The sequence below is a fragment of the Petromyzon marinus genome, chromosome 37 (assembly GCF_048934315.1).
Source record: "Petromyzon marinus isolate PM22_M1 ecotype Great Lakes invasive population chromosome 37, UKy_Petmar_22M1.pri1.0, whole genome shotgun sequence".
NCBI classification, from domain to species: Eukaryota; Metazoa; Chordata; class Hyperoartia; order Petromyzontiformes; family Petromyzontidae; genus Petromyzon; species Petromyzon marinus.
The window spans coordinates 7,665,217-7,737,305 of NC_133703.1; positions in this window are offsets into that span (position 1 = coordinate 7,665,217).

The window sequence follows — 72,089 nt, forward strand, 5'->3', positions numbered from 1 at the left end:
GACTGACTCCAGCTTAGCTTGCAAGAACTAAGAGACACAGTGTGGCCATGTGGCCTTAATGAGAGAGACTGACTCCAGCTTAGCTTGCAAGAACTAAGAGACACAGTGTGGCCATGTGGCCTTAATGAGAGAGACTGATTCCAGCTTAGCTTGCAAGAACTAAGAGACACAGTGTGGCCATGTGGCCTTAATGAGACTGACTCCAGCTTAGCTTGCAAGAACTAAGAGACACAGTGTGACCATGTGACCTTAATGAGAGAGACTGATTCCAGCTTAGCTTGCAAGAACTAAGAGACACTGTGTGGCCATGTGGCCTTAATGAGAGAGACTGACTCAAGCTTAGCTTGCAAGAACTAAGAGACACAGTGTGGCCATGTGGCCTTAATGAGAGAGACTGACTCCAGCTTAGCTTGCAAGAACTAAGAGACACAGTGTGCCCATGTGACCTTAATGAGAGAGACTGACTCCAGCTTACCTTGCAAGAACTAAGAGACACTGTGTGGCCATGTGGCCTTAATGAGAGAGACTGACTCAAGCTTAGCTTGCAAGAACTAAGAGACACAGTGTGGCCATGTGGCCTTAATGAGAGAGACTGATTCCAGCTTAGCTTGCAAGAACTAAGAGACAGTGTGGCCATGTGGCCTTAATGAGAGAGACTGACTCCAGCTTAGCTTGCAAGAACTAAGAGACACAGTGTGCCCATGTGACCTTAATGAGAGAGACTGACTCCAGCTTACCTTGCAAGAACTAAGAGACACTGTGTGGCCATGTGGCCTTAATGAGAGAGACTGACTCAAGCTTAGCTTGCAAGAACTAAGAGACACAGTGTGGCCATGTGGCCTTAATGAGAGAGACTCACTCCAGCTTAGCTTGCAAGAACTAAGAGACACTGTGTGGCCATGTGGCCTTAATGAGAGAGACTCACTCCAGCTTAGCTTGCAAGAACTAAGAGACAGTGTGGCCATGTGGCCTTAATGAGAGAGACTGACTCCAGCTTAGCTTGCAAGAACTAAGAGACACAGTGTGGCCATGTGGCCTTAATGAGAGAGACTGACTCCAGCTTAGCTTGCAAGAACTAAGAGACACAGTGTGGCCATGTGGCCTTAATGAGAGAGACTGATTCCAGCTTAGCTTGCAAGAACTAAGAGACACAGTGTGGCCATGTGGCCTTAATGAGACTGACTCCAGCTTAGCTTGCAAGAACTAAGAGACACAGTGTGACCATGTGACCTTAATGAGAGAGACTGATTCCAGCTTAGCTTGCAAGAACTAAGAGACACTGTGTGGCCATGTGGCCTTAATGAGAGAGACTGACTCAAGCTTAGCTTGCAAGAACTAAGAGACACAGTGTGGCCATGTGGCCTTAATGAGAGAGACTGACTCCAGCTTAGCTTGCAAGAACTAAGAGACACAGTGTGCCCATGTGACCTTAATGAGAGAGACTGACTCCAGCTTACCTTGTAAGAACTAAGAGACACTGTGTGGCCATGTGGCCTTAATGAGAGAGACTGACTCAAGCTTAGCTTGCAAGAACTAAGAGACACAGTGTGGCCATGTGGCCTTAATGAGAGAGACTCACTCCAGCTTAGCTTGCAAGAACTAAAAGACACTGTGTGGCCATGTGGCCTTAATGAGAGAGACTCACTCCAGCTTAGCTTGCAAGAACTAAGAGACACAGTGTGGCCATGTGGCCTTAATGAGAGAGACTGATTCCAGCTTAGCTTGCAAGAACTAAGAGACAGTGTGGCCATGTGGCCTTAATGAGAGAGACTGACTCCAGCTTAGCTTGCAAGAACTAAGAGACACAGTGTGCCCATGTGACCTTAATGAGAGAGACTGACTCCAGCTTACCTTGCAAGAACTAAGAGACACTGTGTGGCCATGTGGCCTTAATGAGAGAGACTGACTCAAGCTTAGCTTGCAAGAACTAAGAGACACAGTGTGGCCATGTGGCCTTAATGAGAGAGACTCACTCCAGCTTAGCTTGCAAGAACTAAGAGACACTGTGTGGCCATGTGGCCTTAATGAGAGAGACTGATTCCAGCTTAGCATGCAAGAACTAAGAGACAGTGTGGCCATGTGGCCTTAATTAGAGAGACTGACTCCAGCTTAGCTTGCAAGAACTAAGAGACACAGTGTGCCCATGTGACCTTAATGAGAGAGACTGACTCCAGCTTACCTTGCAAGAACTAAGAGACACTGTGTGGCCATGTGGCCTTAATGAGAGAGACTGACTCAAGCCTAGCTTGCAAGAACTAAGAGACACAGTGTGGCCATGTGGCCTTAATGAGAGAGACTCACTCCAGCTTAGCTTGCAAGAACTAAGAGACACTGTGTGGCCATGTGGCCTTAATGAGAGAGACTGATTCCAGCTTAGCTTGCAAGAACTAAGAGACACAGTGTGGCCATGTGGCCTTAATGAGAGAGACTGACTCCAGCTTAGCTTGCAAGAACTAAGAGACAGTGTGACCATGTGACATTAATGAGAGAGACTGACTCCAGCTTAGCTTGCAAGAACTAAGAGACACTGTGTGGCCATGTGGCCTTAATGAGAGAGACAGACTCAAGCTTAGCTTGCAAGAACTAAGAGACACAGTGTGGCCATGTGGCCTTAATGAGAGAGACTGATTCCAGCTTAACTTGCAAGAACTAAGAGACACAGTGTGGTCATGTGGCCTTAATGAGAGAGACTGACTCCAGCTTAGCTTGCAAGAACTAAGAGACACAGTGTGGCCATGTGGCCTTAATGAGAGAGACTCACTCCAGCTTAGCTTGCAAGAACTAAGAGACACTGTGTGGCCATGTGGCCTTAATGAGAGAGACTCACTCCAGCTTAGCTTGCAAGAACTAAGAGACACAGTGTGGCCATGTGGCCTTAATGAGAGAGACTGATTCCAGCTTAGCTTGCAAGAACTAAGAGACAGTGTGGCCATGTGGCCTTAATGAGAGAGACTGACTCCAGCTTAGCTTGCAAGAACTAAGAGACACAGTGTGCCCATGTGACCTTAATGAGAGAGACTGACTCCAGCTTACCTTGCAAGAACTAAGAGACACTGTGTGGCCATGTGGCCTTAATGAGAGAGACTGACTCAAGCTTAGCTTGCAAGAACTAAGAGACACAGTGTGGCCATGTGGCCTTAATGAGAGAGACTCACTCCAGCTTAGCTTGCAAGAACTAAGAGACACTGTGTGGCCATGTGGCCTTAATGAGAGAGACTCACTCCAGCTTAGCTTGCAAGAACTAAGAGACAGTGTGGCCATGTGGCCTTAATGAGAGAGACTGACTCCAGCTTAGCTTGCAAGAACTAAGAGACACAGTGTGGCCATGTGGCCTTAATGAGAGAGACTGACTCCAGCTTAGCTTGCAAGAACTAAGAGACACAGTGTGGCCATGTGGCCTTAATGAGAGAGACTGATTCCAGCTTAGCTTGCAAGAACTAAGAGACACAGTGTGGCCATGTGGCCTTAATGAGACTGACTCCAGCTTAGCTTGCAAGAACTAAGAGACACAGTGTGACCATGTGACCTTAATGAGAGAGACTGATTCCAGCTTAGCTTGCAAGAACTAAGAGACACTGTGTGGCCATGTGGCCTTAATGAGAGAGACTGACTCAAGCTTAGCTTGCAAGAACTAAGAGACACAGTGTGGCCATGTGGCCTTAATGAGAGAGACTGACTCCAGCTTAGCTTGCAAGAACTAAGAGACACAGTGTGCCCATGTGACCTTAATGAGAGAGACTGACTCCAGCTTACCTTGCAAGAACTAAGAGACACTGTGTGGCCATGTGGCCTTAATGAGAGAGACTGACTCAAGCTTAGCTTGCAAGAACTAAGAGACACAGTGTGGCCATGTGGCCTTAATGAGAGAGACTCACTCCAGCTTAGCTTGCAAGAACTAAAAGACACTGTGTGGCCATGTGGCCTTAATGAGAGAGACTCACTCCAGCTTAGCTTGCAAGAACTAAGAGACACAGTGTGGCCATGTGGCCTTAATGAGAGAGACTGATTCCAGCTTAGCTTGCAAGAACTAAGAGACAGTGTGGCCATGTGGCCTTAATGAGAGAGACTGACTCCAGCTTAGCTTGCAAGAACTAAGAGACACAGTGTGCCCATGTGACCTTAATGAGAGAGACTGACTCCAGCTTAGCTTGCAAGAACTAAGAGACACAGTGTGGCCATGTGGCCTTAATGAGAGAGACTCACTCCAGCTTAGCTTGCAAGAACTAAGAGACACTGTGTGGCCATGTGGCCTTAATGAGAGAGACTGATTCCAGCTTAGCTTGCAAGATCTAAGAGACAGTGTGGCCATGTGGCCTTAATGAGAGAGACTGACTCCAGCTTAGCTTGCAAGAACTAAAAGACACAGTGTGCCCATGTGACCTTAATGAGAGAGACTGATTCCAGCTTAGCTTGCAAGAACTAAGAGACACAGTGTGGCCATGTGGCCTTAATGAGAGAGACTCACTCCAGCTTAGCTTGCAAGAACTAAGAGACACTGTGTGGCCATGTGGCCTTAATGAGAGAGACTGACTCCAGCTTACCTTGCAAGAACTAAGAGACACTGTGTGGCCATGTGGCCTTAATGAGAGAGACTGACTCAAGCTTAGCTTGCAAGAACTAAGAGACACAGTGTGGCCATGTGGCCTTAATGAGAGAGACTCACTCCAGCTTAGCTTGCAAGAACTAAGAGACACTGTGTGGCCATGTGGCCTTAATGAGAGAGACTCACTCCAGCTTAGCTTGCAAGAACTAAGAGACACAGTGTGGCCATGTGGCCTTAATGAGAGAGACTGATTCCAGCTTAGCTTGCAAGAACTAAGAGAGAGTGTGGCCATGTGGCCTTAATGAGAGAGACTGATTCCAGCTTAGCTTGCAAGAACTAAGAGACACAGTGTGGCCATGTGGCCTTAATGAGACTGACTCCAGCTTAGCTTGCAAGAACTAAGAGACACTGTGTGGCCATGTGGCCTTAATGAGAGAGACTGACTCAAGCTTAGCTTGCAAGAACTAAGAGACACAGTGTGGCCATGTGGCCTTAATGAGAGAGACTGACTCCAGCTTAGCTTGCAAGAACTAAGAGACACAGTGTGCCCATGTGACCTTAATGAGAGAGACTGACTCCAGCTTACCTTGCAAGAACTAAGAGACACTGTGTGGCCATGTGGCCTTAATGAGAGAGACTGACTCAAGCTTAGCTTGCAAGAACTAAGAGACACAGTGTGGCCATGTGGCCTTAATGAGAGAGACTCACTCCAGCTTAGCTTGCAAGAACTAAGAGACACTGTGTGGCCATGTGGCCTTAATGAGAGAGACTCACTCCAGCTTAGCTTGCAAGAACTAAGAGACACAGTGTGGCCATGTGGCCTTAATGAGAGAGACTGATTCCAGCTTAACTTGCAAGAACTAAGAGACACAGTGTGGCCATGTGGCCTTAATGAGAGAGACTGACTCCAGCTTAGCTTGCAAGAACTAAGAGACACAGTGTGCCCATGTGACCTTAATGAGAGAGACTGACTCCAGCTTACCTTGCAAGAACTAAGAGACACTGTGTGGCCATGTGGCCTTAATGAGAGAGACTGACTCAAGCTTAGCTTGCAAGAACTAAGAGACACAGTGTGGCCATGTGGCCTTAATGAGAGACTCACTCCAGCTTAGCTTGCAAGAACTAAGAGACACTGTGTGGCCATGTGGCCTTAATGAGAGAGACTCACTCCAGCTTAGCTTGCAAGAACTAAGAGACACAGGGTGGCCATGTGGCCTTAATGAGAGAGACTGATTCCAGCTTAGCATGCAAGAACTAAGAGACAGTGTGGCCATGTGGCCTTAATGAGAGAGACTGACTCCAGCTTAGCTTGCAAGAACTAAGAGACACAGTGTGCCCATGTGACCTTAATGAGAGAGACTGACTCCAGCTTACCTTGCAAGAACTAAGAGACACTGTGTGGCCATGTGGCCTTAATGAGAGAGACTGACTCAAGCCTAGCTTGCAAGAACTAAGAGACACAGTGTGGCCATGTGGCCTTAATGAGAGAGACTCACTCCAGCTTAGCTTGCAAGAACTAAGAGACACTGTGTGGCCATGTGGCCTTAATGAGAGAGACTGATTCCAGCTTAGCTTGCAAGAACTAAGAGACACAGTGTGGCCATGTGGCCTTAATGAGAGAGACTGACTCCAGCTTAGCTTGCAAGAACTAAGAGACAGTGTGACCATGTGACCTTAATGAGAGAGACTGACTCCAGCTTAGCTTGCAAGAACTAAGAGACACTGTGTGGCCATGTGGCCTTAATGAGAGAGACTGACTCAAGCTTAGCTTGCAAGAACTAAGAGACACAGTGTGGCCATGTGGCCTTAATGAGAGAGACTGACTCCAGCTTAGCTTGCAAGAACTAAGAGACACAGTGTGCCCATGTGACCTTAATGAGAGAGACTGACTCCAGCTTACCTTGTAAGAACTAAGAGACACTGTGTGGCCATGTGGCCTTAATGAGAGAGACTGACTCAAGCTTAGCTTGCAAGAACTAAGAGACACAGTGTGGCCATGTGGCCTTAATGAGAGAGACTCACTCCAGCTTAGCTTGCAAGAACTAAAAGACACTGTGTGGCCATGTGGCCTTAATGAGAGAGACTCACTCCAGCTTAGCTTGCAAGAACTAAGAGACACAGTGTGGCCATGTGGCCTTAATGAGAGAGACTGATTCCAGCTTAGCTTGCAAGAACTAAGAGACAGTGTGGCCATGTGGCCTTAATGAGAGAGACTGACTCCAGCTTAGCTTGCAAGAACTAAGAGACACAGTGTGCCCATGTGACCTTAATGAGAGAGACTGACTCCAGCTTACCTTGCAAGAACTAAGAGACACTGTGTGGCCATGTGGCCTTAATGAGAGAGACTGACTCAAGCTTAGCTTGCAAGAACTAAGAGACACAGTGTGGCCATGTGGCCTTAATGAGAGAGACTCACTCCAGCTTAGCTTGCAAGAACTAAGAGACACTGTGTGGCCATGTGGCCTTAATGAGAGAGACTGATTCCAGCTTAGCATGCAAGAACTAAGAGACAGTGTGGCCATGTGGCCTTAATTAGAGAGACTGACTCCAGCTTAGCTTGCAAGAACTAAGAGACACAGTGTGCCCATGTGACCTTAATGAGAGAGACTGACTCCAGCTTACCTTGCAAGAACTAAGAGACACTGTGTGGCCATGTGGCCTTAATGAGAGAGACTGACTCAAGCCTAGCTTGCAAGAACTAAGAGACACAGTGTGGCCATGTGGCCTTAATGAGAGAGACTCACTCCAGCTTAGCTTGCAAGAACTAAGAGACACTGTGTGGCCATGTGGCCTTAATGAGAGAGACTGATTCCAGCTTAGCTTGCAAGAACTAAGAGACACAGTGTGGCCATGTGGCCTTAATGAGAGAGACTGACTCCAGCTTAGCTTGCAAGAACTAAGAGACAGTGTGACCATGTGACCTTAATGAGAGAGACTGACTCCAGCTTAGCTTGCAAGAACTAAGAGACACTGTGTGGCCATGTGGCCTTAATGAGAGAGACAGACTCAAGCTTAGCTTGCAAGAACTAAGAGACACAGTGTGGCCATGTGGCCTTAATGAGAGAGACTGATTCCAGCTTAACTTGCAAGAACTAAGAGACACAGTGTGGCCATGTGGCCTTAATGAGAGAGACTGACTCCAGCTTAGCTTGCAAGAACTAAGAGACACAGTGTGGCCATGTGGCCTTAATGAGAGAGACTCACTCCAGCTTAGCTTGCAAGAACTAAGAGACACTGTGTGGCCATGTGGCCTTAATGAGAGAGACTCACTCCAGCTTAGCTTGCAAGAACTAAGAGACACAGTGTGGCCATGTGGCCTTAATGAGAGAGACTGATTCCAGCTTAGCTTGCAAGAACTAAGAGACAGTGTGGCCATGTGGCCTTAATGAGAGAGACTGACTCCAGCTTAGCTTGCAAGAACTAAGAGACACAGTGTGCCCATGTGACCTTAATGAGAGAGACTGACTCCAGCTTACCTTGCAAGAACTAAGAGACACTGTGTGGCCATGTGGCCTTAATGAGAGAGACTGACTCAAGCTTAGCTTGCAAGAACTAAGAGACACAGTGTGGCCATGTGGCCTTAATGAGAGAGACTCACTCCAGCTTAGCTTGCAAGAACTAAGAGACACTGTGTGGCCATGTGGCCTTAATGAGAGAGACTCACTCCAGCTTAGCTTGCAAGAACTAAGAGACAGTGTGGCCATGTGGCCTTAATGAGAGAGACTGACTCCAGCTTAGCTTGCAAGAACTAAGAGACACAGTGTGGCCATGTGGCCTTAATGAGAGAGACTGACTCCAGCTTAGCTTGCAAGAACTAAGAGACACAGTGTGGCCATGTGGCCTTAATGAGAGACTGATTCCAGCTTAGCTTGCAAGAACTAAGAGACACAGTGTGGCCATGTGGCCTTAATGAGACTGACTCCAGCTTAGCTTGCAAGAACTAAGAGACACAGTGTGACCATGTGACCTTAATGAGAGAGACTGATTCCAGCTTAGCTTGCAAGAACTAAGAGACACTGTGTGGCCATGTGGCCTTAATGAGAGAGACTGACTCAAGCTTAGCTTGCAAGAACTAAGAGACACAGTGTGGCCATGTGGCCTTAATGAGAGAGACTGACTCCAGCTTAGCTTGCAAGAACTAAGAGACACAGTGTGCCCATGTGACCTTAATGAGAGAGACTGACTCCAGCTTACCTTGCAAGAACTAAGAGACACTGTGTGGCCATGTGGCCTTAATGAGAGAGACTGACTCAAGCTTAGCTTGCAAGAACTAAGAGACACAGTGTGGCCATGTGGCCTTAATGAGAGAGACTCACTCCAGCTTAGCTTGCAAGAACTAAAAGACACTGTGTGGCCATGTGGCCTTAATGAGAGAGACTCACTCCAGCTTAGCTTGCAAGAACTAAGAGACACAGTGTGGCCATGTGGCCTTAATGAGAGAGACTGATTCCAGCTTAGCTTGCAAGAACTAAGAGACAGTGTGGCCATGTGGCCTTAATGAGAGAGACTGACTCCAGCTTAGCTTGCAAGAACTAAGAGACACAGTGTGCCCATGTGACCTTAATGAGAGAGACTGACTCCAGCTTAGCTTGCAAGAACTAAGAGACACAGTGTGGCCATGTGGCCTTAATGAGAGAGACTCACTCCAGCTTAGCTTGCAAGAACTATGAGACACAGTGTGGCCATGTGGCCTTAATGAGAGAGACTGATTCCAGCTTAGCTTGCAAGATCTAAGAGACAGTGTGGCCATGTGGCCTTAATGAGAGAGACTGACTCCAGCTTAGCTTGCAAGAACTAAAAGACACAGTGTGCCCATGTGACCTTAATGAGAGAGACTGATTCCAGCTTAGCTTGCAAGAACTAAGAGACACAGTGTGGCCATGTGGCCTTAATGAGAGAGACTCACTCCAGCTTAGCTTGCAAGAACTAAGAGACACTGTGTGGCCATGTGGCCTTAATGAGAGAGACTGACTCCAGCTTACCTTGCAAGAACTAAGAGACACTGTGTGGCCATGTGGCCTTAATGAGAGAGACTGACTCAAGCTTAGCTTGCAAGAACTAAGAGACACAGTGTGGCCATGTGGCCTTAATGAGAGAGACTCACTCCAGCTTAGCTTGCAAGAACTAAGAGACACTGTGTGGCCATGTGGCCTTAATGAGAGAGACTCACTCCAGCTTAGCTTGCAAGAACTAAGAGACACAGTGTGGCCATGTGGCCTTAATGAGAGAGACTGATTCCAGCTTAGCTTGCAAGAACTAAGAGAGAGTGTGGCCATGTGGCCTTAATGAGAGAGACTGATTCCAGCTTAGCTTGCAAGAACTAAGAGACACAGTGTGGCCATGTGGCCTTAATGAGACTGACTCCAGCTTAGCTTGCAAGAACTAAGAGACACTGTGTGGCCATGTGGCCTTAATGAGAGAGACTGACTCAAGCTTAGCTTGCAAGAACTAAGAGACACAGTGTGGCCATGTGGCCTTAATGAGAGAGACTGACTCCAGCTTAGCTTGCAAGAACTAAGAGACACAGTGTGCCCATGTGACCTTAATGAGAGAGACTGACTCCAGCTTACCTTGCAAGAACTAAGAGACACTGTGTGGCCATGTGGCCTTAATGAGAGAGACTGACTCAAGCTTAGCTTGCAAGAACTAAGAGACACAGTGTGGCCATGTGGCCTTAATGAGAGAGACTCACTCCAGCTTAGCTTGCAAGAACTAAGAGACACTGTGTGGCCATGTGGCCTTAATGAGAGAGACTCACTCCAGCTTAGCTTGCAAGAACTAAGAGACACAGTGTGGCCATGTGGCCTTAATGAGAGAGACTGATTCCAGCTTAACTTGCAAGAACTAAGAGACACAGTGTGGCCATGTGGCCTTAATGAGAGAGACTGACTCCAGCTTAGCTTGCAAGAACTAAGAGACACAGTGTGCCCATGTGACCTTAATGAGAGAGACTGACTCCAGCTTACCTTGCAAGAACTAAGAGACACTGTGTGGCCATGTGGCCTTAATGAGAGAGACTGACTCAAGCTTAGCTTGCAAGAACTAAGAGACACAGTGTGGCCATGTGGCCTTAATGAGAGACTCACTCCAGCTTAGCTTGCAAGAACTAAGAGACACTGTGTGGCCATGTGGCCTTAATGAGAGAGACTCACTCCAGCTTAGCTTGCAAGAACTAAGAGACACAGGGTGGCCATGTGGCCTTAATGAGAGAGACTGATTCCAGCTTAGCATGCAAGAACTAAGAGACAGTGTGGCCATGTGGCCTTAATGAGAGAGACTGACTCCAGCTTAGCTTGCAAGAACTAAGAGACACAGTGTGCCCATGTGACCTTAATGAGAGAGACTGACTCCAGCTTACCTTGCAAGAACTAAGAGACACTGTGTGGCCATGTGGCCTTAATGAGAGAGACTGACTCAAGCCTAGCTTGCAAGAACTAAGAGACACAGTGTGGCCATGTGGCCTTAATGAGAGAGACTCACTCCAGCTTAGCTTGCAAGAACTAAGAGACACTGTGTGGCCATGTGGCCTTAATGAGAGAGACTGATTCCAGCTTAGCTTGCAAGAACTAAGAGACACAGTGTGGCCATGTGGCCTTAATGAGAGAGACTGACTCCAGCTCAGCTTGCAAGAACTAAGAGACAGTGTGACCATGTGACCTTAATGAGAGAGACTGACTCCAGCTTAGCTTGCAAGAACTAAGAGACACTGTGTGGCCATGTGGCCTTAATGAGAGAGACTGACTCAAGCTTAGCTTGCAAGAACTAAGAGACACAGTGTGGCCATGTGGCCTTAATGAGAGAGACTGATTCCAGCTTAACTTGCAAGAACTAAGAGACACAGTGTGGCCATGTGGCCTTAATGAGAGAGACTGACTCCAGCTTAGCTTGCAAGAACTAAGAGACACAGTGTGGCCATGTGGCCTTAATGAGAGAGACTCACTCCAGCTTAGCTTGCAAGAACTAAGAGACACTGTGTGGCCATGTGGCCTTAATGAGAGAGACTCACTCCAGCTTAGCTTGCAAGAACTAAGAGACACAGTGTGGCCATGTGGCCTTAATGAGAGAGACTGATTCCAGCTTAGCTTGCAAGAACTAAGAGACAGTGTGGCCATGTGGCCTTAATGAGAGAGACTGACTCCAGCTTAGCTTGCAAGAACTAAGAGACACAGTGTGCCCATGTGACCTTAATGAGAGAGACTGACTCCAGCTTACCTTGCAAGAACTAAGAGACACTGTGTGGCCATGTGGCCTTAATGAGAGAGACTGACTCAAGCTTAGCTTGCAAGAACTAAGAGACACAGTGTGGCCATGTGGCCTTAATGAGAGAGACTCACTCCAGCTTAGCTTGCAAGAACTAAGAGACACTGTGTGGCCATGTGGCCTTAATGAGAGAGACTCACTCCAGCTTAGCTTGCAAGAACTAAGAGACAGTGTGGCCATGTGGCCTTAATGAGAGAGACTGACTCCAGCTTAGCTTGCAAGAACTAAGAGACACAGTGTGGCCATGTGGCCTTAATGAGAGAGACTGACTCCAGCTTAGCTTGCAAGAACTAAGAGACACAGTGTGGCCATGTGGCCTTAATGAGAGAGACTGACTCCAGCTTAGCTTGCAAGAACTAAGAGACACAGTGTGGCCATGTGGCCTTAATGAGACTGACTCCAGCTTAGCTTGCAAGAACTAAGAGACACAGTGTGACCATGTGACCTTAATGAGAGAGACTGATTCCAGCTTAGCTTGCAAGAACTAAGAGACACTGTGTGGCCATGTGGCCTTAATGAGAGAGACTGACTCAAGCTTAGCTTGCAAGAACTAAGAGACACAGTGTGGCCATGTGGCCTTAATGAGAGAGACTGACTCCAGCTTAACTTGCAAGAACTAAGAGACACAGTGTGCCCATGTGACCTTAATGAGAGAGACTGACTCCAGCTTACCTTGCAAGAACTAAGAGACACTGTGTGGCCATGTGGCCTTAATGAGAGAGACTGACTCAAGCTTAGCTTGCAAGAACTAAGAGACACAGTGTGGCCATGTGGCCTTAATGAGAGAGACTCACTCCAGCTTAGCTTGCAAGAACTAAAAGACACTGTGTGGCCATGTGGCCTTAATGAGAGAGACTCACTCCAGCTTAGCTTGCAAGAACTAAGAGACACTGTGTGGCCATGTGGCCTTAATGAGAGAGACTGATTCCAGCTTAGCTTGCAAGAACTAAGAGACAGTGTGGCCATGTGGCCTTAATGAGAGAGACTGACTCCAGCTTAGCTTGCAAGAACTAAGAGACACAGTGTGGCCATGTGGCCTTAATGAGAGAGACTCACTCCAGCTTAGCTTGCAAGAACTAAGAGACACAGTGTGGCCATGTGGCCTTAATGAGAGAGACTGATTCCAGCTTAGCTTGCAAGAACTAAGAGACAGTGTGGCCATGTGGCCTTAATGAGAGAGACTGACTCCAGCTTAGCTTGCAAGAACTAAGAGACACAGTGTGCCCATGTGACCTTAATGAGAGAGACTGACTCCAGCTTACCTTGCAAGAACTAAGAGACACTGTGTGGCCATGTGGCCTTAATGAGAGAGACTGACTCAAGCTTAGCTTGCAAGAACTAAGAGACACAGTGTGGCCATGTGGCCTTAATGAGAGAGACTCACTCCAGCTTAGCTTGCAAGAACTAAGAGACACTGTGTGGCCATGTGGCCTTAATGAGAGAGACTCACTCCAGCTTAGCTTGCAAGAACTAAGAGACAGTGTGGCCATGTGGCCTTTATGAGAGAGACTGACTCCAGCTTAGCTTGCAAGAACTAAGAGACACAGTGTGGCCATGTGGCCTTAATGAGAGAGACTGACTCCAGCTTAGCTTGCAAGAACTAAGAGACACAGTGTGGCCATGTGGCCTTAATGAGAGAGACTGATTCCAGCTTAGCTTGCAAGAACTAAGAGACACTGTGTGGCCATGTGGCCTTAATGAGACTGACTCCAGCTTAGCTTGCAAGAACTAAGAGACACAGTGTGCCCATGTGACCTTAATGAGAGAGACTGACTCCAGCTTACCTTGCAAGAACTAAGAGACACTGTGTGGCCATGTGGCCTTAATGAGAGAGACTGACTCAAGCCTAGCTTGCAAGAACTAAGAGACACAGTGTGGCCATGTGGCCTTAATGAGAGAGACTCACTCCAGCTTAGCTTGCAAGAACTAAGAGACACTGTGTGGCCATGTGGCCTTAATGAGAGAGACTGATTCCAGCTTAGCTTGCAAGAACTAAGAGACACAGTGTGGCCATGTGGCCTTAATGAGAGAGACTGACTCCAGCTTAGCTTGCAAGAACTAAGAGACAGTGTGACCATGTGACCTTAATGAGAGAGACTGACTCCAGCTTAGCTTGCAAGAACTAAGAGACACTGTGTGGCCATGTGGCCTTAATGAGAGAGACTGACTCAAGCTTAGCTTGCAAGAACTAAGAGACACAGTGTGGCCATGTGGCCTTAATGAGAGAGACTGATTCCAGCTTAACTTGCAAGAACTAAGAGACACAGTGTGGCCATGTGGCCTTAATGAGAGAGACTGACTCCAGCTTAGCTTGCAAGAACTAAGAGACACAGTGTGGCCATGTGGCCTTAATGAGAGAGACTCACTCCAGCTTAGCTTGCAAGAACTAAGAGACACTGTGTGGCCATGTGGCCTTAATGAGAGAGACTCACTCCAGCTTAGCTTGCAAGAACTAAGAGACACAGTGTGGCCATGTGGCCTTAATGAGAGAGACTGATTCCAGCTTAGCTTGCAAGAACTAAGAGACAGTGTGGCCATGTGGCCTTAATGAGAGAGACTGACTCCAGCTTAGCTTGCAAGAACTAAGAGACACAGTGTGCCCATGTGACCTTAATGAGAGAGACTGACTCCAGCTTACCTTGCAAGAACTAAGAGACACTGTGTGGCCATGTGGCCTTAATGAGAGAGACTGACTCAAGCTTAGCTTGCAAGAACTAAGAGACACAGTGTGGCCATGTGGCCTTAATGAGAGAGACTCACTCCAGCTTAGCTTGCAAGAACTAAGAGACACTGTGTGGCCATGTGGCCTTAATGAGAGAGACTCACTCCAGCTTAGCTTGCAAGAACTAAGAGACAGTGTGGCCATGTGGCCTTAATGAGAGAGACTGACTCCAGCTTAGCTTGCAAGAACTAAGAGACACAGTGTGGCCATGTGGCCTTAATGAGAGAGACTGACTCCAGCTTAGCTTGCAAGAACTAAGAGACACAGTGTGGCCATGTGGCCTTAATGAGAGAGACTGATTCCAGCTTAGCTTGCAAGAACTAAGAGACACAGTGTGGCCATGTGGCCTTAATGAGACTGACTCCAGCTTAGCTTGCAAGAACTAAGAGACACAGTGTGACCATGTGACCTTAATGAGAGAGACTGATTCCAGCTTAGCTTGCAAGAACTAAGAGACACTGTGTGGCCATGTGGCCTTAATGAGAGAGACTGACTCAAGCTTAGCTTGCAAGAACTAAGAGACACAGTGTGGCCATGTGGCCTTAATGAGAGAGACTGACTCCAGCTTAGCTTGCAAGAACTAAGAGACACAGTGTGCCCATGTGACCTTAATGAGAGAGACTCACTCCAGCTTAGCTTGCAAGAACTAAGAGACACTGTGTGGCCATGTGGCCTTAATGAGAGAGACTCACTCCAGCTTAGCTTGCAAGAACTAAGAGACACAGTGTGGCCATGTGGCCTTAATGAGAGAGACTGATTCCAGCTTAGCTTGCAAGAACTAAGAGACAGTGTGGCCATGTGGCCTTAATGAGAGAGACTGACTCCAGCTTAGCTTGCAAGAACTAAGAGACACAGTGTGCCCATGTGACCTTAATGAGAGAGACTGACTCCAGCTTACCTTGCAAGAACTAAGAGACACTGTGTGGCCATGTGGCCTTAATGAGAGAGACTGACTCAAGCTTAGCTTGCAAGAACTAAGAGACACAGTGTGGCCATGTGGCCTTAATGAGAGAGACTCACTCCAGCTTAGCTTGCAAGAACTAAGAGACACTGTGTGGCCATGTGGCCTTAATGAGAGAGACTCACTCCAGCTTAGCTTGCAAGAACTAAGAGACAGTGTGGCCATGTGGCCTTAATGAGAGAGACTGACTCCAGCTTAGCTTGCAAGAACTAAGAGACACAGTGTGGCCATGTGGCCTTAATGAGAGAGACTGACTCCAGCTTAGCTTGCAAGAACTAAGAGACACAGTGTGGCCATGTGGCCTTAATGAGAGAGACTGATTCCAGCTTAGCTTGCAAGAACTAAGAGACACAGTGTGGCCATGTGGCCTTAATGAGACTGACTCCAGCTTAGCTTGCAAGAACTAAGAGACACAGTGTGACCATGTGACCTTAATGAGAGAGACTGATTCCAGCTTAGCTTGCAAGAACTAAGAGACACTGTGTGGCCATGTGGCCTTAATGAGAGAGACTGACTCAAGCTTAGCTTGCAAGAACTAAGAGACACAGTGTGGCCATGTGGCCTTAATGAGAGAGACTGACTCCAGCTTAGCTTGCAAGAACTAAGAGACACAGTGTGCCCATGTGACCTTAATGAGAGAGACTGACTCCAGCTTACCTTGCAAGAACTAAGAGACACTGTGTGGCCATGTGGCCTTAATGAGAGAGACTGACTCAAGCTTAGCTTGCAAGAACTAAGAGACACAGTGTGGCCATGTGGCCTTAATGAGAGAGACTCACTCCAGCTTAGCTTGCAAGAACTAAAAGACACTGTGTGGCCATGTGGCCTTAATGAGAGAGACTCACTCCAGCTTAGCTTGCAAGAACTAAGAGACACAGTGTGGCCATGTGGCCTTAATGAGAGAGACTGATTCCAGCTTAGCTTGCAAGAACTAAGAGACAGTGTGGCCATGTGGCCTTAATGAGAGAGACTGACTCCAGCTTAGCTTGCAAGAACTAAGAGACACAGTGTGGCCATGTGGCCTTAATGAGAGAGACTCACTCCAGCTTAGCTTGCAAGAACTAAGAGACACAGTGTGGCCATGTGGCCTTAATGAGAGAGACTGATTCCAGCTTAGCTTGCAAGAACTAAGAGACAGTGTGGCCATGTGGCCTTAATGAGAGAGACTGACTCCAGCTTAGCTTGCAAGAACTAAGAGACACAGTGTGCCCATGTGACCTTAATGAGAGAGACTGATTCCAGCTTAGCTTGCAAGAACTAAGAGACACTGTGTGGCCATGTGGCCTTAATGAGAGAGACTGACTCAAGCTTAGCTTGCAAGAACTAAGAGACACAGTGTGGCCATGTGGCCTTAATGAGAGAGACTGACTCCAGCTTAACTTGCAAGAACTAAGAGACACAGTGTGCCCATGTGACCTTAATGAGAGAGACTGACTCCAGCTTACCTTGCAAGAACTAAGAGACACTGTGTGGCCATGTGGCCTTAATGAGAGAGACTGACTCAAGCTTAGCTTGCAAGAACTAAGAGACACAGTGTGGCCATGTGGCCTTAATGAGAGAGACTCACTCCAGCTTAGCTTGCAAGAACTAAAAGACACTGTGTGGCCATGTGGCCTTAATGAGAGAGACTCACTCCAGCTTAGCTTGCAAGAACTAAGAGACACTGTGTGGCCATGTGGCCTTAATGAGAGAGACTGATTCCAGCTTAGCTTGCAAGAACTAAGAGACAGTGTGGCCATGTGGCCTTAATGAGAGAGACTGACTCCAGCTTAGCTTGCAAGAACTAAGAGACACAGTGTGGCCATGTGGCCTTAATGAGAGAGACTCACTCCAGCTTAGCTTGCAAGAACTAAGAGACACAGTGTGGCCATGTGGCCTTAATGAGAGAGACTGATTCCAGCTTAGCTTGCAAGAACTAAGAGACAGTGTGGCCATGTGGCCTTAATGAGAGAGACTGACTCCAGCTTAGCTTGCAAGAACTAAGAGACACAGTGTGCCCATGTGACCTTAATGAGAGAGACTGACTCCAGCTTACCTTGCAAGAACTAAGAGACACTGTGTGGCCATGTGGCCTTAATGAGAGAGACTGACTCAAGCTTAGCTTGCAAGAACTAAGAGACACAGTGTGGCCATGTGGCCTTAATGAGAGAGACTCACTCCAGCTTAGCTTGCAAGAACTAAGAGACACTGTGTGGCCATGTGGCCTTAATGAGAGAGACTCACTCCAGCTTAGCTTGCAAGAACTAAGAGACAGTGTGGCCATGTGGCCTTTATGAGAGAGACTGACTCCAGCTTAGCTTGCAAGAACTAAGAGACACAGTGTGGCCATGTGGCCTTAATGAGAGAGACTGACTCCAGCTTAGCTTGCAAGAACTAAGAGACACAGTGTGGCCATGTGGCCTTAATGAGAGAGACTGATTCCAGCTTAGCTTGCAAGAACTAAGAGACACTGTGTGGCCATGTGGCCTTAATGAGACTGACTCCAGCTTAGCTTGCAAGAACTAAGAGACACAGTGTGCCCATGTGACCTTAATGAGAGAGACTGACTCCAGCTTACCTTGCAAGAACTAAGAGACACTGTGTGGCCATGTGGCCTTAATGAGAGAGACTGACTCAAGCCTAGCTTGCAAGAACTAAGAGACACAGTGTGGCCATGTGGCCTTAATGAGAGAGACTCACTCCAGCTTAGCTTGCAAGAACTAAGAGACACTGTGTGGCCATGTGGCCTTAATGAGAGAGACTGATTCCAGCTTAGCTTGCAAGAACTAAGAGACACAGTGTGGCCATGTGGCCTTAATGAGAGAGACTGACTCCAGCTTAGCTTGCAAGAACTAAGAGACAGTGTGACCATGTGACCTTAATGAGAGAGACTGACTCCAGCTTAGCTTGCAAGAACTAAGAGACACTGTGTGGCCATGTGGCCTTAATGAGAGAGACTGACTCAAGCTTAGCTTGCAAGAACTAAGAGACACAGTGTGGCCATGTGGCCTTAATGAGAGAGACTGATTCCAGCTTAACTTGCAAGAACTAAGAGACACAGTGTGGCCATGTGGCCTTAATGAGAGAGACTGACTCCAGCTTAGCTTGCAAGAACTAAGAGACACAGTGTGGCCATGTGGCCTTAATGAGAGAGACTCACTCCAGCTTAGCTTGCAAGAACTAAGAGACACTGTGTGGCCATGTGGCCTTAATGAGAGAGACTCACTCCAGCTTAGCTTGCAAGAACTAAGAGACACAGTGTGGCCATGTGGCCTTAATGAGAGAGACTGATTCCAGCTTAGCTTGCAAGAACTAAGAGACAGTGTGGCCATGTGGCCTTAATGAGAGAGACTGACTCCAGCTTAGCTTGCAAGAACTAAGAGACACAGTGTGCCCATGTGACCTTAATGAGAGAGACTGACTCCAGCTTACCTTGCAAGAACTAAGAGACACTGTGTGGCCATGTGGCCTTAATGAGAGAGACTGACTCAAGCTTAGCTTGCAAGAACTAAGAGACACAGTGTGGCCATGTGGCCTTAATGAGAGAGACTCACTCCAGCTTAGCTTGCAAGAACTAAGAGACACTGTGTGGCCATGTGGCCTTAATGAGAGAGACTCACTCCAGCTTAGCTTGCAAGAACTAAGAGACAGTGTGGCCATGTGGCCTTAATGAGAGAGACTGACTCCAGCTTAGCTTGCAAGAACTAAGAGACACAGTGTGGCCATGTGGCCTTAATGAGAGAGACTGACTCCAGCTTAGCTTGCAAGAACTAAGAGACACAGTGTGGCCATGTGGCCTTAATGAGAGAGACTGATTCCAGCTTAGCTTGCAAGAACTAAGAGACACAGTGTGGCCATGTGGCCTTAATGAGACTGACTCCAGCTTAGCTTGCAAGAACTAAGAGACACAGTGTGACCATGTGACCTTAATGAGAGAGACTGATTCCAGCTTAGCTTGCAAGAACTAAGAGACACTGTGTGGCCATGTGGCCTTAATGAGAGAGACTGACTCAAGCTTAGCTTGCAAGAACTAAGAGACACAGTGTGGCCATGTGGCCTTAATGAGAGAGACTGACTCCAGCTTAGCTTGCAAGAACTAAGAGACACAGTGTGCCCATGTGACCTTAATGAGAGAGACTGACTCCAGCTTACCTTGCAAGAACTAAGAGACACTGTGTGGCCATGTGGCCTTAATGAGAGAGACTGACTCAAGCTTAGCTTGCAAGAACTAAGAGACACAGTGTGGCCATGTGGCCTTAATGAGAGAGACTCACTCCAGCTTAGCTTGCAAGAACTAAAAGACACTGTGTGGCCATGTGGCCTTAATGAGAGAGACTCACTCCAGCTTAGCTTGCAAGAACTAAGAGACACAGTGTGGCCATGTGGCCTTAATGAGAGAGACTGATTCCAGCTTAGCTTGCAAGAACTAAGAGACAGTGTGGCCATGTGGCCTTAATGAGAGAGACTGACTCCAGCTTAGCTTGCAAGAACTAAGAGACACAGTGTGGCCATGTGGCCTTAATGAGAGAGACTCACTCCAGCTTAGCTTGCAAGAACTAAGAGACACAGTGTGGCCATGTGGCCTTAATGAGAGAGACTGATTCCAGCTTAGCTTGCAAGAACTAAGAGACAGTGTGGCCATGTGGCCTTAATGAGAGAGACTGACTCCAGCTTAGCTTGCAAGAACTAAGAGACACAGTGTGCCCATGTGACCTTAATGAGAGAGACTGACTCCAGCTTACCTTGCAAGAACTAAGAGACACTGTGTGGCCATGTGGCCTTAATGAGAGAGACTGACTCAAGCTTAGCTTGCAAGAACTAAGAGACACAGTGTGGCCATGTGGCCTTAATGAGAGAGACTCACTCCAGCTTAGCTTGCAAGAACTAAGAGACACTGTGTGGCCATGTGGCCTTAATGAGAGAGACTCACTCCAGCTTAGCTTGCAAGAACTAAGAGACAGTGTGGCCATGTGGCCTTTATGAGAGAGACTGACTCCAGCTTAGCTTGCAAGAACTAAGAGACACAGTGTGGCCATGTGGCCTTAATGAGAGAGACTGACTCCAGCTTAGCTTGCAAGAACTAAGAGACACAGTGTGGCCATGTGGCCTTAATGAGAGAGACTGATTCCAGCTTAGCTTGCAAGAACTAAGAGACACAGTGTGGCCATGTGGCCTTAATGAGACTGACTCCAGCTTAGCTTGCAAGAACTAAGAGACACAGTGTGACCATGTGACCTTAATGAGAGAGACTGATTCCAGCTTAGCTTGCAAGAACTAAGAGACACTGTGTGGCCATGTGGCCTTAATGAGAGAGACTGACTCAAGCTTAGCTTGCAAGAACTAAGAGACACAGTGTGGCCATGTGGCCTTAATGAGAGAGACTGACTCCAGCTTAGCTTGCAAGAACTAAGAGACACAGTGTGCCCATGTGACCTTAATGAGAGAGACTGACTCCAGCTTACCTTGCAAGAACTAAGAGACACTGTGTGGCCATGTGGCCTTAATGAGAGAGACTGACTCAAGCTTAGCTTGCAAGAACTAAGAGACACAGTGTGGCCATGTGGCCTTAATGAGAGAGACTCACTCCAGCTTAGCTTGCAAGAACTAAAAGACACTGTGTGGCCATGTGGCCTTAATGAGAGAGACTCACTCCAGCTTAGCTTGCAAGAACTAAGAGACACAGTGTGGCCATGTGGCCTTAATGAGAGAGACTGATTCCAGCTTAGCTTGCAAGAACTAAGAGACAGTGTGGCCATGTGGCCTTAATGAGAGAGACTGACTCCAGCTTAGCTTGCAAGAACTAAGAGACACAGTGTGCCCATGTGACCTTAATGAGAGAGACTGACTCCAGCTTACCTTGCAAGAACTAAGAGACACTGTGTGGCCATGTGGCCTTAATGAGAGAGACTGACTCAAGCTTAGCTTGCAAGAACTAAGAGACACAGTGTGGCCATGTGGCCTTAATGAGAGAGACTCACTCCAGCTTAGCTTGCAAGAACTAAGAGACACTGTGTGGCCATGTGGCCTTAATGAGAGAGACTGATTCCAGCTTAGCATGCAAGAACTAAGAGACAGTGTGGCCATGTGGCCTTAATTAGAGAGACTGACTCCAGCTTAGCTTGCAAGAACTAAGAGACACAGTGTGCCCATGTGACCTTAATGAGAGAGACTGACTCCAGCTTACCTTGCAAGAACTAAGAGACACTGTGTGGCCATGTGGCCTTAATGAGAGAGACTGACTCAAGCCTAGCTTGCAAGAACTAAGAGACACAGTGTGGCCATGTGGCCTTAATGAGAGAGACTCACTCCAGCTTAGCTTGCAAGAACTAAGAGACACTGTGTGGCCATGTGGCCTTAATGAGAGAGACTGATTCCAGCTTAGCTTGCAAGAACTAAGAGACACAGTGTGGCCATGTGGCCTTAATGAGAGAGACTGACTCCAGCTTAGCTTGCAAGAACTAAGAGACAGTGTGACCATGTGACCTTAATGAGAGAGACTGACTCCAGCTTAGCTTGCAAGAACTAAGAGACACTGTGTGGCCATGTGGCCTTAATGAGAGAGACTGACTCAAGCTTAGCTTGCAAGAACTAAGAGACACAGTGTGGCCATGTGGCCTTAATGAGAGAGACTGATTCCAGCTTAACTTGCAAGAACTAAGAGACACAGTGTGGCCATGTGGCCTTAATGAGAGAGACTGACTCCAGCTTAGCTTGCAAGAACTAAGAGACACAGTGTGGCCATGTGGCCTTAATGAGAGAGACTCACTCCAGCTTAGCTTGCAAGAACTAAGAGACACTGTGTGGCCATGTGGCCTTAATGAGAGAGACTCACTCCAGCTTAGCTTGCAAGAACTAAGAGACACAGTGTGGCCATGTGGCCTTAATGAGAGAGACTGATTCCAGCTTAGCTTGCAAGAACTAAGAGACAGTGTGGCCATGTGGCCTTAATGAGAGAGACTGACTCCAGCTTAGCTTGCAAGAACTAAGAGACACAGTGTGCCCATGTGACCTTAATGAGAGAGACTGACTCCAGCTTACCTTGCAAGAACTAAGAGACACTGTGTGGCCATGTGGCCTTAATGAGAGAGACTGACTCAAGCTTAGCTTGCAAGAACTAAGAGACACAGTGTGGCCATGTGGCCTTAATGAGAGAGACTCACTCCAGCTTAGCTTGCAAGAACTAAGAGACACTGTGTGGCCATGTGGCCTTAATGAGAGAGACTCACTCCAGCTTAGCTTGCAAGAACTAAGAGACAGTGTGGCCATGTGGCCTTAATGAGAGAGACTGACTCCAGCTTAGCTTGCAAGAACTAAGAGACACAGTGTGGCCATGTGGCCTTAATGAGAGAGACTGACTCCAGCTTAGCTTGCAAGAACTAAGAGACACTGTGTGGCCATGTGGCCTTAATGAGAGAGACTGATTCCAGCTTAGCTTGCAAGAACTAAGAGACACAGTGTGGCCATGTGGCCTTAATGAGACTGACTCCAGCTTAGCTTGCAAGAACTAAGAGACACAGTGTGACCATGTGACCTTAATGAGAGAGACTGATTCCAGCTTAGCTTGCAAGAACTAAGAGACACTGTGTGGCCATGTGGCCTTAATGAGAGAGACTGACTCAAGCTTAGCTTGCAAGAACTAAGAGACACAGTGTGGCCATGTGGCCTTAATGAGAGAGACTGACTCCAGCTTAGCTTGCAAGAACTAAGAGACACAGTGTGCCCATGTGACCTTAATGAGAGAGACTGACTCCAGCTTACCTTGCAAGAACTAAGAGACACTGTGTGGCCATGTGGCCTTAATGAGAGAGACTGACTCAAGCTTAGCTTGCAAGAACTAAGAGACACAGTGTGGCCATGTGGCCTTAATGAGAGAGACTGATTCCAGCTTAGCTTGCAAGAACTAAGAGACAGTGTGGCCATGTGGCCTTAATGAGAGAGACTGACTCCAGCTTAGCTTGCAAGAACTAAGAGACACAGTGTGCCCATGTGACCTTAATGAGAGAGACTGACTCCAGCTTACCTTGCAAGAACTAAGAGACACTGTGTGGCCATGTGGCCTTAATGAGAGAGACTGACTCAAGCTTAGCTTGCAAGAACTAAGAGACACAGTGTGGCCATGTGGCCTTAATGAGAGAGACTCACTCCAGCTTAGCTTGCAAGAACTAAGAGACACTGTGTGGCCATGTGGCCTTAATGAGAGAGACTCACTCCAGCTTAGCTTGCAAGAACTAAGAGACAGTGTGGCCATGTGGCCTTAATGAGAGAGACTGACTCCAGCTTAGCTTGCAAGAACTAAGAGACACAGTGTGGCCATGTGGCCTTAATGAGAGAGACTGACTCCAGCTTAGCTTGCAAGAACTAAGAGACACAGTGTGGCCATGTGGCCTTAATGAGAGAGACTGATTCCAGCTTAGCTTGCAAGAACTAAGAGACACAGTGTGGCCATGTGGCCTTAATGAGACTGACTCCAGCTTAGCTTGCAAGAACTAAGAGACACAGTGTGACCATGTGACCTTAATGAGAGAGACTGATTCCAGCTTAGCTTGCAAGAACTAAGAGACACTGTGTGGCCATGTGGCCTTAATGAGAGAGACTGACTCCAGCTTAGCTTGCAAGAACTAAGAGACACAGTGTGCCCATGTGACCTTAATGAGAGAGACTGACTCCAGCTTACCTTGCAAGAACTAAGAGACACTGTGTGGCCATGTGGCCTTAATGAGAGAGACTGACTCAAGCTTAGCTTGCAAGAACTAAGAGACACAGTGTGGCCATGTGGCCTTAATGAGAGAGACTCACTCCAGCTTAGCTTGCAAGAACTAAAAGACACTGTGTGGCCATGTGGCCTTAATGAGAGAGACTCACTCCAGCTTAGCTTGCAAGAACTAAGAGACACAGTGTGGCCATGTGGCCTTAATGAGAGAGACTGATTCCAGCTTAGCTTGCAAGAACTAAGAGACAGTGTGGCCATGTGGCCTTAATGAGAGAGACTGACTCCAGCTTAGCTTGCAAGAACTAAGAGACACAGTGTGCCCATGTGACCTTAATGAGAGAGACTGACTCCAGCTTACCTTGCAAGAACTAAGAGACACTGTGTGGCCATGTGGCCTTAATGAGAGAGACTGACTCAAGCTTAGCTTGCAAGAACTAAGAGACACAGTGTGGCCATGTGGCCTTAATGAGAGAGACTCACTCCAGCTTAGCTTGCAAGAACTAAGAGACACTGTGTGGCCATGTGGCCTTAATGAGAGAGACTGATTCCAGCTTAGCATGCAAGAACTAAGAGACAGTGTGGCCATGTGGCCTTAATTAGAGAGACTGACTCCAGCTTAGCTTGCAAGAACTAAGAGACACAGTGTGCCCATGTGACCTTAATGAGAGAGACTGACTCCAGCTTACCTTGCAAGAACTAAGAGACACTGTGTGGCCATGTGGCCTTAATGAGAGAGACTGACTCAAGCCTAGCTTGCAAGAACTAAGAGACACAGTGTGGCCATGTGGCCTTAATGAGAGAGACTCACTCCAGCTTAGCTTGCAAGAACTAAGAGACACTGTGTGGCCATGTGGCCTTAATGAGAGAGACTGATTCCAGCTTAGCTTGCAAGAACTAAGAGACACAGTGTGGCCATGTGGCCTTAATGAGAGAGACTGACTCCAGCTTAGCTTGCAAGAACTAAGAGACAGTGTGACCATGTGACCTTAATGAGAGAGACTGACTCCAGCTTAGCTTGCAAGAACTAAGAGACACTGTGTGGCCATGTGGCCTTAATGAGAGAGACTGACTCAAGCTTAGCTTGCAAGAACTAAGAGACACAGTGTGGCCATGTGGCCTTAATGAGAGAGACTGATTCCAGCTTAACTTGCAAGAACTAAGAGACACAGTGTGGCCATGTGGCCTTAATGAGAGAGACTGACTCCAGCTTAGCTTGCAAGAACTAAGAGACACAGTGTGGCCATGTGGCCTTAATGAGAGAGACTCACTCCAGCTTAGCTTGCAAGAACTAAGAGACACTGTGTGGCCATGTGGCCTTAATGAGAGAGACTCACTCCAGCTTAGCTTGCAAGAACTAAGAGACACAGTGTGGCCATGTGGCCTTAATGAGAGAGACTGATTCCAGCTTAGCTTGCAAGAACTAAGAGACAGTGTGGCCATGTGGCCTTAATGAGAGAGACTGACTCCAGCTTAGCTTGCAAGAACTAAGAGACACAGTGTGCCCATGTGACCTTAATGAGAGAGACTGACTCCAGCTTACCTTGCAAGAACTAAGAGACACTGTGTGGCCATGTGGCCTTAATGAGAGAGACTGACTCAAGCTTAGCTTGCAAGAACTAAGAGACACAGTGTGGCCATGTGGCCTTAATGAGAGAGACTCACTCCAGCTTAGCTTGCAAGAACTAAGAGACACTGTGTGGCCATGTGGCCTTAATGAGAGAGACTCACTCCAGCTTAGCTTGCAAGAACTAAGAGACAGTGTGGCCATGTGGCCTTAATGAGAGAGACTGACTCCAGCTTAGCTTGCAAGAACTAAGAGACACAGTGTGGCCATGTGGCCTTAATGAGAGAGACTGACTCCAGCTTAGCTTGCAAGAACTAAGAGACACTGTGTGGCCATGTGGCCTTAATGAGAGAGACTGATTCCAGCTTAGCTTGCAAGAACTAAGAGACACAGTGTGGCCATGTGGCCTTAATGAGACTGACTCCAGCTTAGCTTGCAAGAACTAAGAGACACAGTGTGACCATGTGACCTTAATGAGAGAGACTGATTCCAGCTTAGCTTGCAAGAACTAAGAGACACTGTGTGGCCATGTGGCCTTAATGAGAGAGACTGACTCAAGCTTAGCTTGCAAGAACTAAGAGACACAGTGTGGCCATGTGGCCTTAATGAGAGAGACTGACTCCAGCTTAGCTTGCAAGAACTAAGAGACACAGTGTGCCCATGTGACCTTAATGAGAGAGACTGACTCCAGCTTACCTTGCAAGAACTAAGAGACACTGTGTGGCCATGTGGCCTTAATGAGAGAGACTGACTCAAGCTTAGCTTGCAAGAACTAAGAGACACAGTGTGGCCATGTGGCCTTAATGAGAGAGACTGATTCCAGCTTAGCTTGCAAGAACTAAGAGACAGTGTGGCCATGTGGCCTTAATGAGAGAGACTGACTCCAGCTTAGCTTGCAAGAACTAAGAGACACAGTGTGCCCATGTGACCTTAATGAGAGAGACTGACTCCAGCTTACCTTGCAAGAACTAAGAGACACTGTGTGGCCATGTGGCCTTAATGAGAGAGACTGACTCAAGCTTAGCTTGCAAGAACTAAGAGACACAGTGTGGCCATGTGGCCTTAATGAGAGAGACTCACTCCAGCTTAGCTTGCAAGAACTAAGAGACACTGTGTGGCCATGTGGCCTTAATGAGAGAGACTCACTCCAGCTTAGCTTGCAAGAACTAAGAGACAGTGTGGCCATGTGGCCTTAATGAGAGAGACTGACTCCAGCTTAGCTTGCAAGAACTAAGAGACACAGTGTGGCCATGTGGCCTTAATGAGAGAGACTGACTCCAGCTTAGCTTGCAAGAACTAAGAGACACAGTGTGGCCATGTGGCCTTAATGAGAGAGACTGATTCCAGCTTAGCTTGCAAGAACTAAGAGACACAGTGTGGCCATGTGGCCTTAATGAGACTGACTCCAGCTTAGCTTGCAAGAACTAAGAGACACAGTGTGACCATGTGACCTTAATGAGAGAGACTGATTCCAGCTTAGCTTGCAAGAACTAAGAGACACTGTGTGGCCATGTGGCCTTAATGAGAGAGACTGACTCAAGCTTAGCTTGCAAGAACTAAGAGACACAGTGTGGCCATGTGGCCTTAATGAGAGAGACTGACTCCAGCTTAGCTTGCAAGAACTAAGAGACACAGTGTGCCCATGTGACCTTAATGAGAGAGACTGACTCCAGCTTACCTTGTAAGAACTAAGAGACACTGTGTGGCCATGTGGCCTTAATGAGAGAGACTGACTCAAGCTTAGCTTGCAAGAACTAAGAGACACAGTGTGGCCATGTGGCCTTAATGAGAGAGACTCACTCCAGCTTAGCTTGCAAGAACTAAAAGACACTGTGTGGCCATGTGGCCTTAATGAGAGAGACTCACTCCAGCTTAGCTTGCAAGAACTAAGAGACACAGTGTGGCCATGTGGCCTTAATGAGAGAGACTGATTCCAGCTTAGCTTGCAAGAACTAAGAGACAGTGTGGCCATGTGGCCTTAATGAGAGAGACTGACTCCAGCTTAGCTTGCAAGAACTAAGAGACACAGTGTGCCCATGTGACCTTAATGAGAGAGAATGACTCCAGCTTACCTTGCAAGAACTAAGAGACACTGTGTGGCCATGTGGCCTTAATGAGAGAGACTGACTCAAGCTTAGCTTGCAAGAACTAAGAGACACAGTGTGGCCATGTGGCCTTAATGAGAGAGACTCACTCCAGCTTAGCTTGCAAGAACTAAGAGACACTGTGTGGCCATGTGGCCTTAATGAGAGAGACTGATTCCAGCTTAGCATGCAAGAACTAAGAGACAGTGTGGCCATGTGGCCTTAATTAGAGAGACTGACTCCAGCTTAGCTTGCAAGAACTAAGAGACACAGTGTGCCCATGTGACCTTAATGAGAGAGACTGACTCCAGCTTACCTTGCAAGAACTAAGAGACACTGTGTGGCCATGTGGCCTTAATGAGAGAGACTGACTCAAGCCTAGCTTGCAAGAACTAAGAGACACAGTGTGGCCATGTGGCCTTAATGAGAGAGACTCACTCCAGCTTAGCTTGCAAGAACTAAGAGACACTGTGTGGCCATGTGGCCTTAATGAGAGAGACTGACTCCAGCTTACCTTGCAAGAACTAAGAGACACTGTGTGGCCATGTGGCCTTAATGAGAGAGACTGACTCAAGCTTAGCTTGCAAGAACTAAGAGACACAGTGTGGCCATGTGGCCTTAATGAGAGAGACTCACTCCAGCTTAGCTTGCAAGAACTAAGAGACACTGTGTGGCCATGTGGCCTTAATGAGAGAGACTCACTCCAGCTTAGCTTGCAAGAACTAAGAGACAGTGTGGCCATGTGGCCTTAATGAGAGAGACTGACTCCAGCTTAGCTTGCAAGAACTAAGAGACACAGTGTGGCCATGTGGCCTTAATGAGAGAGACTGACTCCAGCTTAGCTTGCAAGAACTAAGAGACACAGTGTGGCCATGTGGCCTTAATGAGAGAGACTGATTCCAGCTTAGCTTGCAAGAACTAAGAGACACAGTGTGGCCATGTGGCCTTAATGAGACTGACTCCAGCTTAGCTTGCAAGAACTAAGAGACACAGTGTGACCATGTGACCTTAATGAGAGAGACTGATTCCAGCTTAGCTTGCAAGAACTAAGAGACACTGTGTGGCCATGTGGCCTTAATGAGAGAGACTGACTCAAGCTTAGCTTGCAAGAACTAAGAGACACAGTGTGGCCATGTGGCCTTAATGAGAGAGACTGACTCCAGCTTAGCTTGCAAGAACTAAGAGACACAGTGTGCCCATGTGACCTTAATGAGAGAGACTGACTCCAGCTTACCTTGCAAGAACTAAGAGACACTGTGTGGCCATGTGGCCTTAATGAGAGAGACTGACTCAAGCTTAGCTTGCAAGAACTAAGAGACACAGTGTGGCCATGTGGCCTTAATGAGAGAGACTGATTCCAGCTTAGCTTGCAAGAACTAAGAGACAGTGTGGCCATGTGGCCTTAATGAGAGAGACTGACTCCAGCTTAGCTTGCAAGAACTAAGAGACACAGTGTGCCCATGTGACCTTAATGAGAGAGACTGACTCCAGCTTACCTTGCAAGAACTAAGAGACACTGTGTGGCCATGTGGCCTTAATGAGAGAGACTGACTCAAGCTTAGCTTGCAAGAACTAAGAGACACAGTGTGGCCATGTGGCCTTAATGAGAGAGACTCACTCCAGCTTAGCTTGCAAGAACTAAGAGACACTGTGTGGCCATGTGGCCTTAATGAGAGAGACTCACTCCAGCTTAGCTTGCAAGAACTAAGAGACAGTGTGGCCATGTGGCCTTAATGAGAGAGACTGACTCCAGCTTAGCTTGCAAGAACTAAGAGACACAGTGTGGCCATGTGGCCTTAATGAGAGAGACTGACTCCAGCTTAGCTTGCAAGAACTAAGAGACACAGTGTGGCCATGTGGCCTTAATGAGAGAGACTGATTCCAGCTTAGCTTGCAAGAACTAAGAGACACAGTGTGGCCATGTGGCCTTAATGAGACTGACTCCAGCGTAGCTTGCAAGAACTAAGAGACACAGTGTGACCATGTGACCTTAATGAGAGAGACTGATTCCAGCTTAGCTTGCAAGAACTAAGAGACAGTGTGGCCATGTGGCCTTAATGAGAGAGACTGACTCCAGCTTAGCTTGCAAGAACTAAGAGACACAGTGTGCCCATGTGACCTTAATGAGAGAGACTGACTCCAGCTTACCTTGCAAGAACTAAGAGACACTGTGTGGCCATGTGGCCTTAATGAGAGAGACTGACTCAAGCTTAGCTTGCAAGAACTAAGAGACACAGTGTGGCCATGTGGCCTTAATGAGAGAGACTCACTCCAGCTTAGCTTGCAAGAACTAAGAGACACTGTGTGGCCATGTGGCCTTAATGAGAGAGACTCACTCCAGCTTAGCTTGCAAGAACTAAGAGACAGTGTGGCCATGTGGCCTTAATGAGAGAGACTGACTCCAGCTTAGCTTGCAAGAACTAAGAGACACAGTGTGGCCATGTGGCCTTAATGAGAGAGACTGACTCCAGCTTAGCTTGCAAGAACTAAGAGACACTGTGTGGCCATGTGGCCTTAATGAGAGAGACTGATTCCAGCTTAGCTTGCAAGAACTAAGAGACACAGTGTGGCCATGTGGCCTTAATGAGACTGACTCCAGCTTAGCTTGCAAGAACTAAGAGACACAGTGTGACCATGTGACCTTAATGAGAGAGACTGATTCCAGCTTAGCTTGCAAGAACTAAGAGACACTGTGTGGCCATGTGGCCTTAATGAGAGAGACTGACTCAAGCTTAGCTTGCAAGAACTAAGAGACACAGTGTGGCCATGTGGCCTTAATGAGAGAGACTGACTCCAGCTTAGCTTGCAAGAACTAAGAGACACAGTGTGCCCATGTGACCTTAATGAGAGAGACTGACTCCAGCTTACCTTGCAAGAACTAAGAGACACTGTGTGGCCATGTGGCCTTAATGAGAGAGACTGACTCAAGCTTAGCTTGCAAGAACTAAGAGACACAGTGTGGCCATGTGGCCTTAATGAGAGAGACTGATTCCAGCTTAGCTTGCAAGAACTAAGAGACAGTGTGGCCATGTGGCCTTAATGAGAGAGACTGACTCCAGCTTAGCTTGCAAGAACTAAGAGACACAGTGTGCCCATGTGACCTTAATGAGAGAGACTGACTCCAGCTTACCTTGCAAGAACTAAGAGACACTGTGTGGCCATGTGGCCTTAATGAGAGAGACTGACTCAAGCTTAGCTTGCAAGAACTAAGAGACACAGTGTGGCCATGTGGCCTTAATGAGAGAGACTCACTCCAGCTTAGCTTGCAAGAACTAAGAGACACTGTGTGGCCATGTGGCCTTAATGAGAGAGACTCACTCCAGCTTAGCTTGCAAGAACTAAGAGACAGTGTGGCCATGTGGCCTTAATGAGAGAGACTGACTCCAGCTTAGCTTGCAAGAACTAAGAGACACAGTGTGGCCATGTGGCCTTAATGAGAGAGACTGACTCCAGCTTAGCTTGCAAGAACTAAGAGACACAGTGTGGCCATGTGGCCTTAATGAGAGAGACTGATTCCAGCTTAGCTTGCAAGAACTAAGAGACACAGTGTGGCCATGTGGCCTTAATGAGACTGACTCCAGCTTAGCTTGCAAGAACTAAGAGACACAGTGTGACCATGTGACCTTAATGAGAGAGACTGATTCCAGCTTAGCTTGCAAGAACTAAGAGACACTGTGTGGCCATGTGGCCTTAATGAGAGAGACTGACTCAAGCTTAGCTTGCAAGAACTAAGAGACACAGTGTGGCCATGTGGCCTTAATGAGAGAGACTGACTCCAGCTTAGCTTGCAAGAACTAAGAGACACAGTGTGCCCATGTGACCTTAATGAGAGAGACTGACTCCAGCTTACCTTGTAAGAACTAAGAGACACTGTGTGGCCATGTGGCCTTAATGAGAGAGACTGACTCAAGCTTAGCTTGCAAGAACTAAGAGACACAGTGTGGCCATGTGGCCTTAATGAGAGAGACTCACTCCAGCTTAGCTTGCAAGAACTAAAAGACACTGTGTGGCCATGTGGCCTTAATGAGAGAGACTCACTCCAGCTTAGCTTGCAAGAACTAAGAGACACAGTGTGGCCATGTGGCCTTAATGAGAGAGACTGATTCCAGCTTAGCTTGCAAGAACTAAGAGACAGTGTGGCCATGTGGCCTTAATGAGAGAGACTGACTCCAGCTTAGCTTGCAAGAACTAAGAGACACAGTGTGCCCATGTGACCTTAATGAGAGAGAATGACTCCAGCTTACCTTGCAAGAACTAAGAGACACTGTGTGGCCATGTGGCCTTAATGAGAGAGACTGACTCAAGCTTAGCTTGCAAGAACTAAGAGACACAGTGTGGCCATGTGGCCTTAATGAGAGAGACTCACTCCAGCTTAGCTTGCAAGAACTAAGAGACACTGTGTGGCCATGTGGCCTTAATGAGAGAGACTGATTCCAGCTTAGCATGCAAGAACTAAGAGACAGTGTGGCCATGTGGCCTTAATTAGAGAGACTGACTCCAGCTTAGCTTGCAAGAACTAAGAGACACAGTGTGCCCATGTGACCTTAATGAGAGAGACTGACTCCAGCTTACCTTGCAAGAACTAAGAGACACTGTGTGGCCATGTGGCCTTAATGAGAGAGACTGACTCAAGCCTAGCTTGCAAGAACTAAGAGACACAGTGTGGCCATGTGGCCTTAATGAGAGAGACTCACTCCAGCTTAGCTTGCAAGAACTAAGAGACACTGTGTGGCCATGTGGCCTTAATGAGAGAGACTGACTCCAGCTTACCTTGCAAGAACTAAGAGACACTGTGTGGCCATGTGGCCTTAATGAGAGAGACTGACTCAAGCTTAGCTTGCAAGAACTAAGAGACACAGTGTGGCCATGTGGCCTTAATGAGAGAGACTCACTCCAGCTTAGCTTGCAAGAACTAAGAGACACTGTGTGGCCATGTGGCCTTAATGAGAGAGACTCACTCCAGCTTAGCTTGCAAGAACTAAGAGACAGTGTGGCCATGTGGCCTTAATGAGAGAGACTGACTCCAGCTTAGCTTGCAAGAACTAAGAGACACAGTGTGGCCATGTGGCCTTAATGAGAGAGACTGACTCCAGCTTAGCTTGCAAGAACTAAGAGACACAGTGTGGCCATGTGGCCTTAATGAGAGAGACTGATTCCAGCTTAGCTTGCAAGAACTAAGAGACACAGTGTGGCCATGTGGCCTTAATGAGACTGACTCCAGCTTAGCTTGCAAGAACTAAGAGACACAGTGTGACCATGTGACCTTAATGAGAGAGACTGATTCCAGCTTAGCTTGCAAGAACTAAGAGACACTGTGTGGCCATGTGGCCTTAATGAGAGAGACTGACTCAAGCTTAGCTTGCAAGAACTAAGAGACACAGTGTGGCCATGTGGCCTTAATGAGAGAGACTGACTCCAGCTTAGCTTGCAAGAACTAAGAGACACAGTGTGCCCATGTGACCTTAATGAGAGAGACTGACTCCAGCTTACCTTGCAAGAACTAAGAGACACTGTGTGGCCATGTGGCCTTAATGAGAGAGACTGACTCAAGCTTAGCTTGCAAGAACTAAGAGACACAGTGTGGCCATGTGGCCTTAATGAGAGAGACTGATTCCAGCTTAGCTTGCAAGAACTAAGAGACAGTGTGGCCATGTGGCCTTAATGAGAGAGACTGACTCCAGCTTAGCTTGCAAGAACTAAGAGACACAGTGTGCCCATGTGACCTTAATGAGAGAGACTGACTCCAGCTTACCTTGCAAGAACTAAGAGACACTGTGTGGCCATGTGGCCTTAATGAGAGAGACTGACTCAAGCTTAGCTTGCAAGAACTAAGAGACACAGTGTGGCCATGTGGCCTTAATGAGAGAGACTCACTCCAGCTTAGCTTGCAAGAACTAAGAGACACTGTGTGGCCATGTGGCCTTAATGAGAGAGACTCACTCCAGCTTAGCTTGCAAGAACTAAGAGACAGTGTGGCCATGTGGCCTTAATGAGAGAGACTGACTCCAGCTTAGCTTGCAAGAACTAAGAGACACAGTGTGGCCATGTGGCCTTAATGAGAGAGACTGACTCCAGCTTAGCTTGCAAGAACTAAGAGACACAGTGTGGCCATGTGGCCTTAATGAGAGAGACTGATTCCAGCTTAGCTTGCAAGAACTAAGAGACACAGTGTGGCCATGTGGCCTTAATGAGACTGACTCCAGCGTAGCTTGCAAGAACTAAGAGACACAGTGTGACCATGTGACCTTAATGAGAGAGACTGATTCCAGCTTAGCTTGCAAGAACTAAGAGACACTGTGTGGCCATGTGGCCTTAATGAGAGAGACTGACTCAAGCTTAGCTTGCAAGAACTAAGAGACACAGTGTGGCCATGTGGCCTTAATGAGAGAGACTGACTCCAGCTTAGCTTGCAAGAACTAAGAGACACAGTGTGCCCATGTGACCTTAATGAGAGAGACTGACTCCAGCTTACCTTGTAAGAACTAAGAGACACTGTGTGGCCATGTGGCCTTAATGAGAGAGACTGACTCAAGCTTAGCTTGCAAGAACTAAGAGACACAGTGTGGCCATGTGGCCTTAATGAGAGAGACTCACTCCAGCTTAGCTTGCAAGAACTAAAAGACACTGTGTGGCCATGTGGCCTTAATGAGAGAGACTCACTCCAGCTTAGCTTGCAAGAACTAAGAGACACAGTGTGGCCATGTGGCCTTAATGAGAGAGACTGATTCCAGCTTAGCTTGCAAGAACTAAGAGACAGTGTGGCCATGTGGCCTTAATGAGAGAGACTGACTCCAGCTTAGCTTGCAAGAACTAAGAGACACAGTGTGCCCATGTGACCTTAATGAGAGAGACTGACTCCAGCTTACCTTGCAAGAACTAAGAGACACTGTGTGGCCATGTGGCCTTAATGAGAGAGACTGACTCAAGCTTAGCTTGCAAGAACTAAGAGACACAGTGTGGCCATGTGGCCTTAATGAGAGAGACTCACTCCAGCTTAGCTTGCAAGAACTAAGAGACACTGTGTGGCCATGTGGCCTTAATGAGAGAGACTGATTCCAGCTTAGCATGCAAGAACTAAGAGACAGTGTGGCCATGTGGCCTTAATTAGAGAGACTGACTCCAGCTTAGCTTGCAAGAACTAAGAGACACAGTGTGCCCATGTGACCTTAATGAGAGAGACTGACTCCAGCTTACCTTGCAAGAACTAAGAGACACTGTGTGGCCATGTGGCCTTAATGAGAGAGACTGACTCAAGCCTAGCTTGCAAGAACTAAGAGACACAGTGTGGCCATGTGGCCTTAATGAGAGAGACTCACTCCAGCTTAGCTTGCAAGAACTAAGAGACACTGTGTGGCCATGTGGCCTTAATGAGAGAGACTGATTCCAGCTTAGCTTGCAAGAACTAAGAGACACAGTGTGGCCATGTGGCCTTAATGAGAGAGACTGACTCCAGCTTAGCTTGCAAGAACTAAGAGACAGTGTGACCATGTGACCTTAATGAGAGAGACTGACTCCAGCTTAGCTTGCAAGAACTAAGAGACACTGTGTGGCCATGTGGCCTTAATGAGAGAGACAGACTCAAGCTTAGCTTGCAAGAACTAAGAGACACAGTGTGGCCATGTGGCCTTAATGAGAGAGACTGATTCCAGCTTAACTTGCAAGAACTAAGAGACACAGTGTGGCCATGTGGCCTTAATGAGAGAGACTGACTCCAGCTTAGCTTGCAAGAACTAAGAGACACAGTGTGGCCATGTGGCCTTAATGAGAGAGACTCACTCCAGCTTAGCTTGCAAGAACTAAGAGACACTGTGTGGCCATGTGGCCTTAATGAGAGAGACTCACTCCAGCTTAGCTTGCAAGAACTAAGAGACACAGTGTGGCCATGTGGCCTTAATGAGAGAGACTGATTCCAGCTTAGCTTGCAAGAACTAAGAGACAGTGTGGCCATGTGGCCTTAATGAGAGAGACTGACTCCAGCTTAGCTTGCAAGAACTAAGAGACACAGTGTGCCCATGTGACCTTAATGAGAGAGACTGACTCCAGCTTACCTTGCAAGAACTAAGAGACACTGTGTGGCCATGTGGCCTTAATGAGAGAGACTGACTCAAGCTTAGCTTGCAAGAACTAAGAGACACAGTGTGGCCATGTGGCCTTAATGAGAGAGACTCACTCCAGCTTAGCTTGCAAGAACTAAGAGACACTGTGTGGCCATGTGGCCTTAATGAGAGAGACTCACTCCAGCTTAGCTTGCAAGAACTAAGAGACAGTGTGGCCATGTGGCCTTAATGAGAGAGACTGACTCCAGCTTAGCTTGCAAGAACTAAGAGACACAGTGTGGCCATGTGGCCTTAATGAGAGAGACTGACTCCAGCTTAGCTTGCAAGAACTAAGAGACACAGTGTGGCCATGTGGCCTTAATGAGAGAGACTGATTCCAGCTTAGCTTGCAAGAACTAAGAGACACAGTGTGGCCATGTGGCCTTAATGAGACTGACTCCAGCTTAGCTTGCAAGAACTAAGAGACACAGTGTGACCATGTGACCTTAATGAGAGAGACTGATTCCAGCTTAGCTTGCAAGAACTAAGAGACACTGTGTGGCCATGTGGCCTTAATGAGAGAGACTGACTCAAGCTTAGCTTGCAAGAACTAAGAGACACAGTGTGGCCATGTGGCCTTAATGAGAGAGACTGACTCCAGCTTAGCTTGCAAGAACTAAGAGACACAGTGTGCCCATGTGACCTTAATGAGAGAGACTGACTCCAGCTTACCTTGCAAGAACTAAGAGACACTGTGTGGCCATGTGGCCTTAATGAGAGAGACTGACTCAAGCTTAGCTTGCAAGAACTAAGAGACACAGTGTGGCCATGTGGCCTTAATGAGAGAGACTCACTCCAGCTTAGCTTGCAAGAACTAAAAGACACTGTGTGGCCATGTGGCCTTAATGAGAGAGACTCACTCCAGCTTAGCTTGCAAGAACTAAGAGACACAGTGTGGCCATGTGGCCTTAATGAGAGAGACTGATTCCAGCTTAGCTTGCAAGAACTAAGAGACAGTGTGGCCATGTGGCCTTAATGAGAGAGACTGACTCCAGCTTAGCTTGCAAGAACTAAGAGACACAGTGTGCCCATGTGACCTTAATGAGAGAGACTGACTCCAGCTTAGCTTGCAAGAACTAAGAGACACAGTGTGGCCATGTGGCCTTAATGAGAGAGACTCACTCCAGCTTAGCTTGCAAGAACTGTGTGGCCATGTGGCCTTAATGAGAGAGACTGATTCCAGCTTAGCTTGCAAGATCTAAGAGACAGTGTGGCCATGTGGCCTTAATGAGAGAGACTGACTCCAGCTTAGCTTGCAAGAACTAAAAGACACAGTGTGCCCATGTGACCTTAATGAGAGAGACTGATTCCAGCTTAGCTTGCAAGAACTAAGAGACACAGTGTGGCCATGTGGCCTTAATGAGAGAGACTGACTCCAGCTTAGCTTGCAAGAACTAAGAGACACAGTGTGACCATGTGACCTTAATGAGAGAGACTGACTCCAGCTTAGCTTGCAAGAACTAAGAGACACTGTGTGGCCATGTGGCCTTAATGAGAGAGACTGACTCAAGCTTAGCTTGCAAGAACTAAGAGACACAGTGTGGCCATGTGGCCTTAATGAGAGAGACTGATTCCAGCTTAACTTGCAAGAACTAAGAGACACAGTGTGGCCATGTGGCCTTAATGAGAGAGACTGACTCCAGCTTAGCTTGCAAGAACTAAGAGACACAGTGTGCCCATGTGACCTTAATGAGAGAGACTGACTCCAGCTTACCTTGCAAGAACTAAGAGACACTGTGTGGCCATGTGGCCTTAATGAGAGAGACTGACTCAAGCTTAGCTTGCAAGAACTAAGAGACACAGTGTGGCCATGTGGCCTTAATGAGAGAGACTCACTCCAGCTTAGCTTGCAAGAACTAAGAGACACTGTGTGGCCATGTGGCCTTAATGAGAGAGACTCACTCCAGCTTAGCTTGCAAGAACTAAGAGACACAGTGTGGCCATGTGGCCTTAAGGAGAGAGACTGATTCCAGCTTAGCTTGCAAGAACTAAGAGACAGTGTGGCCATGTGGCCTTAATGAGAGAGACTGACTCCAGCTTAGCTTGCAAGAACTAAGAGACACAGTGTGCCCATGTGACCTTAATGAGAGAGACTGACTCCAGCTTACCTTGCAAGAACTAAGATACACTGTGTGGCCATGTGGCCTTAATGAGAGAGACTGACTCCAGCTTAGCTTGCAAGAACTAAGAGACACAGTGTGGCCATGTGGCCTTAATGAGAGAGACTGACTCCAGCTTAGCTTGCAAGAACTAAGAGACACAGTGTGGCCATGTGGCCTTAATGAGAGAGACTGATTCCAGCTTAGCTTGCAAGAACTAAGAGACACAGTGTGGCCATGTGGCCTTAATGAGACTGACTCCAGCTTAGCTTGCAAGAACTAAGAGACACAGTGTGACCATGTGACCTCAATGAGAGAGACTGATTCCAGCTTAGCTTGCAAGAACTAAGAGACACAGTGTGGCCATGTGGCCTTAATGAGAGAGACTGACTCCAGCTTAGCTTGCAAGAACTAAGAGACAGTGTGACCATGTGACCTTAATGAGAGAGACTGACTCCAGCTTAGCTTGCAAGAACTAAGAGACACAGTGTGACCATGTGACCTTAATGAGAGAGACTGACTCCAGCTTAGCTTGCAAGAACTAAGAGACACTGTGTGGCCATGTGGCCTTAATGAGAGAGACTGACTCAAGCTTAGCTTGCAAGAACTAAGAGACACAGTGTGGCCATGTGGCCTTAATGAGAGAGACTGATTCCAGCTTAACTTGCAAGAACTAAGAGACACAGTGTGGCCATGTGGCCTTAATGAGAGAGACTGACTCCAGCTTAGCTTGCAAGAACTAAGAGACACAGTGTGCCCATGTGACCTTAATGAGAGAGACTGACTCCAGCTTACCTTGCAAGAACTAAGAGACACTGTGTGGCCATGTGGCCTTAATGAGAGAGACTGACTCAAGCTTAGCTTGCAAGAACTAAGAGACACAGTGTGGCCATGTGGCCTTAATGAGAGAGACTCACTCCAGCTTAGCTTGCAAGAACTAAGAGACACTGTGTGGCCATGTGGCCTTAATGAGAGAGACTCACTCCAGCTTAGCTTGCAAGAACTAAGAGACACAGTGTGGCCATGTGGCCTTAAGGAGAGAGACTGATTCCAGCTTAGCTTGCAAGAACTAAGAGACAGTGTGGCCATGTGGCCTTAATGAGAGAGACTGACTCCAGCTTAGCTTGCAAGAACTAAGAGACACAGTGTGCCCATGTGACCTTAATGAGAGAGACTGACTCCAGCTTACCTTGCCAGAACTAAGATACACTGTGTGGCCATGTGGCCTTAATGAGAGAGACTGACTCCAGCTTAGCTTGCAAGAACTAAGAGACACAGTGTGGCCATGTGGCCTTAATGAGAGAGACTGACTCCAGCTTAGCTTGCAAGAACTAAGAGACACAGTGTGGCCATGTGGCCTTAATGAGAGAGACTGATTCCAGCTTAGCTTGCAAGAACTAAGAGACACAGTGTGGCCATGTGGCCTTAATGAGACTGACTCCAGCTTAGCTTGCAAGAACTAAGAGACACAGTGTGACCATGTGACCTCAATGAGAGAGACTGATTCCAGCTTAGCTTGCAAGAACTAAGAGACACTGTGTGGCCATGTGGCCTTAATGAGAGAGACTGACTCAAGCTTAGCTTGCAAGAACTAAGAGACACATTGTGGCCATGTGGCCTTAATGAGAGAGACTCACTCCAGCTTAGCTTGCAAGAACTAAGAGACACTGTGTGGCCATGTGGCCTTAATGAGAAAGACTCACTCCAGCTTAGCTTGCAAGAACTAAGAGACTCAGTATGGCCATGTGGCCTTAATGAGAGAGACTGATTCCAGCTTAACTTGCAAGAACTAAGCGACACAGTGTGGCCATGTGGCCTTAATGAGAGAGACTCACTCCAGCTTAGCTTGCAAGAACTAAGAGACACAGTGTGGCCATGTGGCCTTAATGAGAGACTCACTCCAGCTTAGCTTGCAAGAACTAAGAGACAGTGTGGCCATGTAGCCTTAATGAGAGAGACTGACTCCAGCTTAGCTTGCAAGAACTAAGAGACACAGTGTGGCCATGTGGCCTTAATGAGAGAGACTGACTCCAGCTTAGCTTGCAAGAACTAAGAGACACAGTGTGGCCATGTGGCCTTAATGAGAGAGACTGAATCCAGCTTAGCTTGCAAGAACTAAGAGCCACAGTGTGGCCATGTGGCCTTAATGAGAGAGACTGACTCCAGCTTAGCTTGCAAGAACTAAGAGACACAGTGTGACTATGTGACCTTAATGAGAGAGACTGACTCCAGCTTAGCTTGCAAGAACTAAGAGACACTGTGTGGCCATGTGGCCTTAATGAGAGAGACTGACTCAAGCTTAGCTTGCAAGAACTAAGAGACACAGTGTGGCCATGTGGCCTTAATGAGAGAGACTCCAGCTTAGCTTGCAAGAACTAAGAGACTCAGTGTGGCCATGTGGCCTTAATGAGAGAGATTGACTCCAACTTAGCTTGCAAGAACTAAGAGACACTGTGTGGCCATGTGGCCTTAATGAGAGAGACTCACTCCAGCTTAGCTTGCAAGAACTAAGAGACACGGTGTGGCCATGTGGCCTTAATGAGAGACACACTCCAGCTTAGCTTGCAAGAACTAAGAGACTCAGTATGGCCATGTGGCCTTAATGAGAGAGACTGATTCCAGCTTAACTTGCAAGAACTAAGCGACACAGTGTGGCCATGTGGCCTTAATGAGAGAGACTGACTCCAGCTTAGCTTGCAAGAATTAAGAGACACAGTGTGCCCATGTGACCTTAATGAGAGAGACTGACTCCAGCTTACCTTGCAAGAACTAAGAGACACTGTGTGGCCATGTGGCCTTAATGAGAGAGACTGACTCAAGCTTAGCTTGCAAGAACTAAGAGACACAGTGTGGCCATGTGGCCTTAATGAGAGAGACTCACTCCAGCTTAGCTTGCAGGAACTAAGAGACACAGTGTGGCCATGTGGCCTTAATGAGAGAGACTGACTCCAGCTTAGCTTGCAAGAACTAAGAGACACAGTGTGGCCATGTGGCCTTAATGAGAGAGACTGAATCCAGCTTAGCTTGCAAGAACTAAGAGACACAGTGTGGCCATGTGGCCTTAATGAGAGAGACTGACTCCAGCTTAGCTTGCAAGAACTAAGAGACACAGTGTGACTATGTGACCTTAATGAGAGAGACTGACTCCAGCTTAGCTTGCAAGAACTAAGAGACACTGTGTGGCCATGTGGCCTTAATGAGAGAGACTGACTCAAGCTTAGCTTGCAAGAACTAAGAGACACAGTGTGGCCATGTGGCCTTAATGAGAGAGACTCCAGCTTAGCTTGCAAGAACTAAGAGACTCAGTGTGGCCATGTGGCCTTAATGAGAGAGACTGACTCCAACTTAGCTTGCAAGAACTAAGAGACACTGTGTGGCCATGTGGCCTTAATGAGAGAGACTCACTCCAGCTTAGCTTGCAAGAACTAAGAGACACGGTGTGGCCATGTGGCCTTAATGAGAGACTCACTCCAGCTTAGCTTGCAAGAACTAAGAGACAGTGTGGCCATGTAGCCTTAATGAGAGAGACTGACTCCAGCTTAGCTTGCAAGAACTAAGAGACACAGTGTGGCCATGTGGCCATAATGAGAGAGACTGCCTCCAGCTTAGCTTGCAAGAACTAAGAGACACAGTGTGGCCATGTGGCCTTAATAAGACTGACTCCAGCTTAGCTTGCAAGAATTAAGAGACACAGTGTGCCCATGTGACCTTAATGAGAGAGACTGACTCCAGCTTACCTTGCAAGAACTAAGAGACACTGTGTGGCCATGTGGCCTTAATGAGAGAGACTGACTCAAGCTTAGCTTGCAAGAACTAAGAGACACAGTGTGGCCATGTGGCCTTAATGAGAGAGACTCACTCCAGCTTAGCTTGCAAGAACTAAGAGACACTGTGTGGCCATGTGGCCTTAATGAGAGAGACTCACTCCAGCTTAGCTTACAAGAACTAAGAGACACAGTGTGGCCATGTGGCCTTAATGAGAGAGACTGATTCCAGCTTAGCTTGCAAGATCTAAGAGACAGTGTGGCCATGTGGCCTTAATGAGAGAGACTGACTCCAGCTTAGCTTGCAAGAACTAAAAGACACAGTGTGCCCATGTGACCTTAATGAGAGAGACTGACTCCAGCTTACCTTGCAAGAACTAAGAGACACAGTGTGGCCATGTGGCCTTAATGAGAGAGACTGACTCAAGCTTAGCTTGCAAGAACTAAGAGACACAGTGTGGCCATGTGGCCTTAATGAGACTCACTCCAGCTTAGCTTGCAAGAACTAAGAGACACTGTGTGGCCATGTGGCCTTAATGAGAGAGACTCACTCCAGCTTAGCTTGCAAGAACTAAGAGACAGTGTGGCCATGTGGCCTTAATGAGATAGACTGACTCCAGCTTAGCTTGCAAGAACTAAGAGACACAGTGTGGCCATGTGGCCTTAATGAGAGAGACTGACTCCAGCTTAGCTTGCAAGAACTAAGAGACACAGTGTGGCCATGTGGCCTTAATGAGAGAGACTGATTCCAGCTTAGCTTGCAAGAACTAAGAGACACAGTGTGGCCATGTGGCCTTAATGAGAGAGACTGACTCCAGCTTAGCTTGCAAGAACTAAGAGACACAGTGTGACAATGTGACCTTAATGAGAGAGACTGATTCCAGCTTAGCTTGCAAGAACTAAGAGACACTGTGTGGCCATGTGGCCTTAATGAGAGAGACTGACTCAAGCTTAGCTTGCAAGAACTAAGAGACACAGTGTGGCCATGTAGCCTTAATGAGAGAGACTGACTCCAGCTTAGCTTGCAAGAACTAAGAGACACAGTGTGGCCATGTGGCCTTAATGAGAGAGACTGACTCCAGCTTAGCTTGCAAGAACTAAGAGACACTGTGTGGCCATGTGGCCTTAATGAGAGAGACTCACTCCAGCTTAGCTTGCAAGAACTAAGAGACAGTGTGGCCATGTGGCCTTAATGAGAGACTCACTCCAGCTTAGCTTGCAAGAACTAAGAGACAGTGTGGCCATGTAGCCTTAATGAGAGAGACTGACTCCAGCTTAGCTTGCAAGAACTAAGAGACACTGTGTGGCCATGTGGCCTTAATGAGAGAGACTCACTCCAGCTTAGCTTGCAAGAACTAAGAGACAGTGTGGCCATGTGGCCTTAATGAGAGACTCACTCCAGCTTAGCTTGCAAGAACTAAGAGACAGTGTGGCCATGTAGCCTTAATGAGAGAGACTGACTCCAGCTTAGCTTGCAAGAACTAAGAGACACAGTGTGGCCATGTGGCCTTAATGAGAGAGACTGCCTCCAGCTTAGCTTGCAAGAACTAAGAGACAGTGTGGCCATGTGGCCTTAATGAGAGAGACTGATTCCAGCTTAACTTGCAAGAACAAAGCGACACAGTGTGGCCATGTGGCCTTAATGAGACTGACTCCAGCTTAGCTTGCAAGAATTAAGAGACACAGTGTGCCCATGTGACCTTAATGAGAGAGACTGACTCCAGCTTACCTTGCAAGAACTAAGAGACACTGTGTGGCCATGTGGCCTTAATGAGAGAGACTGACTCAAGCTTAGCTTGCAAGAACCAAGAGACACAGTGTGGCCATGTGGCCTTAATGAGAGAGACTCACTCCAGCTTAGCTTGCAAGAACTAAGAGACACTGTGTGGCCATGTGGCCTTAATGAGAGAGACTCACTCCAGCTTAGCTTGCAAAAACTAAGAGACACAGTGTGGCCATGTGGCCTTAATGAGAGAGACTGATTCCAGCTTAGCTTGCAAGAACTAAGAGACAGTGTGGCCATGTGGCCTTAATGAGAGAGACTGACTCCAGCTTAGCTTGCAAGAACTAAGAGACACAGTGTGCCCATGTGACCTTAATGAGAGAGACTGACTCCAGCTTACCTTGCAAGAACTAAGAGACACTGTGTGGCCATGTGGCCTTAATGAGAGAGACTGACTCAAGCTTAGCTTGCAAGAACTAAGAGACACAGTGTGGCCATGTGGCCTTAATGAGAGAGACTCACTCCAGCTTAGCTTGGAAGAACTAAGATACACTGTGTGACCATGTGGCCTTAATGAGAGAGACTCACTCCAGCTTAGCTTGCAAGAACTAAGAGACAGTGTGGCCATGTGGCCTTAATGAGAGAGACTGACTCCAGCTTAGCTTGCAAGAACTAAGAGACACAGTGTGGCCATGTGGCCTTAATGAGAGAGACTGACTCCAGCTTAGCTTGCAAGAACTAAGAGACACAGTGTGGCCATGTGGCCTTAATGAGAGAGACTGATTCCAGCTTAGCTTGCAAGAACTAAGAGACACAGTGTGGCCATGTGGCCTTAATGAGACTGACTCCAGCTTAGCTTGCAAGAACTAAGAGACACAGTGTGACCATGTGACCTTAATGAGAGAGACTGATTCCAGCTTAGCTTGCAAGAACTAAGAGACACTGTGTGGCCATGTGGCCTTAATGAGAGAGACTGACTCAAGCTTAGCTTGCAAGAACTAAGAGACACAGTGTGGCCATGTGGCCTTAATGAGAGAGACTCACTCCAGCTTAGCTTGCAAGAACTAAGAGACACTGTGTGGCCATGTGGCCTTAATGAGAAAGACTCACTCCAGCTTAGCTTGCAAGAACTAAGAGACTCAGTATGGCCATGTGGCCTTAATGAGAGAGACTGACTCCAACTTAACTTGAAAGAACTAAGATACACTGTGTGGCCATGTGGCCTTAATGAGAGAGACTCACTCCAGCTTAGCTTGCAAGAACTAAGAGACACAATGTGGCCTTAATGAGAGAGACTGATTCCAGCTTAGCTTGCAAGAACTAAGAGACAGTGTGGCCATGTGGCCTTAATGAGAGAGACTGACTCCAGCTTAGCTTGCAAGAACTAAGAGACACAGTGTGCCCATGTGACCTTAATGAGAGAGACTGACTCCAGCTTACCTTGCAAGAACTAAGAGACACTGTGTGGCCATGTGGCCTTAATGAGAGAGACTGACTCAAGCTTAGCTTGCAAGAACTAAGAGACACAGTGTGGCCATGTGGCCTTAATGAGAGAGACTCACTCCAGCTTAGCTTGCAAGAACTAAGAGACAGTGTGTGGCCATGTGGCCTTAATGAGAGAGACTGACTCAAGCTTAGCTTGCAAGAACTAAGAGACACAGTGTGGCCATGTGGCCTTAATGAGAGAGACTCCAGCTTAGCTTGCAAGAACTAAGAGACTCAGTGTGGCCATGTGGCCTTAATGAGAGAGATTGACTCCAACTTAGCTTGCAAGAACTAAGAGACACTGTGTGGCCATGTGGCCTTAATGAGAGAGACTCACTCCAGCTTAGCTTGCAAGAACTAAGAGACACGGTGTGGCCATGTGGCCTTAATGAGAGACACACTCCAGCTTAGCTTGCAAGAACTAAGAGACTCAGTATGGCCATGTGGCCTTAATGAGAGAGACTGATTCCAGCTTAACTTGCAAGAACTAAGCGACACAGTGTGGCCATGTGGCCTTAATGAGAGAGACTGACTCCAGCTTAGCTTGCAAGAATTAAGAGACACAGTGTGCCCATGTGACCTTAATGAGAGAGACTGACTCCAGCTTACCTTGCAAGAACTAAGAGACACTGTGTGGCCATGTGGCCTTAATGAGAGAGACTGACTCAAGCTTAGCTTGCAAGAACTAAGAGACACAGTGTGGCCATGTGGCCTTAATGAGAGAGACTCACTCCAGCTTAGCTTGCAGGAACTAAGAGACACAGTGTGGCCATGTGGCCTTAATGAGAGAGACTGACTCCAGCTTAGCTTGCAAGAACTAAGAGACACAGTGTGGCCATGTGGCCTTAATGAGAGAGACTGAATCCAGCTTAGCTTGCAAGAACTAAGAGACACAGTGTGGCCATGTGGCCTTAATGAGAGAGACTGACTCCAGCTTAGCTTGCAAGAACTAAGAGACACAGTGTGACTATGTGACCTTAATGAGAGAGACTGACTCCAGCTTAGCTTGCAAGAACTAAGAGACACTGTGTGGCCATGTGGCCTTAATGAGAGAGACTGACTCAAGCTTAGCTTGCAAGAACTAAGAGACACAGTGTGGCCATGTGGCCTTAATGAGAGAGACTCCAGCTTAGCTTGCAAGAACTAAGAGACTCAGTGTGGCCATGTGGCCTTAATGAGAGAGACTGACTCCAACTTAGCTTGCAAGAACTAAGAGACACTGTGTGGCCATGTGGCCTTAATGAGAGAGACTCACTCCAGCTTAGCTTGCAAGAACTAAGAGACACGGTGTGGCCATGTGGCCTTAATGAGAGACTCACTCCAGCTTAGCTTGCAAGAACTAAGAGACAGTGTGGCCATGTAGCCTTAATGAGAGAGACTGACTCCAGCTTAGCTTGCAAGAACTAAGAGACACAGTGTGGCCATGTGGCCATAATGAGAGAGACTGCCTCCAGCTTAGCTTGCAAGAACTAAGAGACACAGTGTGGCCATGTGGCCTTAATAAGACTGACTCCAGCTTAGCTTGCAAGAATTAAGAGACACAGTGTGCCCATGTGACCTTAATGAGAGAGACTGACTCCAGCTTACCTTGCAAGAACTAAGAGACACTGTGTGGCCATGTGGCCTTAATGAGAGAGACTGACTCAAGCTTAGCTTGCAAGAACTAAGAGACACAGTGTGGCCATGTGGCCTTAATGAGAGAGACTCACTCCAGCTTAGCTTGCAAGAACTAAGAGACACTGTGTGGCCATGTGGCCTTAATGAGAGAGACTCACTCCAGCTTAGCTTACAAGAACTAAGAGACACAGTGTGGCCATGTGGCCTTAATGAGAGAGACTGATTCCAGCTTAGCTTGCAAGATCTAAGAGACAGTGTGGCCATGTGGCCTTAATGAGAGAGACTGACTCCAGCTTAGCTTGCAAGAACTAAAAGACACAGTGTGCCCATGTGACCTTAATGAGAGAGACTGACTCCAGCTTACCTTGCAAGAACTAAGAGACACTGTGTGGCCATGTGGCCTTAATGAGAGAGACTGACTCAAGCTTAGCTTGCAAGAACTAAGAGACACAGTGTGGCCATGTGGCCTTAATGAGACTCACTCCAGCTTAGCTTGCAAGAACTAAGAGACACTGTGTGGCCATGTGGCCTTAATGAGAGAGACTCACTCCAGCTTAGCTTGCAAGAACTAAGAGACAGTGTGGCCATGTGGCCTTAATGAGATAGACTGACTCCAGCTTAGCTTGCAAGAACTAAGAGACACAGTGTGGCCATGTGGCCTTAATGAGAGAGACTGACTCCAGCTTAGCTTGCAAGAACTAAGAGACACAGTGTGGCCATGTGGCCTTAATGAGAGAGACTGATTCCAGCTTAGCTTGCAAGAACTAAGAGACACAGTGTGGCCATGTGGCCTTAATGAGAGAGACTGACTCCAGCTTAGCTTGCAAGAACTAAGAGACACAGTGTGACAATGTGACCTTAATGAGAGAGACTGATTCCAGCTTAGCTTGCAAGAACTAAGAGACACTGTGTGGCCATGTGGCCTTAATGAGAGAGACTGACTCAAGCTTAGCTTGCAAGAACTAAGAGACACAGTGTGGCCATGTAGCCTTAATGAGAGAGACTGACTCCAGCTTAGCTTGCAAGAACTAAGAGACACAGTGTGGCCATGTGGCCTTAATGAGAGAGACTGACTCCAGCTTAGCTTGCAAGAACTAAGAGACACTGTGTGGCCATGTGGCCTTAATGAGAGAGACTCACTCCAGCTTAGCTTGCAAGAACTAAGAGACAGTGTGGCCATGTGGCCTTAATGAGAGACTCACTCCAGCTTAGCTTGCAAGAACTAAGAGACAGTGTGGCCATGTAGCCTTAATGAGAGAGACTGACTCCAGCTTAGCTTGCAAGAACTAAGAGACACTGTGTGGCCATGTGGCCTTAATGAGAGAGACTCACTCCAGCTTAGCTTGCAAGAACTAAGAGACAGTGTGGCCATGTGGCCTTAATGAGAGACTCACTCCAGCTTAGCTTGCAAGAACTAAGAGACAGTGTGGCCATGTAGCCTTAATGAGAGAGACTGACTCCAGCTTAGCTTGCAAGAACTAAGAGACACAGTGTGGCCATGTGGCCTTAATGAGAGAGACTGCCTCCAGCTTAGCTTGCAAGAACTAAGAGACAGTGTGGCCATGTGGCCTTAATGAGAGAGACTGATTCCAGCTTAACTTGCAAGAACAAAGCGACACAGTGTGGCCATGTGGCCTTAATGAGACTGACTCCAGCTTAGCTTGCAAGAATTAAGAGACACAGTGTGCCCATGTGACCTTAATGAGAGAGACTGACTCCAGCTTACCTTGCAAGAACTAAGAGACACTGTGTGGCCATGTGGCCTTAATGAGAGAGACTCACTCCAGCTTAGCTTGCAAGAACTAAGAGACACTGTGTGGCCATGTGGCCTTAATGAGAGAGACTCACTCCAGCTTAGCTTACAAGAACTAAGAGACACAGTGTGGCCATGTGGCCTTAATGAGAGAGACTGATTCCAGCTTAGCTTGCAAGATCTAAGAGACAGTGTGGCCATGTGGCCTTAATGAGAGAGACTGACTCCAGCTTAGCTTGCAAGAACTAAAAGACACAGTGTGCCCATGTGACCTTAATGAGAGAGACTGACTCCAGCTTACCTTGCAAGAACTAAGAGACACTGTGTGGCCATGTGGCCTTAATGAGAGAGACTGACTCAAGCTTAGCTTGCAAGAACTAAGAGACACAGTGTGGCCATGTGGCCTTAATGAGACTCACTCCAGCTTAGCTTGCAAGAACTAAGAGACACTGTGTGGCCATGTGGCCTTAATGAGAGAGACTCACTCCAGCTTAGCTTGCAAGAACTAAGAGACAGTGTGGCCATGTGGCCTTAATGAGATAGACTGACTCCAGCTTAGCTTGCAAGAACTAAGAGACACAGTGTGGCCATGTGGCCTTAATGAGAGAGACTGACTCCAGCTTAGCTTGCAAGAACTAAGAGACACAGTGTGGCCATGTGGCCTTAATGAGAGAGACTGATTCCAGCTTAGCTTGCAAGAACTAAGAGACACAGTGTGGCCATGTGGCCTTAATGAGAGAGACTGACTCCAGCTTAGCTTGCAAGAACTAAGAGACACAGTGTGACAATGTGACCTTAATGAGAGAGACTGATTCCAGCTTAGCTTGCAAGAACTAAGAGACACTGTGTGGCCATGTGGCCTTAATGAGAGAGACTGACTCAAGCTTAGCTTGCAAGAACTAAGAGACACAGTGTGGCCATGTAGCCTTAATGAGAGAGACTGACTCCAGCTTAGCTTGCAAGAACTAAGAGACACAGTGTGGCCATGTGGCCTTAATGAGAGAGACTGACTCCAGCTTAGCTTGCAAGAACTAAGAGACACTGTGTGGCCATGTGGCCTTAATGAGAGAGACTCACTCCAGCTTAGCTTGCAAGAACTAAGAGACAGTGTGGCCATGTGGCCTTAATGAGAGACTCACTCCAGCTTAGCTTGCAAGAACTAAGAGACAGTGTGGCCATGTAGCCTTAATGAGAGAGACTGACTCCAGCTTAGCTTGCAAGAACTAAGAGACACTGTGTGGCCATGTGGCCTTAATGAGAGAGACTCACTCCAGCTTAGCTTGCAAGAACTAAGAGACAGTGTGGCCATGTGGCCTTAATGAGAGACTCACTCCAGCTTAGCTTGCAAGAACTAAGAGACAGTGTGGCCATGTAGCCTTAATGAGAGAGACTGACTCCAGCTTAGCTTGCAAGAACTAAGAGACACAGTGTGGCCATGTGGCCTTAATGAGAGAGACTGCCTCCAGCTTAGCTTGCAAGAACTAAGAGACAGTGTGGCCATGTGGCCTTAATGAGAGAGACTGATTCCAGCTTAACTTGCAAGAACAAAGCGACACAGTGTGGCCATGTGGCCTTAATGAGACTGACTCCAGCTTAGCTTGCAAGAATTAAGAGACACAGTGTGCCCATGTGACCTTAATGAGAGAGACTGACTCCAGCTTACCTTGCAAGAACTAAGAGACACTGTGTGGCCATGTGGCCTTAATGAGAGAGACTGACTCAAGCTTAGCTTGCAAGAACCAAGAGACACAGTGTGGCCATGTGGCCTTAATGAGAGAGACTCACTCCAGCTTAGCTTGCAAGAACTAAGAGACACTGTGTGGCCATGTGGCCTTAATGAGAGAGACTCACTCCAGCTTAGCTTGCAAAAACTAAGAGAAACAGTGTGGCCATGTGGCCTTAATGAGAGAGACTGATTCCAGCTTAGCTTGCAAGAACTAAGAGACAGTGTGGCCATGTGGCCTTAATGAGAGAGACTGACTCCAGCTTAGCTTGCAAGAACTAAGAGACACAGTGTGCCCATGTGACCTTAATGAGAGAGACTGACTCCAGCTTACCTTGCAAGAACTAAGAGACACTGTGTGGCCATGTGGCCTTAATGAGAGAGACTGACTCAAGCTTAGCTTGCAAGAACTAAGAGACACAGTGTGGCCATGTGGCCTTAATGAGAGAGACTCACTCCAGCTTAGCTTGGAAGAACTAAGATACACTGTGTGACCATGTGGCCTTAATGAGAGAGACTCACTCCAGCTTAGCTTGCAAGAACTAAGAGACAGTGTGGCCATGTGGCCTTAATGAGAGAGACTGACTCCAGCTTAGCTTGCAAGAACTAAGAGACACAGTGTGGCCATGTGGCCTTAATGAGAGAGACTGACTCCAGCTTAGCTTGCAAGAACTAAGAGACACAGTGTGGCCATGTGGCCTTAATGAGAGAGACTGATTCCAGCTTAGCTTGCAAGAACTAAGAGACACAGTGTGGCCATGTGGCCTTAATGAGACTGACTCCAGCTTAGCTTGCAAGAACTAAGAGACACAGTGTGACCATGTGACCTTAATGAGAGAGACTGATTCCAGCTTAGCTTGCAAGAACTAAGAGACACTGTGTGGCCATGTGGCCTTAATGAGAGAGACTGACTCAAGCTTAGCTTGCAAGAACTAAGAGACACAGTGTGGCCATGTGGCCTTAATGAGAGAGACTCACTCCAGCTTAGCTTGCAAGAACTAAGAGACACTGTGTGGCCATGTGGCCTTAATGAGAAAGACTCACTCCAGCTTAGCTTGCAAGAACTAAGAGACTCAGTATGGCCATGTGGCCTTAATGAGAGAGACTGACTCCAACTTAACTTGAAAGAACTAAGATACACTGTGTGGCCATGTGGCCTTAATGAGAGAGACTCACTCCAGCTTAGCTTGCAAGAACTAAGAGACACAATGTGGCCTTAATGAGAGAGACTGATTCCAGCTTAGCTTGCAAGAACTAAGAGACAGTGTGGCCATGTGGCCTTAATGAGAGAGACTGACTCCAGCTTAGCTTGCAAGAACTAAGAGACACAGTGTGCCCATGTGACCTTAATGAGAGAGACTGACTCCAGCTTACCTTGCAAGAACTAAGAGACACTGTGTGGCCATGTGGCCTTAATGAGAGAGACTGACTCAAGCTTAGCTTGCAAGAACTAAGAGACACAGTGTGGCCATGTGGCCTTAATGAGAGAGACTCACTCCAGCTTAGCTTGCAAGAACTAAGATACACTGTGTGGCCATGTGGCCTTAATGAGAGAGACTCACTCCAGCTTAGCTTGCAAGAACTAAGAGACAGTGTGGCCATGTGGCCTTAATGAGAGAGACTGACTCCAGCTTAGCTTGCAAGAACTAAGAGACACAGTGTGGCCATGTGGCCTTAATGAGAGAGACTGACTCCAGCTTAGCTTGCAAGAACTAAGAGACACAGTGTGGCCATGTGGCCTTAATGAGAGAGACTGATTCCAGCTTAGCTTGCAAGAACTAAGAGACACAGTGTGGCCATGTGGCCTTAATGAGACTGACTCCAGCTTAGCTTGCAAGAACTAAGAGACACAGTGTGACCATGTGACCTTAATGAGAGAGACTGATTCCAGCTTAGCTTGCAAGAACTAAGAGACACTGTGTGGCCATGTGGCCTTAATGAGAGAGACTGACTCAAGCTTAGCTTGCAAGAACTAAGAGACACAGTGTGGCCATGTGGCCTTAATGAGAGAGACTCACTCCAGCTTAGCTTGCAAGAACTAAGAGACACTGTGTGGCCATGTGGCCTTAATGAGAAAGACTCACTCCAGCTTAGCTTGCAAGAACTAAGAGACTCAGTATGGCCATGTGGCCTTAATGAGAGAGACTGACTCCAACTTAACTTGAAAGAACTAAGATACACTGTGTGGCCATGTGGCCTTAATGAGAGAGACTCACTCCAGCTTAGCTTGCAAGAACTAAGAGACACAGTGTGGCCATGTGGCCTTAATGAGAGAGACTGATTCCAGCTTAGCTTGCAAGAACTAAGAGACAGTGTGGCCATGTGGCCTTAATGAGAGAGACTGACTCCAGCTTAGGTTGCAAGAACTAAGAGACACAGTGTGCCCATGTGACCTTAATGAGAGAGACTGAATCCAGCTTACCTTGCAAGAACTAAGAGACACTGTGTGGCCATGTGGCCTTAATGAGAGAGACTGACTCAAGCTTAGCTTGCAAGAACTAAGAGACACAGTGTGGCCATGTGGCCTTAATGAGAGAGACTCACTCCAGCTTAGCTTGCAAGAACTAAGATACACTGTGTGGCCATGTGGCCTTAATGAGAGAGACTCACTCCAGCTTAGCTTGCAAGAACTAAGAGACAGTGTGGCCATGTGGCCTTAATGAGAGAGACTGACTCCAGCTTAGCTTGCAAGAACTAAGAGACACAGTGTGGCCATGTGGCCTTAATGAGAGAGACTCACTCCAGCTTAGCTTGCAAGAACTAAGAGACAGTGTGGCCATGTGGCCTTAATGAGAGAGACTGACTCCAGCTTAGCTTGCAAGAACTAAGAGACACAGTGTGGCCATGTGGCCTTAATGAGAGAGACTGACTCCAGCTTAGCTTGCAAGAACTAAGAGACACAGTGTGGCCATGTGGCCTTAATGAGAGAGACTGATTCCAGCTTAGCTTGCAAGAACTAAGAGACACAGTGTGGCCATGTGGCCTTAATGAGACTGACTCCAGCTTAGCTTGCAAGAACTAAGAGACACAGTGTGACCATGTGACCTTAATGAGAGAGACTGATTCCAGCTTAGCTTGCAAGAACTAAGAGACACTGTGTGGCCATGTGGCCTTAATGAGAGAGACTGACTCAAGCTTAGCTTGCAAGAACTAAGAGACACAGTGTGGCCATGTGGCCTTAATGAGAGAGACTCACTCCAGCTTAGCTTGCAAGAACTAAGAGACACTGTGTGGCCATGTGGCCTTAATGAGAAAGACTCACTCCAGCTTAGCTTGCAAGAACTAAGAGACTCAGTATGGCCATGTGGCCTTAATGAGAGAGACTGACTCCAACTTAACTTGAAAGAACTAAGATACACTGTGTGGCCATGTGGCCTTAATGAGAGAGACTCACTCCAGCTTAGCTTGCAAGAACTAAGAGACACAGTGTGGCCATGTGGCCTTAATGAGAGAGACTGATTCCAGCTTAGCTTGCAAGAACTAAGAGACAGTGTGGCCATGTGGCCTTAATGAGAGAGACTGACTCCAGCTTAGCTTGCAAGAACTAAGAGACACAGTGTGCCCATGTGACCTTAATGAGAGAGACTGACTCCAGCTTACCTTGCAAGAACTAAGAGACACTGTGTGGCCATGTGGCCTTAATGAGAGAGACTGACTCAAGCTTAGCTTGCAAGAACTAAGAGACACAGTGTGGCCATGTGGCCTTAATGAGAGAGACTCACTCCAGCTTAGCTTGCAAGAACTAAGATACACTGTGTGGCCATGTGGCCTTAATGAGAGAGACTCACTCCAGCTTAGCTTGCAAGAACTAAGAGACAGTGTGGCCATGTGGCCTTAATGAGAGAGACTGACTCCAGCTTAGCTTGCAAGAACTAAGAGACACAGTGTGGCCATGTGGCCTTAATGAGAGAGACTGACTCCAGCTTAGCTTGCAAGAACTAAGAGACACAGTGTGGCCATGTGGCCTTAATGAGAGAGACTGATTCCAGCTTAGCTTGCAAGAACTAAGAGACACAGTGTGGCCATGTGGCCTTAATGAGACTGACTCCAGCTTAGCTTGCAAGAACTAAGAGACACAGTGTGACCATGTGACCTTAATGAGAGAGACTGATTCCAGCTTAGCTTGCAAGAACTAAGAGACACTGTGTGGCCATGTGGCCTTAATGAGAGAGACTGACTCAAGCTTAGCTTGCAAGAACTAAGAGACACAGTGTGGCCATGTGGCCTTAATGAGAGAGACTCACTCCAGCTTAGCTTGCAAGAACTAAGAGACACTGTGTGGCCATGTGGCCTTAATGAGAAAGACTCACTCCAGCTTAGCTTGCAAGAACTAAGAGACTCAGTATGGCCATGTGGCCTTAATGAGAGAGACTGACTCCAACTTAACTTGAAAGAACTAAGATACACTGTGTGGCCATGTGGCCTTAATGAGAGAGACTCACTCCAGCTTAGCTTGCAAGAACTAAGAGACACAGTGTGGCCATGTGGCCTTAATGAGAGAGACTGATTCCAGCTTAGCTTGCAAGAACTAAGAGACAGTGTGGCCATGTGGCCTTAATGAGAGAGACTGACTCCAGCTTAGCTTGCAAGAACTAAGAGACACAGTGTGCCCATGTGACCTTAATGAGAGAGACTGAATCCAGCTTACCTTGCAAGAACTAAGAGACACTGTGTGGCCATGTGGCCTTAATGAGAGAGACTGACTCAAGCTTAGCTTGCAAGAACTAAGAGACACAGTGTGGCCATGTGGCCTTAATGAGAGAGACTCACTCCAGCTTAGCTTGCAAGAACTAAGATACACTGTGTGGCCATGTGGCCTTAATGAGAGAGACTCACTCCAGCTTAGCTTGCAAGAACTAAGAGACAGTGTGGCCATGTGGCCTTAATGAGAGAGACTGACTCCAGCTTAGCTTGCAAGAACTAAGAGACACAGTGTGGCCATGTGGCCTTAATGAGAGAGACTGACCCTAGCTTAGCTTGCAAGAACTAAGAGACACAGTGTGGCCATGTGGCCTTAATGAGAGAGACTGATTCCAGCTTAGCTTGCAAGAACTAAGCGACACAGTGTGGCCATGTGGCCTTAATGAGACTGACTCCAGCTTAGCTTGCAAGAACTAAGAGACACAGTGTGACCATGTGACCTTAATGAGAGAGACTGATTCTAGCTTAGCTTGCAAGAACTAAGAGACACTGTGTGGCAATGTGGCCTTAATGAGAGAGACTGACTCAAGCTTAGCTTGCAAGAACTAAGAGACACAGTGTGGCCATGTGGCCTTAATGAGAGAGACTCACTCCAGCTTAGCTTGCAAGAACTAAGAGACACTGTGTGGCCATGTGGCCTTAATGAGAAAGACTCACTCCAGCTTAGCTTGCAAGAACTAAGAGACTCAGTATGGCCATGTGGCCTTAATGAGAGAGACTGACTCCAACTTAACTTGCAAGAACTAAGATACACTGTGTGGCCATGTGGCCTTAATGAGAGAGACTCACTCCAGCTTAGCTTGCAAGAACTAAGAGACACAGTGTGGCCATGTGGCCTTAATGAGAGACTCACTCCAGCTTAGCTTGCAAGAACTAAGAGACAGTGTGGCCATGTAGCCTTAATGAGAGAGACTGACTCCAGCTTAGCTTGCAAGAACTAAGAGACTCAGTGTGGCCATGTGGCCTTAATGAGAGAGACTGACTCCAACTTAGCTTGCAAGAACTAAGAGACACTGTGTGGCCATGTGGCCTTAATGAGAGAGACTCACTCCAGCTTAGCTTGCAAGAACTAAGAGACACGGTGTGGCCATGTGGCCTTAATGAGAGACTCACTCCAGTTTAGCTTGAAAGAACTAAGAGACAGTGTGGCCATGTAGCCTTAATGAGAGAGACTGACTCCAGCTTAGCTTGCAAGAACTAAGAGACACAGTGTGGCCATGTGGCCATAATGAGAGAGACTGCCTCCAGCTTAGCTTGCAAGAACTAAGAGACACAGTGTGGCCATGTGGCCTTAATGAGAGAGACTCACTCCAGCTTAGCTTGCAAGAACTAAGAGACACTGTGTGGCCATGTGGCCTTAATGAGAGAGACTCACTCCAGCTTAGCTTGCAAGAACTAAGAGACACAGTGTGACCATGTGACCTTAATGAGAGAGACTGACTCCAGCTTAGCTTGTAAGAACTAAGAGACAGTGTGGCCATGTGGCCGTAATGAGAGAGACTGATTCCAGCTAAACTTGCAAGAACAAAGCGACACAGTGTGGCCATGTGGCCTTAATGAGACTGACTCCAGCTTAGCTTGCAAGAATTAAGAGACACAGTGTGCCCATGTGACCTTAATGAGAGAGACTGACTCCAGCTTACCTTGCAAGAACTAAGAGACACTGTGTGGCCATGTGGCCTTAATGAGAGAGACTGACTCAAGCTTAGCTTGCAAGAACTAAGAGACACAGTGTGGCCATGTGGCCTTAATGAGAGAGACTCACTCCAGCTTAGCTTGCAAGAACTAAGAGACACTGTGTGGCCATGTGGCCTTAATGAGAGAGACTCACTCCAGCTTAGCTTGCAAGAACTAAGAGACACAGTGTGGCCATGTGGCCTTAATGAGAGAGACTGATTCCAGCTTAGCTTGCAAGATCTAAGAGACAGTGTGGCCATGTGGCCTTAATGAGAGAGACTGACTCCAGCTTAGCTTGCAAGAACTAAAAGACACAGTGTGCCCATGTGACCTTAATGAGAGAGACTGACTCCAGCTTACCTTGCAAGAACTAAGAGACACTGTGTGGCCATGTGGCCTTAATGAGAGAGACTGACTCAAGCTTAGCTTGCAAGAACTAAGAGACACAGTGTGGCCATGTGGCCTTAATGAGACTCACTCCAGCTTAGCTTGCAAGAACTAAGAGACACTGTGTGGCCATGTGGCCTTAATGAGAGAGACTGACTCCAGCTTAGCTTGCAAGAACTAAGAGACACAGTGTGGCCATGTGGCCTTAATGAGAGAGACTGACTCCAGCTTAGCTTGCAAGAACTAAGAGACACAGTGTGGCCATGTGGCCTTAATGAGAGAGACTGATTCCAGCTTAGCTTGCAAGAACTAAGAGACACAGTGTGGCCATGTGGCCTTAATGAGACTGACTCCAGCTTAGCTTGCAAGAACTAAGAGACACAGTGTGACCATGTGACCTTAATGAGAGAGACTGATTCCAGCTTAGCTTGCAAGAACTAAGAGACACTGTGTGGCCATGTGGCCTTAATGAGAGAGACTGACTCAAGCTTAGCTTGCAAGAACTAAGAGACACAGTGTGGCCATGTGGCCTTAATGAGAGAGACTCACTCCAGCTTAGCTTGCAAGAACTAAGAGACACTGTGTGGCCATGTGGCCTTAATGAGAAAGACTCACTCCAGCTTAGCTTGCAAGAACTAAGAGACTCAGTATGGCCATGTGGCCTTAATGAGAGAGACTGACTCCAACTTAACTTGCAAGAACTAAGATACACTGTGTGGCCATGTGGCCTTAATGAGAGAGACTCACTCCAGCTTAGCTTGCAAGAACTAAGAGACACAGTGTGGCCATGTGGCCTTAATGAGAGACTCACTCCAGCTTAGCTTGCAAGAACTAAGAGACAGTGTGGCCATGTAGCCTTAATGAGAGAGACTGACTCCAGCTTAGCTTGCAAGAACTAAGAGACACAGTGTGGCCATGTGGCCTTAATGAGAGAGACTGACTCCAGCTTAGCTTGCAAGAACTAAGAGACACAGTGTGGCCATGTGGCCTTAATGAGAGAGACTGATTCCAGCTTAGCTTGCAAGAACTAAGAGACACAGTGTGGCCATGTGGCCTTAATGAGAGAGACTGACTCCAGCTTAGCTTGCAAGAACTAAGAGACTCAGTGTGGCCATGTGGCCTTAATGAGAGAGACTGACTCCAACTTAGCTTGCAAGAACTAAGAGACACTGTGTGGCCATGTGGCCTTAATGAGAGAGACTCACTCCAGCTTAGCTTGCAAGAACTAAGAGACACGGTGTGGCCATGTGGCCTTAATGAGAGACTCACTCCAGTTTAGCTTGAAAGAACTAAGAGACAGTGTGGCCATGTAGCCTTAATGAGAGAGACTGACTCCAGCTTAGCTTGCAAGAACTAAGAGACACAGTGTGGCCATGTGGCCATAATGAGAGAGACTGCCTCCAGCTAGCTTGCAAGAACTAAGAGACACAGTGTGGCCATGTGGCCTTAATGAGAGAGACTCACTCCAGCTTAGCTTGCAAGAACTAAGAGACACTGTGTGGCCATGTGGCCTTAATGAGAGAGACTCACTCCAGCTTAGCTTGCAAGAACTAAGAGACACAGTGTGACCATGTGACCTTAATGAGAGAGACTGACTCCAGCTTAGCTTGCAAGAACTAAGAGACAGTGTGGCCATGTGGCCGTAATGAGAGAGACTGATTCCAGCTAAACTTGCAAGAACAAAGCGACACAGTGTGGCCATGTGGCCTTAATGAGACTGACTCCAGCTTAGCTTGCAAGAATTAAGAGACACAGTGTGCCCATGTGACCTTAATGAGAGAGACTGACTCCAGCTTACCTTGCAAGAACTAAGAGACACTGTGTGGCCATGTGGCCTTAATGAGAGAGACTGACTCAAGCTTAGCTTGCAAGAACTAAGAGACACAGTGTGGCCATGTGGCCTTAATGAGAGAGACTCACTCCAGCTTAGCTTGCAAGAACTAAGAGACACTGTGTGGCCATGTGGCCTTAATGAGAGAGACTCACTCCAGCTTAGCTTGCAAGAACTAAGAGACACAGTGTGGCCATGTGGCCTTAATGAGAGAGACTGATTCCAGCTTAGCTTGCAAGATCTAAGAGACAGTGTGGCCATGTGGCCTTAATGAGAGAGACTGACTCCAGCTTAGCTTGCAAGAACTAAAAGACACAGTGTGCCCATGTGACCTTAATGAGAGAGACTGACTCCAGCTTACCTTGCAAGAACTAAGAGACACTGTGTGGCCATGTGGCCTTAATGAGAGAGACTGACTCAAGCTTAGCTTGCAAGAACTAAGAGACACAGTGTGGCCATGTGGCCTTAATGAGACTCACTCCAGCTTAGCTTGCAAGAACTAAGAGACACTGTGTGGCCATGTGGCCTTAATGAGAGAGACTCACTCCAGCTTAGCTTGCAAGAACTAAGAGACAGTGTGGCCATGTGGCCTTAATGAGATAGACTGACTTCAGCTTAGCTTGCAAGAACTAAGAGACACAGTGTGGCCATGTGGCCTTAATGAGAGAGACTTGACTCCAGCTTAGCTTGCAAGAACTAAGAGACACAGTGTGGCCATGTGGCCTTAATGAGAGAGACTGATTCCAGCTTAGCTTGCAAGAACTAAGAGACACAGTGTGGCCATGTGGCCTTAATGAGAGAGACTGACTCCAGCTTAGCTTGCAAGAACTAAGAGACACAGTGTGACAATGTGACCTTAATGAGAGAGACTGATTCCAGCTTAGCTTGCAAGAACTAAGAGACACTGTGTGGCCATGTGGCCTTAATGAGAGAGACTGACTCAAGCTTAGCTTGCAAGAACTAAGAGACACAGTGTGCCCATGTGGCCTTAATGAGAGAGACTCACACCAGCTTAGCTTGCAAGAACTAAGAGACACTGTGTGGCCATGTGGCCTTAATGAGAAAGACTCACTCCAGCTTAGCTTGCAAGAACTAAGAGACTCAGTATGGCCATGTGGCCTTAATGAGAGAGACTGACTCCAACTTAACTTGCAAGAACTAAGATAAACTGTGTGGCCATGTGGCCTTAATGAGAGAGACTCACTCCAGCTTAGCTTGCAAGAACTAAGAGACACAGTGTGGCCATGTGGCCTTAATGAGAGACTCACTCCAGCTTAGCTTGCAAGAACTAAGAGACAGTGTGGCCATGTAGCCTTAATGAGAGAGACTGACTCCAGCTTAGCTTGCAAGAACTAAGAGACACAGTGTGGCCATGTGGCCTTAATGAGAGAGACTGACTCCAGCTTAGCTTGCAAGAACTAAGAGACACTGTGTGGCCATGTGGCCTTAATGAGAGAGACTCACTCCAGCTTAGCTTGCAAGAACTAAGAGACACAGTGTGGCCATGTGGCCTTAATGAGAGAGACTGCCTCCAGCTTAGCTTGCAAGAACTAAGAGACAGTGTGGCCATGTGGCCTTAATGAGAGAGACTGATTCCAGCTTAACTTGCAAGAACAAAGCGACACAGTGTGGCCATGTGGCCTTAATGAGACTGACTCCAGCTTAGCTTGCAAGAATTAAGAGACACAGTGTGCCCATGTGACCTTAATGAGAGAGACTGACTCCAGCTTACCTTGCAAGAACTAAGAGACACTGTGTGGCCATGTGGCCTTAATGAGAGAGACTGACTCAAGCTTAGCTTGCAAGAACCAAGAGACACAGTGTGGCCATGTGGCCTTAATGAGAGAGACTCACTCCAGCTTAGCTTGCAAGAACTAAGAGACACTGTGTGGCCATGTGGCCTTAATGAGAGAGACTCACTCCAGCTTAGCTTGCAAAAACTAAGAGACACAGTGTGGCCATGTGGCCTTAATGAGAGAGACTGATTCCAGCTTAGCTTGCAAGAACTAAGAGACAGTGTGGCCATGTGGCCTTAATGAGAGAGACTGACTCCAGCTTAGCTTGCAAGAACTAAGAGACACAGTGTGCCCATGTGACCTTAATGAGAGAGACTGACTCCAGCTTACCTTGCAAGAACTAAGAGACACTGTGTGGCCATGTGGCCTTAATGAGAGAGACTGACTCAAGCTTAGCTTGCAAGAACTAAGAGACACAGTGTGGCCATGTGGCCTTAATGAGAGAGACTCACTCCAGCTTAGCTTGCAAGAACTAAGAGACACAGTGTGGCCATGTGGCCTTAATGAGAGAGACTCACTCCAGCTTAGCTTGCAAGAACTAAGATACACTGTGTGGCCATGTGGCCTTAATGAGAGAGACTCACTCCAGCTTAGCTTGCAAGAACTAAGAGACAGTGTGGCCATGTGGCCTTAATGAGAGAGACTGACTCCAGCTTAGCTTGCAAGAACTAAGAGACACAGTGTGGCCATGTGGCCTTAATGAGAGAGACTGACTCCAGCTTAGCTTGCAAGAACTATAAGACACAGTGTGGCCATGTGGCCTTAATGAGAGAGACTGATTCCAGCTTAGCTTGCAAGAACTAAGAGACACAGTGTGGCCATGTGGCCTTAATGAGACTGACTCCAGCTTAGCTTGCAAGAACTAAGAGACACAGTGTGACCATGTGACCTTAATGAGAGAGACTGATTCCAGCTTAGCTTGCAAGAACTAAGAGACACTGTGTGGCCATGTGGCCTTAATGAGAGAGACTGACTCAAGCTTAGCTTGCAAGAACTAAGAGACACAGTGTGGCCATGTGGCCTTAATGAGAGAGACTCACTCCAGCTTAGCTTGCAAGAACTAAGAGACACTGTGTGGCCATGTGGCCTTAATGAGAAAGACTCACTCCAGCTTAGCTTGCAAGAACTAAGAGACTCAGTATGGCCATGTGGCCTTAATGAGAGAGACTGACTCCAACTTAACTTGAAAGAACTAAGATACACTGTGTGGCCATGTGGCCTTAATGAGAGAGACTCACTCCAGCTTAGCTTGCAAGAACTAAGAGACACAGTGTGGCCATGTGGCCTTAATGAGAGAGACTGATTCCAGCTTAGCTTGCAAGAACTAAGAGACAGTGTGGCCATGTGGCCTTAATGAGAAAGACTGACTCCAGCTTAGCTTGCAAGAACTAAGAGACACAGTGTGCCCATGTGACCTTAATGAGAGAGACTGACTCCAGCTTACCTTGCAAGAACTAAGAGACACTGTGTGGCCATGTGGCCTTAATGAGAGAGACTGACTCAAGCTTAGCTTGCAAGAACTAAGAGACACAGTGTGGCCATGTGGCCTTAATGAGAGAGACTCACTCCAGCTTAGCTTGCAAGAACTAAGATACACTGTGTGGCCATGTGGCCTTAATGAGAGAGACTCACTCCAGCTTAGCTTGCAAGAACTAAGAGACAGTGTGGCCATGTGGCCTTAATGAGAGAGACTGACTCCAGCTTAGCTTGCAAGAACTAAGAGACACAGTGTGGCCATGTGGCCTTAATGAGAGAGACTGACTCCAGCTTAGCTTGCAAGAACTAAGAGACACAGTGTGGCCATGTGGCCTTAATGAGAGAGACTGATTCCAGCTTAGCTTGCAAGAACTAAGAGACACAGTGTGGCCATGTGGCCTTAATGAGACTGACTCCAGCTTAGCTTGCAAGAACTAAGAGACACAGTGTGACCATGTGACCTTAATGAGAGAGACTGATTCCAGCTTAGCTTGCAAGAACTAAGAGACACTGTGTGGCCATGTGGCCTTAATGAGAGAGACTGACTCCAACTTAACTTGAAAGAACTAAGATACACTGTGTGGCCATGTGGCCTTAATGAGAGAGACTCACTCCAGCTTAGCTTGCAAGAACTAAGAGACACAGTGTGGCCATGTGGCCTTAATGAGAGAGACTGATTCCAGCTTAGCTTGCAAGAACTAAGAGACAGTGTGGCCATGTGGCCTTAATGAGAGAGACTGACTCCAGCTTAGCTTGCAAGAACTAAGAGACACAGTGTGCCCATGTGACCTTAATGAGAGAGACTGAATCCAGCTTACCTTGCAAGAACTAAGAGACACTGTGTGGCCATGTGGCCTTAATGAGAGAGACTGACTCAAGCTTAGCTTGCAAGAACTAAGAGACACAGTGTGGCCATGTGGCCTTAATGAGACTCACTCCAGCTTAGCTTCCAAGAACTAAGAGACAGTGTGGCCATGTGGCCTTAATGAGAGAGACTGACTCCAGCTTAGCTTGCAAGAACTAAGAGACACAGTGTGGCCATGTGGCCTTAATGAGAGAGACTGACTCCAGCTTAGCTTGCAAGAACTAAGAGACACAGTGTGGCCATGTGGCCTTAATGAGAGAGACTGATTCCAGCTTAGCTTGCAAGAACTAAGAGACACAGTGTGGCCATGTGGCCTTAATGAGACTGACTCCAGCTTAGCTTGCAAGAACTAAGAGACACAGTGTGACCATGTGACCTTAATGAGAGAGACTGATTCCAGCTTAGCTTGCAAGAACTAAGAGACACTGTGTGGCCATGTGGCCTTAATGAGAGAGACTGACTCCAGCTTAGCTTGCAAGAACTAAGAGACACAGTGTGGCCATGTGGCCTTAATGAGAGAGACTGACTCCAGCTTAGCTTGCAAGAACTATAAGACACAGTGTGGCCATGTGGCCTTAATGAGAGAGACTGATTCCAGCTTAGCTTGCAAGAACTAAGAGACACAGTGTGGCCATGTGGCCTTAATGAGACTGACTCCAGCTTAGCTTGCAAGAACTAAGAGACACAGTGTGACCATGTGACCTTAATGAGAGAGACTGATTCCAGCTTAGCTTGCAAGAACTAAGAGACACTGTGTGGCCATGTGGCCTTAATGAGAGAGACTGACTCAAGCTTAGCTTGCAAGAACTAAGAGACACAGTGTGGCCATGTGGCCTTAATGAGAGAGACTCACTCCAGCTTAGCTTGCAAGAACTAAGAGACACTGTGTGGCCATGTGGCCTTAATGAGAAAGACTCACTCCAGCTTAGCTTGCAAGAACTAAGAGACTCAGTATGGCCATGTGGCCTTAATGAGAGAGACTGACTCCAACTTAACTTGAAAGAACTAAGATACACTGTGTGGCCATGTGGCCTTAATGAGAGAGACTCACTCCAGCTTAGCTTGCAAGAACTAAGAGACACAGTGTGGCCATGTGGCCTTAATGAGAGAGACTGATTCCAGCTTAGCTTGCAAGAACTAAGAGACAGTGTGGCCATGTGGCCTTAATGAGAAAGACTGACTCCAGCTTAGCTTGCAAGAACTAAGAGACACAGTGTGCCCATGTGACCTTAATGAGAGAGACTGACTCCAGCTTACCTTGCAAGAACTAAGAGACACTGTGTGGCCATGTGGCCTTAATGAGAGAGACTGACTCAAGCTTAGCTTGCAAGAACTAAGAGACACAGTGTGGCCATGTGGCCTTAATGAGAGAGACTCACTCCAGCTTAGCTTGCAAGAACTAAGATACACTGTGTGGCCATGTGGCCTTAATGAGAGAGACTCACTCCAGCTTAGCTTGCAAGAACTAAGAGACAGTGTGGCCATGTGGCCTTAATGAGAGAGACTGACTCCAGCTTAGCTTGCAAGAACTAAGAGACACAGTGTGGCCATGTGGCCTTAATGAGAGAGACTGACTCCAGCTTAGCTTGCAAGAACTAAGAGACACAGTGTGGCCATGTGGCCTTAATGAGAGAGACTGATTCCAGCTTAGCTTGCAAGAACTAAGAGACACAGTGTGGCCATGTGGCCTTAATGAGACTGACTCCAGCTTAGCTTGCAAGAACTAAGAGACACAGTGTGACCATGTGACCTTAATGAGAGAGACTGATTCCAGCTTAGCTTGCAAGAACTAAGAGACACTGTGTGGCCATGTGGCCTTAATGAGAGAGACTGACTCCAACTTAACTTGAAAGAACTAAGATACACTGTGTGGCCATGTGGCCTTAATGAGAGAGACTCACTCCAGCTTAGCTTGCAAGAACTAAGAGACACAGTGTGGCCATGTGGCCTTAATGAGAGAGACTGATTCCAGCTTAGCTTGCAAGAACTAAGAGACAGTGTGGCCATGTGGCCTTAATGAGAGAGACTGACTCCAGCTTAGCTTGCAAGAACTAAGAGACACAGTGTGCCCATGTGACCTTAATGAGAGAGACTGAATCCAGCTTACCTTGCAAGAACTAAGAGACACTGTGTGGCCATGTGGCCTTAATGAGAGAGACTGACTCAAGCTTAGCTTGCAAGAACTAAGAGACACAGTGTGGCCATGTGGCCTTAATGAGACTCACTCCAGCTTAGCTTCCAAGAACTAAGAGACAGTGTGGCCATGTGGCCTTAATGAGAGAGACTGACTCCAGCTTAGCTTGCAAGAACTAAGAGACACAGTGTGGCCATGTGGCCTTAATGAGAGAGACTGACTCCAGCTTAGCTTGCAAGAACTAAGAGACACAGTGTGGCCATGTGGCCTTAATGAGAGAGACTGATTCCAGCTTAGCTTGCAAGAACTAAGAGACACAGTGTGGCCATGTGGCCTTAATGAGACTGACTCCAGCTTAGCTTGCAAGAACTAAGAGACACAGTGTGACCATGTGACCTTAATGAGAGAGACTGATTCCAGCTTAGCTTGCAAGAACTAAGAGACACTGTGTGGCCATGTGGCCTTAATGAGAGAGACTGACTCAAGCTTAGCTTGCAAGAACTAAGAGACACAGTGTGGCCATGTGGCCTTAATGAGAGAGACTCACTCCAGCTTAGCTTGCAAGAACTAAGAGACACTGTGTGGCCATGTGGCCTTAATGAGAAAGACTCACTCCATCTTAGCTTGCAAGAACTAAGAGACTCAGTATGGCCATGTGGCCTTAATGAGAGAGACTGACTCCAACTTAACTTGCAAGAACTAAGATACACTGTGTGGCCATGTGGCCTTAATGAGAGAGACTCACTCCAGCTTAGCTTGCAAGAACTAAGAGACACAGTGTGGCCATGTGGCCTTAATGAGAGACTCACTCCAGCTTAGCTTGCAAGAACTAAGAGACAGTGTGGCCATGTAGCCTTAATGAGATAGACTGACTCCAGCTTAGCTTGCAAGAACTAAGAGACACAGTGTGGCCATGTGGCCTTAATGAGAGAGACTGACTCCAGCTTAGCTTGCAAGAACTAAGAGACACAGTGTGGCCATGTGGCCTTAATGAGAGAGACTGATTCCAGCTTAGCTTGCAAGAACTAAGAGACACAGTGTGGCCATGTGGCCTTAATGAGAGAGACTGACTCCAGCTTAGCTTGCAAGAACTAAGAGACACAGTGTGACCATGTGACCTTAATGAGAGAGACTGACTCCAGCTTAGCTTGCAAGAACTAAGAGACACTGTGTGGCCATGTGGCCTTAATGAGAGAGACTCACTCCAGCTTAGCTTGCAAGAACTAAGAGACAGTGTGGCCATGTGGCCTTAATGAGAGACTCACTCCAGCTTAGCTTGCAAGAACTAAGAGACAGTGTGGCCATGTAGCCTTAATGAGAGAGACTGACTCCAGCTTAGCTTGCAAGAACTAAGAGACACTGTGTGGCCATGTGGCCTTAATGAGAGAGACTCACTCCAGCTTAGCTTGCAAGAACTAAGAGACAGTGTGGCCATGTGGCCTTAATGAGAGAGACTGATTCCAGCTTAACTTGCAAGAACAAAGCGACACAGTGTGGCCATGTGGCCTTAATGAGACTGACTCCAGCTTAGCTTGCAAGAATTAAGAGACACAGTGTGCCCATGTGACCTTAATGAGAGAGACTGACTCCAGCTTACCTTGCAAGAACAAAGAGACACTGTGTGGCCATGTGGCCTTAATGAGAGAGACTGACTCAAGCTTAGCTTGCAAGAACCAAGAGACACAGTGTGGCCATGTGGCCTTAATGAGAGAGACTCACTCCAGCTTAGCTTGCAAGAACTAAGAGACACTGTGTGGCCATGTGGCCTTAATGAGAGAGACTCACTCCAGCTTAGCTTGCAAGAACTAAGAGACACAGTGTGGCCATGTGGCCTTAATGAGAGAGACTGATTCCAGCTTAGCTTGCAAGAACTAAGAGACAGTGTGGCCATGTGGCCTTAATGAGAGAGACTGACTCCAGCTTAGCTTGCAAGAACTAAGAGACACAGTGTGCCCATGTGACCTTAATGAGAGAGACTGACTCCAGCTTACCTTGCAAGAACTAAGAGACACTGTGTGGCCATGTGGCCTTAATGAGAGAGACTGACTCAAGCTTAGCTTGCAAGAACTAAGAGACACAGTGTGGCCATGTGGCCTTAATGAGAGAGACTCACTCCAGCTTAGCTTGCAAGAACTAAGATACACTGTGTGGCCATGTGGCCTTAATGAGAGAGACTCACTCCAGCTTAGCTTGCAAGAACTAAGAGACAGTGTGGCCATGTGGCCTTAATGAGAGAGACTGACTCCAGCTTAGCTTGCAAGAACTAAGAGACACAGTGTGGCCATGTGGCCTTAATGAGAGAGACTGATTCCAGCTTAGCTTGCAAGAACTAAGAGACACAGTGTGGCCATGTGGCCTTAATGAGACTGACTCCAGCTTAGCTTGCAAGAACTAAGAGACACAGTGTGACCATGTGACCTTAATGAGAGAGACTGATTCCAGCTTAGCTTGCAAGAACTAAGAGACACTGTGTGGCCATGTGGCCTTAATGAGAGAGACTGACTCAAGCTTAGCTTGCAAGAACTAAGAGACACAGTGTGGCCATGTGGCCTTAATGAGAGAGACTGACTCCAGCTTAGCTTGCAAGAACTAAGAGACACAGTGTGGCCATGTGGCCTTAATGAGAGAGACTGACTCCAGCTTAGATTGCAAGAACTAAGAGACACAGTGTGGCCATGTGGCCTTAATGAGAGAGACTGATTCCAGCTTAGCTTGCAAGAACTAAGAGACACAGTGTGGCCATGTGGCCTTAATGAGACTGACTCCAGCTTAGCTTGCAAGAACTAAGAGACACAGTGTGACCATGTGACCTTAATGAGAGAGACTGATTCCAGCTTAGCTTGCAAGAACTAAGAGACACTGTGTGGCCATGTGGCCTTAATGAGAGAGACTGACTCAAGCTTAGCTTGCAAGAACTAAGAGACACAGTGTGGCCATGTGGCCTTAATGAGAGAGACTCACTCCAGCTTAGCTTGCAAGAACTAAGAGACACTGTGTGGCCATGTGGCCTTAATGAGAAAGACTCACTCCAGCTTAGCTTGCAAGAACTAAGAGACTCAGTATGGCCATGTGGCCTTAATGAGAGAGACTGACTCCAACTTAACTTGCAAGAACTAAGATACACTGTGTGGCCATGTGGCCTTAATGAGAGAGACTCACTCCAGCTTAGCTTGCAAGAACTAAGAGACACAGTGTGGCCATGTGGCCTTAATGAGAGACTCACTCCAGCTTAGCTTACAAGAACTAAGAGACAGTGTGGCCATGTAGCCTTAATGAGAGAGACTGACTCCAGCTTAGCTTGCAAGAACTAAGAGACACAGTGTGGCCATGTGGCCTTAATGAGAGAGACTGACTCCAGCTTAGCTTGCAAGAACTAAGAGACACAGTGTGGCCATGTGGCCTTAATGAGAGAGACTGATTCCAGCTTAGCTTGCAAGAACTAAGAGACACAGTGTGGCCATGTGGCCTTAATGAGAGAGACTGACTCCAGCTTAGCTTGCAAGAACTAAGAGACACAGTGTGACCATGTGACCTTAATGAGAGAGACTGACTCCAGCTTAGCTTGCAAGAACTAAGAGACACTGTGTGGCCATGTGGCCTTAATGAGAGAGACTGACTCAAGCTTAGCTTGCAAGAACTAAGAGACACAGTGTGGCCATGTGGCCTTAATGAGAGAGACTCACTCCAGCTTAGCTTGCAAGAACTAAGAGACACTGTGTGGCCATGTGGCCTTAATGAGAGAGACTCACTCCAGCTTAGCTTGCAAGAACTAAGAGACTCAGTGTGGCCATGTGGCCTTAATGAGAGAGACTGACTCCAACTTAGCTTGCAAGAACTAAGAGAAACAGTGTGGCCATGTGGCCTTAATGAGAGAGACTGACTCCAGCTTAGCTTGCAAGAACTAAGAGACACAGTGTGGCCATGTGGCCTTAATGAGAGACTCACTCCAGCTTAGCTTGCAAGAACTAAGAGACAGTGTGGCCATGTAGCCTTAATGAGAGAGACTGACTCCAGCTTAGCTTGCAAGAACTAAGAGACACAGTGTGGCCATGTGGCCTTAATGAGAGAGACTGACTCCAGCTTAGCTTGCAAGAACTAAGAGACACAGTGTGGCCATGTGGCCTTAATGAGACAGACTGATTCCAGCTTAACTTGCAAGAACTAGCTGTTAAATTTGACTCTCAGCTGTTAAATTTTGATTTAAAGCTTTAGTGACTGCAGAGATTCATATTCTTGGTTCTTTCAAATTTTCTTGTTGTGGTTTTCACACCTGATGATGATTGCTTGTGTTGCAGTCAAAAGGTCGTGAGAATTTTATTGTTTTATATTTGTATTATTTTATTGTTCCCCTTCGACGTGACTTTCCCAAAAGAACCAAGAATATGAATCTTAGCTGTTTTTTGGTGTAGAGGGGGTCACGTGTGTCACCATAATTGCCCTTATCCTACAACTCGTGCTGCGTAATATTTTCCTTGCCATATTACCTGTGATACACATAATGAGGACAACTGGTAATTCAAATGAAACCAGAGGTGGGAAACCTGTTCTTTATGATATTATTAATAAGCAATTTGAACACGACTTTTAGAAACACCGATGCAGCTATACACCTGCTAGATTGTCTAGAAATCCGGTTGATACTAATAGGGTTTATTTGCCAGTATTGTACATTATTTAAATTACATTTCTTTGGGCGGCAGAGTGGTGCAGTGGTCACGCCCGTGCATGACATCTTCTGAAGGACTGCCTGGCTTCGCTTTCCTCATTCTGGTCCCTTTCTCTGTATGGGTTTACTCCCATAGCAAAACAAAAACAACAACATACAATGTAACTGGTACTAGCCAAACATCCAAATTACTCCTGCGAAAAGTTGTCAGGCCCCTCCTGAAAAAATAGTCTTGAGACTCAGTGAGGCTTTCCCAGGGAAACAAGCCTACTAACAACATTGTTTCACTGCATGTGAAAAATAAAGATTTTCAGTATTAAATCTCAGTGGCTGATTTAATTGAAACATCAAGTTACGTTCAAGTGATAATTGTAACTGGCACACAGTATTCCTTCACTTTGGCGCGAGGAACTACAGATGAGAGAAGGCGGCAGTCAAATGGTGAGCAGCTGGCAACAAATCCCCCCCCACCACTCCTGCCCATGCTCTGTGGTCCTCTTTATATAAAGATGTTATCGGCCAATTAATGAGTTTCGATTTAAAGCTTTCGTGACTGCAAGGATTCATCTTCTTTGGTTCTCTCGGTAAAGTCACGTAGAATGAGAATAAAATAATAAATTGATCAAATAAAATAACACAATAATATTCTCACGACGTTTCGGCTCCAACACAAGCGGCCTTCATCAGGTGAAGGGGACGAGACTGTCTGGAGGACAGCGCTGGAGTGAGAAAGCCACGCTGAGATCACAACCTTTAAGCTGTGTGAGAAGAAACAAAGCGCCTTGACAAAGAAATTAGCATATAATTTAGCATTGAAATGGCTGAGTGATTAGCTTGTGACTGGTCACAGAAAAGGCTATGTTAAAGTTAAAGCATACACATCCGCAAAGGCACCCCTTGACAAAGGAATTAGCATAGAATTTAGCATTGAAATAGCTAAGTTAAAGTATACACATCCGCAAAGGCACCCCTTGACAAAGGAATTAGCATAGAATTTAGCATTGAAATAGCTGAGTGATTAGCTTCTGACTGGTCACAGAAATAGCTATGTTAAAGTCAGAGCATAAACATTCACTGATGCACCTAGTACAAATCAAACAGGAGAATTTAGCATTGAAATAACTAGGCGAAGGCCTTCGCGACCAATATTACCCGCAATAGAGATTTTTGGATTAGGTCGAATAAATAGTGCATATTTACGCGTATTATTGAGTGCATATTTACGTGATCTAACCCAAAAATCTCGATTATGGACTCAAAAAAACGCTGGCAGACTTCTCACTCACACCCGTATGCAAGACGATATCGCCCCAATATTCCAATTGTTCAACTATCCCCCGAACCAGTCCAGAATCAATTTCAAGTTCACACTCAGCATTCTGAAGGTCCTCCGTGGTCTGATCCCTTATGTAAAATATAAGAAACTACATTTTATTCAGATTGTGCTTTCGATATCGTGTCATGAGACGGAGTATCCACTCGGATCTCTCACAGAGAAGCGGAACCCGTCCTATTGGAGAATGGCCCGCAGAAGAGAACATCACAAAGCTACCTCTGACATTGCTTCTAGTGACCTCTAGGCCACAGAGTAAAGGGAAGCACATTCCCACCCACTCTGTTGAACAGATATTAAGTGCATAGCCATTTATTTAGTATGTTTTGGGTTTTTTTGACAGTCATTAATGACTGAGCTGAGACCATCAACTGGCTGCACTTGACAAAAGCAAGTTTAATCACAGGTGGTTACCCAGATTCGAACCCAGGATCTCAGCGTTTCCAGCTCAACGCTAATAATCTCTCTCAGCCACCCGGGCCATCTCGACGTAAATTTGACAAACTGATGCGTCGTGATATGCCAAACTCTTACTAATGCATTAGTAATAATCGAGACGAGATGTGAAATAAGGTGTTTAGAGAAGCTACGACAATTCAGCGTGCGTGCAATCCAGTAGACTCTTGATTATCCGTGTGCGGTTTATCTGATTTGCGGATTAACCACGCACATGAGATTTTTACTTATTAATAACTCATGGATTTTCCCTTAGGCCCAAATTAATAATCTAAAAATAGTTATACATTGTAATTCTTGGAAATGTTTGTTACAAGTCACGTGCTTATATCGAGCAAATATGTGCGCCCATGAATCCGAAATCTACGTGATCACCTCGACAGTACAGTAGTTGCATATCTTTACAACAGTGGGTGGAGTTTGATTGATGGTGATTGGCGTGGCTCTGCTATCCACTTAGAGGGCCGAGTCTTCTGCTCGGGAGCAGGAAAGTTTTATCACCGACCACGTGCATCAATCGGTTGATCGTTAGTTTGTGGCATAGAGATCCGCAGAATATAGATATCTTTGGATCATCCGACATTTTTTATCATCCGCAGCCATCCTCCACGTCATTAGCGCGGATAATCGAGAGTCTACTGTATGTGAAAATTTGTCTCCTTACTCCCCGGAAGAAGCGGCGGT